Source organism: Leuciscus leuciscus, assembly GCF_965113295.1.
Source record: "Leuciscus leuciscus genome assembly, chromosome: 5".
NCBI lineage: Eukaryota > Metazoa > Chordata > Actinopteri > Cypriniformes > Leuciscidae > Leuciscus > Leuciscus leuciscus.
The window spans coordinates 525,039-590,469 of record NC_138729.1 but is presented as its reverse complement, the minus strand read 5'-3'; the positions used below and the strand labels follow the sequence as shown (position 1 = coordinate 590,469).

At 43.2% G+C, this 65,431-nt stretch overlaps 2 protein-coding genes across 2 annotated transcripts; one reads left to right on the top strand and one right to left on the bottom strand.

Annotated features, from left to right (window-relative positions):
* Window positions 1–22,234: 22,234 nt before the first annotated feature.
* On the bottom strand, window positions 22,235–58,318 carry ddx54 (DEAD (Asp-Glu-Ala-Asp) box polypeptide 54). The gene is made up of 20 exons (XM_082168814.1): window positions 58,054–58,318; window positions 56,875–57,001; window positions 56,671–56,741; window positions 55,048–55,236; window positions 48,474–48,523; window positions 48,319–48,360; window positions 47,532–47,627; window positions 39,600–39,721; window positions 39,351–39,412; window positions 38,344–38,475; window positions 35,303–35,513; window positions 34,912–35,043; window positions 29,419–29,640; window positions 27,571–27,644; window positions 26,404–26,589; window positions 24,858–24,991; window positions 24,624–24,737; window positions 24,417–24,527; window positions 23,797–23,891; window positions 22,235–23,306 (listed from the first exon to the last, which is right to left on the bottom strand). Exons 1-20 carry the CDS (start codon window positions 58,159–58,161, stop codon window positions 22,954–22,956), a joined length of 2,631 nt encoding a protein of 876 aa, XP_082024940.1. The 5' UTR covers window positions 58,162–58,318; the 3' UTR covers window positions 22,235–22,953.
* LOC309500107 (uncharacterized protein) lies at window positions 40,958–45,225 on the top strand (the record flags this gene model as incomplete). Its single annotated transcript, XM_082171666.1, has 3 exons — window positions 40,958–40,995; window positions 42,343–43,181; window positions 43,790–45,225. 3 exons carry the CDS (start codon window positions 40,958–40,960, stop codon window positions 44,002–44,004), a joined length of 1,092 nt encoding a protein of 363 aa, XP_082027792.1. The 3' UTR covers window positions 44,005–45,225.
* Window positions 58,319–65,431: the final 7,113 nt, after the last annotated feature.

Here is a 65,431-nt window from a genome sequence, read left to right as displayed (position 1 = left end):
CACTCACAAACAAACACACAAACACTCAAACACACTCACAAACACACTCACAAAAAACACACAAAAAACACTCACTCCATAGGTCACTTGATGGAGTTTTTCGGTTCCTTGCCACTGTTGCCTTTGGCTTGCTCAGTTGGGGATATTTTGGGGATAATTAATCTAATTTTATCAATCAATAAATTCCTCTTGAAACAAACTTTGTTGTATTATTTAAATTTAATACTGTGAAGCTGCTTTGATACAATCTGTATTGTGAAAAGCGCTATACAAATAAACTTGACTTGACTCACTCACAAACACACTCACAAACACTCACAAACACGCACACAAACACGCGCACAAACACGCGCACAAACACGCGCACAAACACACACACACACACACACACACACACACACACACACACACACACACACACACACACTCACTCACTCACAAACACACACACAAACACTCACAAACACGCGCACAAACACGCGCACACTCACAAACACACACACAAACACACACACAAACACACACACAGACACACACACAGACACACACAGACACACACAGACACACACAGACACACACAAACACACTCACAAACACTCACAAACACGCGCACAAACACGCGCACACACACACACACACACACACACTCACTCACAAACACACACACAAACACTCACAAACACGCGCACAAACACGCGCACACTCACAAACACACACACAAACACACACACAAACACACACACAGACACACACAGACACACACAGACACACACAGACACACACAGACACACACAGACACACACAGACACACACACACACACACACACAAACACCTTGAGTCAAAAATATTCCATGATCCTGAAGATTCTCAAGTATTTGAACATTCTACAATCAGTAATCTTGTTTATCAATCAAATTATGATTTTCTTTACTGAATATTTGAGAGTTGACGTGAACTATCAAGCAGTATTACTTCTAAGAAATATTATTATTGCATAACTATAAGGGGTGTAACGATACCCTCATGCTTATTATCATGTGATTATATGACTAGTTTTGTGGAATGTCACCCGTCTGCATTTTACAATTCAGTCTGAGTTCAGTTGCATCACGCTTTCATTCATATTAGCAGCTTTACAGAAAATGCATGTTTCAATGTTCCAGTATCAGCCAGATTTAATATCGCACATATTATGTGTTTATTAATGAGTGGCGTATTCACTCAAGCGGAACATAATGAATGTGTTTGGCAGCGATTACAATATTAGGATTATATTTGAAAGTTTTGCGTGTCGATTATGTGTGACGATACTCACGATTCGATACATATCTCGACACTGAACTCACGATACCATATTAGTGCGATACTCCAAGACATAATAAACGGTGAACAAAAAATTTACAGTTGATTAAAATGCTAAATTTGGTTTTACATTGTATGTGTAAATGAATAGACTTGGACTCAATAAACAGGACAATAGAGACACCAGAATAACAATATTCAAAGCTGAAAACACTAGCTGAATTATTTAATATGACTATTTAAAATAATAAAATAATGCCACCATTGCATTATTATACATCATATTCAACATCATATATAGCAGCTTAGGCTAATGTGGGCTACTAAAGTCTTAACAAACCTGACAACAAATGAGTTTGTTTGAAAAGAGAAAGTGAAATCCATCCTCTGGTGTTTTCATATTCCAGCCAACGTTTACAAAGAACAAAAAATAAGTATTTTGTCTATTTTGTCAGAATACACCCAGAAGAAAGCGAGACGAAGCAGAGACGAAGCAGAGGTAACCGTAGAGATATGAGAGAGCATTATTAATAACGCATGTACAGCGACGTCTCATAGACAAACACACGTGTGTTCAGGAGCAGAGACACTGAGGGTCAGGTATCATCACACACCAGAGTACTGTACACTGAACTTCACACACACCAGAGCACTGTACACTGAACTTCACACACACCAGAGCACTGTTCACTGAACTTCACACACACCAGAGCACTGTACACTGAACTTCACACACACCAGAGCACTGTACACTGAACTTCACACGCACCAGAGCACTGTACACTGAACTTCACACGCACCAGAGCACTGTTCACTGAACTTCACACGCACCAGAGCACTGTTCACTGAACTTCACACACTCCAGAGCACTGTTCACTGAACTTCACACGCACCAGAGCACTGTTCACTGAACTTCACACGCACCAGAGCACTGTACACTGAACTTCACACGCACCAGAGCACTGTACACTGAACTTCACACGCACCAGAGCACTGTACACTGAACTTCACACGCACCAGAGCACTGTTCACTGAACTTCACACACTCCAGAGCACTGTTCACTGAACTTCACACACTCCAGAGCACTGTACACTGAACTTCACACACTCCAGAGCACTGTTCACTGAACTTCACACACTCCAGAGCACTGTTCACTGAACTTCACACGCACCAGAGCACTGTTCACTGAACTTCACACACTCCAGAGCACTGTTCACTGAACTTCACACACTCCAGAGCACTGTTCACTGAACTTCACACGCACCAGAGCACTGTTCACTGAACTTCACACACTCCAGAGTACTGTTCACTGAACTTCACACGCACCAGAGCACTGTTCACTGAACTTCACACACTCCAGAGTACTGTTCACTGAACTTCACACACTCCAGAGCACTGTTCACTGAACTTCACACACTCCAGAGCACTGTTCACTGAACTTCACACACTCCAGAGCACTGTTCACTGAACTTCACACACTCCAGAGTACTGTTCACTGAACTTCACACACTCCAGAGCACTGTTCACTGAACTTCACACACTCCAGAGCACTGTTCACTGAACTTCACACACTCCAGAGCACTGTTCACTGAACTTAACACACTCCAGAGCACTGTTCACTGAACTTCACACGCACCAGAGCACTGTTCACTGAACTTCACACACTCCAGAGTACTGTTCACTGAACTTCACACGCACCAGAGCACTGTTCACTGAACTTCACACACTCCAGAGTACTGTTCACTGAACTTCACACACTCCAGAGCACTGTTCACTGAACTTCACACGCACCAGAGCACTGTTCACTGAACTTCACACGCACCAGAGCACTGTTCACTGAACTTCACACACTCCAGAGCACTGTTCACTGAACTTCACACGCACCAGAGCACTGTTCACTGAACTTCACACACTCCAGAGCACTGTTCACTGAACTTCACACGCACCAGAGCACTGTTCACTGAACTTCACACACTCCAGAGCACTGTTCACTGAACTTCACACACTCCAGAGCACTGTTCACTGAACTTCACACACTCCAGAGCACTGTTCACTGAACTTCACACACTCCAGAGCACTGTTCACTGAACTTCACACGCACCAGAGTACTGTTCACTGAACTTCACACGCTCCAGAGCACTGTTCACTGAACTTCACACGCACCAGAGCACTGTTCACTGAACTTCACACGCACCAGAGCACTGTTCACTGAACTTCACACGCACCAGAGTACTGTTCACTGAACTTCACACGCTCCAGAGCACTGTTCACTGAACTTCACACACTCCAGAGCACTGTTCACTGAACTTCACACGCACCAGAGCACTGTTCATTGAACTTCACACGCACCAGAGCACTGTTCACTGAACTTCGAACACACCAGAGCACTGTTCACTGAACTTCACACACTCCAGAGCACTGTTCACTGAACTTCACACGCACCAGAGCACTGTTCACTGAACTTCACACGCACCAGAGCACTGTTCACTGAACTTCACACGCACCAGAGCACTGTTCACTGAACTTCACACGCACCAGAGCACTGTTCACTGAACTTCACACGCACCAGAGCACTGTTCACTGAACTTCACACGCACCAGAGCACTGTTCACTGAAATTCACACGCACCAGAGCACTGTTCACTGAACTTCACACACACCAGAGTACTGTTCACTGAACTTCACACACTCCAGAGTACTGTTCACTGACCTTCACACGCACCAGAGCACTGTTCACTGAACTTCACACACACCAGAGCACTGTTCACTGAACTTCACACGCACCAGAGCACTGTACACTGAACTTCACACGCACCAGAGCACTGTTCACTGAACTTCACACACACCAGAGCACGCACCAGAGCACTGTTCACTGAACTTCACACGCACCAGAGCACTGTACACTGAACTTCACACGCACCAGAGCACTGTTCACTGAACTTCACACACACCAGAGCACTGTTCACTGAACTTCACACGCACCAGAGTACTGTTCACTGAACTTCACACACTCCAGAGCACTGTTCACTGAACTTCACACGCACCAGAGCACTGTACACTGAACTTCACACGCACCAGAGCACTGTACACTGAACTTCACACGCACCAGAGCACTGTACACTGAACTTCACACGCACCAGAGCACTGTTCACTGAACTTCACACACACCAGAGCACTGTTCACTGAACTTCACACACACCAGAGCACTGTTCACTGAACTTCACACGCACCAGAGTACTGTTCACTGAACTTCACACACTCCAGAGCACTGTTCACTGAAATTCACACACACCAGAGCACTGTTCAATGAACTTCAGCATCAAACATCACGACACACAGATTCCAGGATCAGACTAATCAATGCATCCCAGCTATTAATGACATCATAGAGCAGTGGAATAATAGAGGAATATAGCATTTAAAATGAGATTATAGAGCAAAAACATGGAAGAATGTAGTCAGACTGATGGAAGAATAGCCAACTATTGTCACGTGTGTGTGTGTGTGTGTGTGAGTGTGTGTGTGTGTGTGTGTGTGTGTGCGTGTGTGTGTGTGTGTGTGTGTGCGCGCGAGTGTGTGTGTGTGCGTTTGTGTCTGTGAGTATGTGTGAGAGTGTGTGTGTGTGTGTGTGTGTGCGAGTGTGTGTGTGTGTGTGTGTGTGTGTGTGTGTGTGTGTGTGTGTGTGTGTGTGTGTGTGTGTGTGTGTGTGTGTGTGTGTGTGTGTGTGTGTGTGTGTGTGTGCTTGTGTGTGTCTGTGAGTGTGTGACAGATGAACCCTGGATCAATCATCTACACTGGTAATAAACCCCAGCGATCTCAGATCTGTGTTCTCCATCACTAGAGTCTCAGTTCTCGTTTGATCCGAACAAACAGCCACATCACAGTCTATAACAGTCTCAGACACAGGTTACAAAGCAACACACACACACACACACACAGAAGAGCCTGGAAACAGAGATCCTCGCGTGCCGAAGCTTTTCCAGGACCAGACGGAGCTCATTCTCCTCCACATGCTGTAACTGAACGCCTTCACTCTCACACACACACACACACACACACACACACCTGACTGATCACACCCACCTGACTGATCACACCGTTCTTTGCTCAATCCTGCCATCTTGTGGCCAGATCAAACAGAAAACACAGATTGTTCTTTATGCACCAGAAGAACATGTGTAAAATAATAAAGATTTCTATTTCAAATAAATGTAGTTCTTCAAAGAATCCTGGAAAATAAAATGTATCATGGTTTTAACAAAAATATGAAGCAGCACAACTATTTTCAACATTGAAACATTTTTTTTTTATATTATAGAAATATTAATCAGCATATTAGAACAAAACTGAGATGAGACAACTCACAGATTAAATCATTCACTTCACAACAAACATCTGATATATTCAACAAGCAGAGCTGAGATTAGAGTGAATAAAGCTCTAACATGACTGCGCTTCACTAACTTTACAAGATGAAATAAAGAGTTTATGTTTTATGCCTTCATTTGATTACCAGCGATCTAGATTTTTAAAACTAATTTGTTTTAAATCACGAATCCAGAACAATTAAAATACATAACACAGAATTTCTGAATAAAAATAGCCTAAACATTTCATTGGATCCTATAACTGATTTTAAAAGTTAGGCTAAATAATTTATTAAGTTGTTAAAGTTTATGAATTCAATTGGTAAGACGTTCTTTTTGATTATACAAATTAAATCAAACCAATAAAAAAAATGGAATGCAGAAAAATTTAAATGGAAAACATGAAATGTGGGGAAAATAAAAATGAATTTGAGAATTCTTTCTGAATAGTTGTTAAATTGTATAAGTTTCATGATTTCAATAAATTAGACATGCTTTTTGATTACAAGTATTTATTTAAGTATTTATTATAAAAATTACATCGGACTCCAGAAATACAAAAAAGTTTCACTTGAGCGACGGCGTCCAATCAGAGCGTTTCACCTGAGCGACGACGTCCAATCAGAGCGTTTCAGCTGAGCGACGGCGTCCAATCAGAGCGTTTCACCGGAGCGACGGCCTCCAATCAGAGCGTTTCACCTGAGCGACAGTATCCAATCAGAGCGTTTCACCTGAGCGACGGCATCCAATCAGAGCGTTTCAACTGAGCGACGGCATCCAATCAGAGCGTTTCACCTGAGCGACGGCGTCTAATCAGAGTGTTTCAGCTGAGCGACGGCGTCCAATCAGAGCGTTTCACCGGAGCGACGGCCTCCAATCAGAGCGTTTCACCTGAGCGACAGTATCCAATCAGAGCGTTTCACCTGAGCGACGGCATCCAATCAGAGCGTTTCAACTGAGCGACAGCGTCCAATCAGAGCGTTTCACCTGAGCGACGGCGTCTAATCAGTGTTTCACCTGAGCGACGACATCCAATCAGACAGCGTCCAATCAGAGTGTTTCACCTGAGCGACGGCCTCCAATCAGAGCGTTTCATCTGAGCGACGGCGTCTAATCAGAGTGTTTCACCTGAGCGACGACATCCAATCAGACAGCGTCCAATCAGAGTGTTTCACCTGAGCGACGGCCTCCAATCAGAGCGTTTCACCTGAGCGACGGCCTCCAATCAGAGTGTTTCACCTGAGCGACGACGTCCAATCAGAGCGTTTCACCTGAGCGACGGCCTCCAATCAGAGCGTTTAACCTGAGCGACAGCATCCAATCAGAGCGTTTCACCTGAGCGACGACGTCCAATCAGAGCGTTTCACCTGAGCGACGACGTCCAATCAGAGCGTTTCACCTGAGCGACGGCGTCCAATCAGAGTGTTCCACCTGAGCGACGGCATCCAATCAGAGTGTTTCACCTGAGCGATGACATCCAATCAGACGGCGTCCAATCAGAGCGTTTCACCTGAGCGACGGCGTCCAATCAGAGCGTTTCACCTGATCGACGGCGTCCAATCAGAGTGTTCCACCTGAGCGACGGCATCCAATCAGAGTGTTTCACCTGAGCGACGGCATCCAATCAGAGTGTTCCACCTGAGCGACGGCATCCAATCAGAGTGTTTCACCTGAGCGACGGCATCCAATCAGAGTGTTTCACCTGAGCGACGGCATCCAATCAGAGTGTTCCACCTGAGCGACGGCATCCAATCAGAGCGTTTCACCTGAGCGACGACGTCCAATCAGAGCGTTTCACCTGAGCGACGACGTCCAATCAGAGCGTTTCACCTGAGCGACGACGTCCAATCAGAGCGTTTCACCTGAGCGACGGCGTCCAATCAGAGCGTTCCACCTGAGCGACGGCATCCAATCAGAGTGTTTCACCTGAGCGATGACATCCAATCAGACGGCGTCCAATCAGAGCGTTTCACCTGAGCGACGGCGTCCAATCAGAGTGTTCCACCTGAGCGACGGCATCCAATCAGAGTGTTTCACCTGAGCGACGGCATCCAATCAGAGTGTTCCACCTGAGCGACGGCATCCAATCAGAGTGTTTCACCTGAGCGACGGCATCCAATCAGAGTGTTTCACCTGAGCGACGGCATCCAATCAGAGTGTTCCACCTGAGCGACGGCATCCAATCAGACGGCGTCCAATCAGAGTGTTCCACCTGAGCGACGGCATCCAATCAGACGGCGTCCAATCAGAGTGTTTCACCTGAATGCCAAAAACACAGCAGATTATGAAGGGCCTCGTTTGGCAGCGGTAGTGTGCTTTCGAGCCGTTTCTCCGGACAGGAGTGCGTTTCCCAAATGCATCGTTAGCCAACTATGGTCTCAAGTTCTGTCATTATCAGCAGTTCAACGAGTCTGTGTTTCCCGAAACTATAGTTCTAGATATGCGACTATAGCATCGCAGAGTTGTGTGTTTGAGCGACAGATCTCCTGTGGTTAGAAGAGGAGTTTCTTGTTTGCATGACATGTGGACTCAATAAATCCTGATCTTGAGCAAAATAAGCAAGCTGACATTCAGTACAATCTATATCTTTTAATTAGAATACATATACAAATGTCATTTACGTCTTTTAGTTTGTCAAGAGATTTAAAGCGTAGTTTCTGAAGAGTACGAGTGTGAACGAGCTCTAGTGCGTAAGAACGAGCCTATGAGTGAATCTGGAAATAAAGCAAAATAACTGAGAAAAATGAGAAACAGTCCTCAGATGCATGTCCATAATTTATAGCAAAACATCAATCATTAATTAGATCTAAAACAGATTGATTAAAGAAGTAATTACTCCAACACCTGCGTGACATCATTAACCAATGGTTGAACGACCACTTTGCGACAATACGGTTTCGGGAAACAGTCGTGACTAGCTAGTTGATTTCTAGCCACGAGTTACGCCGCTGTACGGGAAACACTCCCCGGAGCGTCCGTGACCTGATTGACAGGCTAATAATGGCTCCACTCCACATGGATAAGCAGCTCAGCGCTTCTGGAGAGGACGGCGTGTCCAGCCTGGGAACGCTGATAACTGGGAACGCTGATAAGACTCTCGCTCCTCTTCCCTGATTGGAAAGCTGGAAGTGCAGCTCTCTCTGGGTAAGCTGCTATCAGAAGGGCTTTAATAGTTCACATGCTGGAGCTCTCGAAGGGAAAACATTCCTCTGGGGATCAGATGAATATTAAAGGGCTCATATCATACCAATCAAATGTCTTACTTTTGAAGTACAAGATCCTTGATCCTAAGTCAATCCTTTCTTAACTTATGAAACTTTCTGACTTTTCAAAACGTCACACATATGGTCATCAGTCACGGTCAGCTTGCCGTTTACCATGTGCTCTGTGTATGTGCATTGATTAATATGTGAATAAAATGCTCAATTAAATCATATAAAGTGCTCGTGTCTCTTCAGAAGACTTGAGGGATAGTTCACCCAAAGATGAGAATCAGCCCATGATTTACTCACCCTCAACTCATCCTAGGTGTATATGACATTCTTCTTTCAGACAAATATAATCAGAGTTATATAAAAAAATGTCCTTGCTAAAAAAAATATATATTTTTGGAAGTCCATCAAAGTGCATCTATTCATGATTAAAGAGCTCAAAACGGCTCTGGCGGGTTAATAAAGGCCTTCTGAAGTGAAGCGATGCGTTCGTGTAAGAAAAATATTCATATTTAAAATTGTATCACCTAAAATGTCTAGCTTCCGGCAGACGGCCTATGCAAGCCGACTTACGCCAAAAGAGAAACACTTGAACTTGACGCACAACGTAATGAAGAACGCGATTGGCCAGTCCTGTTTGTTTGAACCGCGAGAGGCGTCAAAGGCCCTGTCCCAAATGGCACACTCCGGACTTGTGGACTTCCTCAGAGTCCACACTTTGGTGACGTCATGTAGTGCAGACCTATAGGGCCCTTGGTGCGAGTCCACGAGGGCGCATTGAGAGGTATTTTTGGGACAGACTCGATCGTCACGCCGGAAATAACGGACTGGTTGTTGTTGGACAGGAGAAATCACATTTTTGCGCTCCAACGTCTTATCTCCATGTCCACTCCACAGCCTAATTTTACTTTTACTTTTATTTTGATACTGTGCATGCCACCTGGGCATTAGACAATAGATACATCATGCTTATTTAAATGATGTATACAGTTGTACATAATAATACATAATGTTCCATTTGAACTAAGATTACAATTTTAACACATAATGAAAATGTGCATGAGTTTCAGATGAATTTACAGGTTTCAATATTCATACTATATATGACTCAGTAAAGCCCTGACATTCGGTTCTATTTATTTAATTAATCATAATGCGATCGTATTATTCAACGCGCTATTATTATGTTTGAGACATCAACCACTGGTCGATGACCATAATGATTGTATAAACTGTAGGTAACAACTGGTAAAATGTACATCTAGGTCATAAAAAACGTAATATTTTCTTCTCAGCCATGTTAACAATTGTCCGTGAGCGAAATCTCCTCCCATCCGTTGTGTGATTGGCCTTTCGCAAGGATTCCTGGGTAGTTAAAGTGTGTGGAGCCTGCATCTCTGCGGGCTTCACGGAAGACCGCTTCAAGGGTACAAAGGGGGCGCTGCTGAGCACACTTCAGAGCGTTAAAATGCTGAATTGGACGGCCTATGGAATCGTAGACTCAGCGAGCACGCGCAATTTAAGTCCACGAGACCGAAAGTCCACATGAAGTGCGCCATTTGGGACAGGGCCAAAGCTTACGCTACTCCTACGTCATTCATCAGGGGTCGGCAACAGGCAGCCCGTGGGCCAAAACTGGAGAACAAGACTCAAACATGCCATTAATGGCCTCGTTCAAGTCCTCTTTTATTTTTTTTGTTATTTTGATCCTTTCCACATCTCTCACATATGTGTGTTTTAACAAGGCGGTCTGTGTTGCAAGTTGGTGAATGAAGATACTTGCCAGGTTACGTGGCACTACTGCTTTATTAATTTATCCAGTGTAAAACCCGGACACCGCCACACAAATTGTACGCGTTGTTGTTTTTGGAGCTCTGTCGCTTTGATTTATAATTCTTGATTTTTCTCTTTAAACTCACTTACAACGAACATTTTCTACTTTTCCTTACTGAGAAGCACTACTGCTCAAACCTCATAGTTACAACGCGGACTGTTGAGCAGACGCGTCTCAAGCCTATTAGTGATCCAACGCTGGATACTCTTAAAGGTACGTCCGTGGATCACGGCTGAACGCGTCTTCTCCACACTCACTTACAAACAAACATTTTTTCGCCTATCGTGCGTCTACTCTACACCCCTACCACTAAAAAATAAAAACGGATTATATCCAAGACTTCAGTCATAAATTAGTATTAATATTGATAGCATCACTGGTAGCTTCGTTGCTAACTCACTGTCCATCTGTTAAAATGGCGAATATATCAGATGTAAGTAGTCTACCTTTTGGTGCAGGTGAGGACACATTTGAGCTGCACGCACTGCAGTCTGAGCTGGAAGCTGTTGAGAAACAGATCCACGACCTTTTATTGAGACAGGCCGAGCTGAGAGACCGGTGTTTAGCTCTTGAAACATCACGCGCCGATGCACACAAATCAGTGTTTAACGTTACTAACCCGCTGACTCCGACCGAGTCTACTCCGTGCGTTCCTCAGCATCGGTCGCGATCAGCCATGGTCTCGTTCACTCCGGCTCTAACACGCCACCACGAAGCCTGGGTGGTTCCACAGCGGAAGACGCAAGTCAGGTTTAGACCAAGACTCTCTCCGACCCTCCCGGTTTTCGAGTTATCCACACAAAACCGCTTCTCCCCTCTTCGCGAAACAGAACGCGATGCTGTGATCATCGGCGATTCCATCGTTCGGCACGTACTGTTGAAGATTTTATTATTTAGAAAATAAGTAATTTAACAATTTTTTGTACACTATTATTTCCTTTCTGTCTGTGTATGACTTTGGGTGACTTTGGAACCTGAGAGCTGTGTGGTTACAGCAGAGAATTCTATTTCAGTAAAGTCACATGGTACAAACTATTTCTCAAAATACCTATAGAATGTATTACCATCTTTGGGACAAGGAGAGGGTATATACGTTTGCTGGACAATCTTTCTGCAGGGTCTTTCTGCAGAGGGGCACTCGGCTTTGTTTTGTTAATAAAGTCTAATATTTCTGGTATCAAAGATCTCCGAAGTCATTTCCCTGAAAAGAATTAAACCACAACAGTACACGCTACGTTAGGTAAAAGTAAGGTGCACAGTCACTGCTTTCCTGGTGCTTGTGTTTCTGAAATCGCTGCTCGCGTTCCCGAGATCCTGAACGGTGACGAGCGCGTCGGAACTGTGGTCCTGCACGCGGGAGTGAACGACATCAGGCTGCGCCAGACGGAGGTTCTGAAGAAAGACTTCAGGAATCTGATCGATACGGTACGCAGCACATCGCCTGAAACAACGATCATTGTGTCAGGACCGCTTCCCACGTACCGACTAGGGCATGAAAAGTTCAGCAGATTATTTGCGCTAAATGAATGGTTAAAGGGATAGTTCACTTTGAAATTAATTTTTGGTATGTTTTAGCTTACCTCAAGGGCATCCAAGATGTAGGTGTCTTTTTTTCCGCAGTAGTTTCAATTTTGATATTTTTAGGTCAAACCGTTCTTGTCTGTCAGTCATATAATGCAGGTCTATGGTCATTATCTCAAAACACAAGCACAGAGTCCAAATTAAAACAATTCCCCGTCGTCCAAATTAAACAATTCCCCATCGTAAGTACACATTGATGGCCTAAGACACGAAACGAGCGGTTTGTGTGAGAAAACGAACAGTATTTATATCGTTTTTACCACTTATATGCAGCCATGTCCGAGTGATCTGATCTGACGTGTGCGCAGACTGGTGCATAGATATATACACACTAGATGTCGCCTTGTCTACAGCAGTTCATTGGAACGAATGTCTTTAAGGCGACATCTAGTGTATATATCTATGCACCAGTCTGCGTACACGTCAGATCAGATCACTCGGACATGGCTGCGTATAAGGCTGCGTATAAGTAAAAAAGGTGTTTGAAACCCTTGGCCCTACAATACTATTGATTGTAAATAGTAGTCTCATTCATGGAGTTGTACCCCTACATTTTAAACACGCAATAGTGGAACCACTGATGAAAAAAACAAACCTGGATTCATCAGTTCTTGCTAATTTTAGGCCCATTTCGAAACTTCCGTTTCTTTCTAAAATATTGGAAAAAGTGGTTTTTAAACAATTACTGTCCTTTTTAGACTTGCATGGTTTGCAAGAAATTTATCAATCTGGTTTTAAATCACTTCACAGCACAGAAACGGCCCTGTTAAAAGTTTATAATGATTTATTATTGGCCACTGACACAGGTAACTATGCTGTTCTTATGCTACTAGATCTTACTGCTGCTTTTGACACCTTAGATCACAATATACTGATCTCTCGTCTTGAGCATTGTGTTGGTGTAAAGGGTGCCGCATTACAATGGTTTAGATCTTATCTGGGCAAAAGAACTTTCTCGGTACGTCTTTCTTTATATATATATTACCTTTAGGGTCCATATTTAGGAAACATGGCATTTCGTTTCACTGTTATGCAGATGACTCGCAACTCTATCTGCCTTTGAAACGAAACAATGCAAACTCTATAGCACCTTTGTTGAGATGTCTTGAGGATATTAAAGCCTGGATGGCCTCCAATTTCTTAAAGTTCAATGAAGATAAACTGAAATCATTTTGTTTCAACCTGGTGGTACCATCAATACCCCTGATGTAGATCTTGGCGACTTAAAGTCATATGTGAAGCCCGTTGTAAAAAACCTAGGTGTTTTAATGGACGGTGACTTTAAACTAGATAAACAGATTCATTTGGTAGTTAAATCGTGTTTTTATCAGTTAAGGCAATTATCTAAAGTCAAGTCATTTGTATCTTTTACTGATTTTGAGAAGGTCATCCACGCTATTATATCATCGCGACTGGACTATTGTAATAGTCTCTATGTAGGCATTGGTGAGGCATCTCTAACACGTTTGCAGAGGGTACAAAATGCGGCTGCACGTCTATTAACAAGGACACGCAAACAGGACCACATTACTCCTATATTAGCTGTCCTTCACTGGTTGCCAGTTCGTTTTAGAATTGATTTTAAGATTTTACTTTTAGTTTTTAAATCATTAAATAACACCGCTCCTAAATACCTCTCAGATCTATTACAGCCATATGTTCCATCCAGAGCACTTAGGTCTGCTGGGCAACTGCTTTTAGTCTCTCCCAATGCAAGATTAAAGAGCAGAGGTGACCGTGCCTTTGCAGTGGTGGCCCCGAAACTCTGGAATAATTTACCTTTGTACACCAGACAGGCACCTTCACTTGCTGTTTTTAAATTACATTTAAAAACATATGTGTATAGTATTGCATATAACACAGTATGAGAGTTACTTGTTAGGAGTTCTTGTTTAAGTGTGTGTTATAGGCTAATTCATTATTGTATTTATTGCTTTTTTATTGTGTTTTTATTTATTTTAGTTTTAGTTTTAGTTTTACTGTTTATTTTATATTGGTGAACACCTGCTGTTTTAAAAAGGTGCTCTATAAATAAACTTTGATTTGATTTGATTTGAAAACTATTTCTAAAGCTAGGTCTTCTAAACATTAGATCACTCACACCTAAGGCAGTTATTGTAAATGAAATAGTCACAGAAAATAGCTTCGATGTACTTTGCCTTACTGAAACCTGGCTTAAACCAAATGATTATTTCGGTCTAAATGAGTCTACTCCATCTGGATACTGTTATAAGCATGAGCCCCGTCTGATTGGTCGTGGCGGAGGTGTTGCAACCATTTATAGAGATATTCTCAATGTTACTCAGAAAACGGGTTATACGTTTATTTCATTTGAAGTACTTGTACTAAATGTTACGCTCTTAGATGTTAGAAAAACATCCCTATTATCTCTAGCCTTGGCTACCGTATATAGACCGCCAGGGCCTTACGCTGATTTCCTAAAAGAGTTTGCAGATTTTCTCTCAGACCTATTAGTCAATGTCGATAAAGCATTAATTGTTGGAGATTTTAACATACACGTAGATAATCCAAATGATGCGTTAGGGGCTGCGTTTACAGATTTATTAAATTAATTTGGGGTCAAGCAAAACGTCACCGGACCAACTCATCGTCTTAATCATACACTCAATTTAATTATATCACATGGAACCGATCCAACCGATATAGATATCATTCCACAAAGTGATGATGTCACTGATCACTACATGGTAACTTGCATATTACGTACTGCTGTAATATGTCATGCGGCGCCGCGTTATCAACCAGGCAGAACAATCCTCCCATCCACCATAGATAATTTCTCAAATTGCTTATCTAATCTGTCTCAGCTGCTGCCTGAACCCAAACAAACAGATGAACTAGAAGAACTAACTAGCACTATGACCACCATCAGGGTTTTGGACAGAAAATTTTGTACATTTTAAAGATAAATGCATTAATCTGGTGCATCTTTTTATGTATAATGACCACTAGAAGGTGAAAAAAAAAAAAAACTTTTTACAAGCATGTATTTATTTATTTTTAGGTATTTTAATAATCAGATAATTTGATTTTATTTACAGTTCATAGGGGGCCATGAAATTACAAAACAGTACTAGTAAATTACGTGACTGCTACTTGTGATAGCTTATTTTATAAAAACGGCAGAAGAATTTCGGCTATTGCCTAAGTCAGGCTGGCTCTATGGATATATTTTAAGTAACCTAACTAGTTTGAGAGCCGAAGCTTAAGAAAAACAGTATCGGTACCTGGCTGTGACAAGTGAAGGCACTTCGATGCTGCAGAGAAGGTGCTTCTTGACTTTCGTGCGTCTGTGGAGGTTGTGATAACTGACAGGTGATGTTGAAAAGGGGGAGGGGCAGGGGCTCGTGCGCTTTCGCAGAAATTTACCTTGCTCCGTTTGAGACAAGCACGTTTAGGTGCTTAAAGCCCTGCATTTCAGCCCGAGCCCGACGTGCCAATATTATTATTATTGACTTATTTATGCCCCTAGGGCCGGGCTTCGGGCCAATTCTCACGTCATAATTCACATGCGGGCCGGGCCTCTGGCTTTTTTTGGGTTATCCTTCTTTTTATATTTTTAGACATTAATTAAAAAAATATGAGAAGCTGACGACGACGATAGAAAAACAAACATAGAAAGACATTTCATAACCTCATAACTTTCATAATCTTATAATTACACAGTGACATATGACTGACATGACAGTCTCATGCACGCACGCACACACACACACACACACATACGCACGCACGCACACACACACAGAAGGTTTCCCATCAGCGCGACCCACGATTCACCTCATGTGCAAATAATGGAGAATATTAAGAGAAAAAAAATCGCAGATGGCCAACTTAAAACGCAGCGGGAAGAGTGATAGAAGAGAGGAGGACTGGGTTAAAACCTTAGGCTACACTGTGGATGCTATTCTTTTTCTCCACGATGCTCTGTAAAAGACGGCTCTAACTTTTCGTTTCATTGGACTTTATTTTCGTTTAACTGTTGGAAACTACGGATGCTTTTCGTTTGATTGGACTTTTATTTTCGTTTAACTGTTGGAAACTACTGGAAAAAAGAATGGCCATGTTCTGTCGTGCATTTTTGAGGTAAGATAACCTGCAAGTTTATTTAATTTAATTGGTTTAGATAGGCTATTGCTCCTTTCGTTTGCGAGCGCTGGTTCGAGCAGCCTGAGCCTGCCTCAGTATTTCAAAAAAAGTTGTTTTACTCACTGTGGTTTAATAAATAATCATTGTTAAATTAACTGTCTGTGTGATATGCTTGAAGTGTTTTATAGCCTATCTATGGATTGTAGCCAAGTAAAGTAGCCTATTAGCGTTGATTTGAGAGGCTAAATTGATCAAACATGTTGTAGGCTATACTCGCTGTCGGTTCGGCTGCTTGGTCGTCATTTAAAAAAAAAAATGCTCCAAAACATTTGTCTAAATTAACATGATAAAGAAATGAAAAGAAACATGACTAACAAAACTGACCTATTTTAATGGCTGCAAATAGGGCAGGCTGCCGCTGTGTAATAATAATAATTAAAAAAACGGACTCGAGTCGGACTCGGGCTGATAATTCTGATGAGCTGTCGGACTTGTGCTTGAGCGTCTCGGGCCAGGGCCGGGCTCATGCTTATTCTGATGCTGTCGAAATGCGCAGAACGGTTTGAGAATGGAATGGAACCCGGCCGTGAACCCGCTGCGGAATCGTGTCGGTGGAAAATTGGTATCTAATCATGTGATTCCGTCTTGAGTTTTTGTCGACAGACGGAGGCGGCCCGAAATTTGACGGAGGCGGCCGCCTCATAATTCTCTATGCAGGAAAAACCCTGACCATTCTCTCTAGAACATTGGATGTGGTTGCACCTATTAAATTAAAAAAGGTCAGAGAGAAAATTAAAGCACCATGGTACAACAACACTACGCATGTTTTAAAGAGAGAAACAGGGCTCCAGACTAACTTTTTTATTTAGGTGCACCAGCACAAAATTTGGGTGCACCGAAAATTTTTCTCGCCTCGCGTCACCTTTAACGCCACAATTTCAAGGTCACCTTTTTATCACGCTCTATATACATTCATATTATGTAAATGATTTTAAACAAGAATAAGGTGTAGGTAAATAAAAAGCAAAAAAAAAAAAAAAAAAATTTAAAGTGCTTCACTGAGCTGCCAAACTAACTATTTTGAGTCTCTAGCTCAGGCGCGGTATAGGCTCTACCTCCGTCGCTGAGTCGGATGCCATCTCCGACGAAAGACCAGGGCTTGGCATCTTACCAGGGACTGGGGAGAATGGTGGCTGAAGTAGCTTCATGTCTGGGCTGTTGTCGGAGCATTGACCGGGGAGTAAAGGGTTTTAACGGTATTCCTACTCTTACCGATACTGCTTATCGATCCGGTACTTTAACTGTATTCTTATCGGTTCTTTTTGTTTATATATATATATATATATATATATATATATATATATATATATATATATATATATATATATATATATATTATTCTAAAAAGAAATCTAATAAAGTAATCAAAGGTAAAATAACACTGCATAATTTTTCATAAATAGATTAATGCTTAATAAAGCTGAAGTTATTCTTTCAAGAGCTTTGTAGTGATTTTTCTCTTGTTGTTTGATTCGCAGTAATGGCGCAATCGTCCGCATGTTTACTAGACTGCGGCCCCTTTAAGACCGAGTGCAGATCTGCTACTGATCTGATGCACCATATTGTCCCAACTATTTCCATAACTACGTCCATTTAAGACATAAACTGTTTTTAGTGAATCTCCAAGCCGGTCATTTTGACATACTTTTGTGTACATTTGATCGTTTAGACACCCACATTAAACCCAAAGTAGGCTATAATTTGCTTGTCAAGGCCGCCTTGCGAACAACATCTCTTGCGCAGATTTTGTGCTTTTAATAGCTCTTTTAATTATTTAACGCGTCTCGCAAGTTAGCAACAGTAGCTAGACTGCATTTTACAACAATCACCGATCGTGCTGATTCTGTCGTTAGGTTTGAGTTTTAGGGAGAAATGACAGTGTAATGCTGCGAAGGGAAGAAGTTGCGCTAGATAGAATGCGGCTATAGTTTTTAATGGTTTTACCTCAATATATTGTTTTTTATAATCTTTGGAAGCCGAAATCTAAAATAAAATCAGACTAATATCACAGACCTTAAGTGTAACCAGGCTACGTTTGAATGTTTAATTCTGTCCTCCGTCATCACTCATTAAGCGTGAGAGAAGAGTGTGAGTTCCCATGAGTGTGTGAGTTCTGTCAAAGGAGAACAAACACTTAGTTCGTGGAGAGGCAGCGGATGCGAGGACGTTAGGTGCACCGGTGCGCAATGGCGATTCTAGGGGGTGGCCTGGGGTCAGATGACCCATGAGATAAGAGCACGCGCGCTGCACGGTGCACCTGCTGCTGCTGGTCCGTGAAACAAGAGGACGGTCACACAGTTGCAACAATACAACAACGATAAAAACGCTGGAATCAGTCGATTGAGAGGTATGGTCGGGACCCAACGCAACAGAGTGCGGCACGGGAATATAGATCTGATGGCCGAGTGCGGGCGCGGGCGGTAATGCACTCGTGTGTCGATTCGCGGGAGTCGGGACTCCCGCAAAATAGAATTATCTATAAATTGAACAAATAAAAACGAATAAATTGTCATTCATCTGTTGCACAAAAGCAACAAGAACAACTAAAACAAAATAGAAACGATTTACAGGCCAGAGTCTCTATTTATAACATGTTTGCAGCGTTGAACAATGTAGCCAATCACAGACATATGTGTTGATTTCTTGAACGCAATGGCCAATCAGATGCATTTAAGATAGAATCCCCTCACCACTCAAAATGGCCTTTTTGTTCAGTGCTGAATTCTGCATACTGGCAAATCATCTATTATATCAAACAAAGTGTTGATAATATGAAAGATTAATTATGCAGCCAGTTTCATTGATAATAACAGAGATTTGTGAGATGGCGATGAACTGAGATGTCAGCTTTTTAGGAATTATTAAGTGAGAAATCCGTCCTGCGCAGGTCTCTAATGTAGACTTTAAAAACAAACCACTAACATTATATTTACATTAACAGTAGCCTAGGCTGCAATCTAGTGTATGTAAACCTTTTTGCAGATAAACACAAATGCATTTTCGGACAAGTTAATGGCCAAGTTAATTGAGTAAATCATATCCCCCACTATGGCAATTAATAACAGACTATAGTAAACACATTTCCTAAATAGGCCTGTGACTGTATCTTACATTTTATGAAATAGTACCATTATTTAAAAATAAAGTTTGCACTTTGTTACTATTATTAAAATCCTCTATTGTTCATAAGAGTTTAAAGGTTTACATAACATTATTTTATAGTATGGCCACCCCACTCTAGTTTTGTGTCCCATCTTGGCCACCCCAGTAAAAATGTCCTGGATACGCCACTGCCGGTGCGACCTAGGAAAAATTTTAGTCGCACCCTTACAAAATTTGGTCGCACATTGGTCGCACTCTAGAGCCCTGGAGAAACCCGTATTTTAGAGCGTAAATGGAAACAAACTAATTTAGAGGTCTTTAGAATCGCGTGGAAAGACAGTATGTCACGTTATAAAAAGGCCCTAAAAGCGGCCAGGGCTGAGCACCTCCGCAAACTAATAGAAAACAACCAAAACAATCCAAGGTTTTTATTTAACACCGTGGCTAGACTAACAAATAAACAGACGTCACCCGAACAAAATATCCCGTTACAGTTCAGTAGTAATGATTTCATGAACTTCTTCACTGAGAAAATAGAAAGCATCAGAACCACAATTGTAAACGTTCAATCTTCAATTGTGCCTTATAATTCAGCTTCAATTATCACCCCGCAAGAACAATTACAGTGCTTTACAACTATAGAACAAAAAGAGTTAAATAAACTTATCACTTCATCTAAAACAACAACATGTTTATTAGATCCTATACCAACTAAACTACTGAAAGAAGTGTTACCTGTAGTGGAAGAGCCTCTCCTCAATATTATTAACTCGTCTGGCCCCCGACTGAGCCTGGGTTCTCCCAAGGTTTTTTTTTCTCCATTAGGTCACTTGATGGAGTTTTTCGGTTCCTTGCCACTGTTGCCTTTGGCTTGCTCAGTTGGGGATATTTTGGGGATATTTAATTTAATTTTATCAATCAATAAATTCCTCTTGAAACAAACTTTGTTGTATTATTTTAATTTAATACTGTGAAGCTGCTTTGATACAATCTGTATTGTGAAAAGCGCTATACAAATATACTTGACTTGACAAATGTGGCTTTTTGTGAATGACTGTCCTCCTACAGGATTAATCCTCCTACAGGATTTAACACAGAGTAACAGCTCACTACCAGTTACAGAAGACACTGTAACAATCTGTCACAGGCAAATCTAGGCTAGTTGAATTTTTTATTAATTAATTTCTTAATTCATTCTTTGAATATATTCTGGGCCGCCATCTAGTGCCGAATTTCTTTTTGTCCCTATGCCAAACTTATTTACCGACCCCTGTCCTACATCATACATCGTCAAGTGTACTCTTCTGGCATAAGTGGACTTGCGTACAAGATTCCAGCAACAATTAATTTGTCTGTCAACACCTGATGCGAATTCGGCACAACACCGCTAAAAAAAACAGAAAACCGTTGCTTATGTCAACAGCATAAATGTGTGTAGGCCTATTAAATGACCAGTAAAGTCAGTCAGGTAATTATACGGTATTGTACCGCGATTGCTGTGTGAAACTGACTATTGAGTGATAACCACTTTAAGAGTTTCCCATTTCACTATTACACCACCACCACCACCATTATCATCATCATCATCATCATCATAAATCTCTCGACCAGTTCAGCGGGACTCACCGTTAGACGCGTCACTTCCTCAACACTGCAGGACACACTGGCGACTGGCGTTACGTTATTCAAATGTCTGCGCGGGAAGAATCCATGTGACGCATGCGCGCTGGAATCACTCTGGAAAGATTGTGCAAACAAATGACACAGGCTGTGTTTTAAATCGCCCTTATACCCTAATTCAACATTCCCCACATTAATCCACTGATATAGTTCACTTGAAGGAGTGAATTCGGACACTGTGCCTTAAGGTCTGCCGCTTTTGCAGTTTGTGCTTCCTATACACCCCTAAGCGAGGGCTTAGATCGGAAAACAAATTCCTCCTTCAGATTCCCAGAACCCGCTTGAAAAACAGAGGTAATAGAGCGTTTGAAGTGGCTGGCCCCACGTTGTGGAATAAACTCCCAATCCAAATTAAAATGGCTTCCACTTTATCTGAGTTTAAATCTGCTCTGAAAACTCATCTGTTTGATTCAGCTTTTAATATGTAATTTATTTATTATTATTATTATAGATTTTTTTTTTTATTGATTACAAGTGAGCATTGATTGTTTTATTGTGTATTTGATTGTAATTATTGTACAGCACTTTGGTCGGTCGACAGCCGGTAGTAAATGTGCTCTATAAATAACCGCTTTTGCAGTTTGTGCTTCCTTTTTAATAATTATTTTAATCCAGTGCAAGTGTTTTACTAATATTACATATAATAATTGTGTGATCAAATATAAAATGTCGCACATTTTATTTGAGTATAAAAGTATATATTCTGTGAAGAATGCCTTATTTTCTACTTAAACAGGGCAACAAATAAATTGTCCTGTTATAAAGGAACTATTCAATGTACATTTAGAAGTTGAACGCTTGCTTGCTAGTCACCATAACATCAAAACAGATCTTATTTTTTATGGAATATTGCAGTGTTTATTCTAAATGATTTATGGGTACACATCATTATTGTGTTAATAATCTTGAATCAGAATAAGTTCCTCTTGCAGCATCACTTCTTTTCTCTGATGACAAGGGGCGGGGCTATAACCTGTCACTCACATGAGATCAGCCAATAGCAGACTTTTATTTTTTTACATTTGTTCTTGTTCCAGAAGTGTTTCACTCGGATACACGACTCAATAGGGAAGAAAAGACGAGCACAACTTCAGTTTCATGTCAACTTTAAGAGTGAACCCTTAGCATAATTATAAACAAATTAATCATTAAAGGGTTTCTTAATTTAATGGGTTTTGAGAACCTGTCACACATAATGTGAACCTCACAGGCTCTCCTGGTGTCACGTGTTCATGACGACACTGAAATCTAAAGACAAAAGTTCAGCAAACATTTCTATCACACCAATCTCATGTGAACCGGTATAAAGCTGTGGCGCCAACTGCACTGTGAGGTCTTACTGTAACTGACGGGTTTAGTAATTGTTTAACAACAACAACAAAATGTAGGAAACTGCAGTGGAAATTATTTTCCGTGGTAATGGACATCTCTCATGTGAACCGGTATAAAGCTGTGGCGCCAACTGCACTGTGAGGTCTTACTGTAACTGACGGGTTTAGTAATTGTTTAACAACAACAACAAAATGTAGGAAACTGCAGTGGAAATTATTTTCCGTGGTAATGGACATCGTGTCGATAGTTGAACCGAAACATCTCTTTTAATGCAGACAAAGAGAAACATGTGCATGTAACGTTTAAGCAAAAGAGTTCCAGACGTCCATCTTGTTTTCCGTGGAAGCGTGATTGTTCGTATCGATTCCTCTATTAAAGTCTCTTCCTCATCTTTCCCTTCTTGTTGCCGCCACGCCCGAAGCCAGAACGCATCACTTCCTGTAGCCGCTGCTTTCCTTTAGCGCGCAGCTTCTTCATGCCGCCGCTCTGCAGGAACTGCTGTTTAGCTTTACGCTTGCGTAGCTTAAGGATCTGATCGCGGTTCTTCAGCTCTGATCGCACACGCGAGCCGCTCTCGCCATGAGCTCCTCCTCTTCCTCCCGACTGGCCATAAGCTCCTCCTCTTCCTCCCGACTGCCCGTAAGCTCCTCCTCTTCCTCTCGACTGGCCATAACCACCTCCTCTTCCTCTCGACTGGCCATAACCTCCTCCTCTTCCTCCACGACCTGAAGAAACCACAACACAAACACACTAGTACTCAAGAGAGCGGATGTCATGTGATCACTGGATGATTTTACAACACAATCTTTCGGTGCATCCCAATTCGCATACTATCCGTCCTAAATAGTATTAGTACGTCCCAAATCATAGTATGTTGAAATGAGTATTCCAAAGATACCCGGATGGTCTACTTTTTCCGGTCAGAATCCAAAGTGCAGGTCCGTAAACACGCTAACAGCTAATATCGCCCGCAACCCATTGTGCTGTGGACGAGGATTCGATTAGAACTACAAGCACAAGTGAAAAGTGTTAAAGAACTACAGACATGGAGGGCGTTTAAGCACGTAACTAAGCGACAGAGCTGTCTGTTAAAGATGACAAAGTACTATGTCCCACAGCTTGCCTACTCTTTTGCTACACTCAAAAGTATGCACTTTAAATACTTTAATGGCGTAGTATAAGTAGGGGAATTGGGACTTAGCATTGGACTCTTACCGCTGGAGTTCCTCCCTCTCGACGCTCCTCCAGTTTCTCCATCCGAGTCTGACGCTCGGTCATCCATCTTATTCTTCTTCTTCCATTCTTCATAACTGGACCAAAGTCAGGAAAACCAACTGACACGCAATTACTTAATTAACATAGATGGCCTTATAGCTCTATATGGAGCAAATGAGCTGTTCCTCTGGGTCCTAAAGCCAGTTCACTTCAGTATGCATTCAGATACACAAGGAAACATTATAAAAAAAAATGTTGGTAAAGTTTTAGCATTTTTAGTTTGAATTTTGAGCATTTTTAGGTTTTTATTTGTGTACTGAAACATTCCTCACATTCCATTCATTCCTAAGGGATCAAATTGACCGGCAAGGGAAGGTTTTGATACTTTTTAAAATTTCACCCACAAAACTCCTCGAATCCATAATTTTTTTTGTTTGTGTATTCGTGGTTCATGCGTGACAAAAGTCCTGGGCTTGATTGTTTATATCGTCTCTGAAATGTAAACCATCCCATCGCCCAGATCTAACCTGCTGTCAGAAATGAAGACATGAACATCATGAATTCCTGTAAAACTGCTCTGAAACGATGTGATACGAAAATACTCTTTTCCAGAAGGATACAAGTTCTTTTTCTTCTTCTTGCCGCTGACCACCGTTCCACTCTCTGTCTTGATCTTCTTGTGTTTGTCGTCTTTACCCGTGTCATGGACGAAGCGCTTCCTCTTGCGATCCCTGCGGAGAACATGCATGTCAGGATAAGAACACGTGTGTGTCAGGATAAGAACACGTGTGCACAGGGTCACGCGTGTAAAAGCCGGCGCTGCTCACCACTTCATCAGGCTCTTGTGTTGATTTAAAGACTTGCTCTCGTCACCCATCAGATCCAGAACTGCAGAGGAGGCCTGATGCTCGAACGAGCCTGCATCTGCCCCGAGACTCAGCCTACACACACACACACACACATTTAACAGTTTTCAAATGAACCACATTGACTACTACTACTACTAATAATAATAATAATAATAATAATAATAATAATAATAAAGCAGGTGTCCGCCATACCCTCGCTCTGAGTCGAAGTCTTTGGGTCTGTACGGGATGTAGAATTCTTCATCTTTTCCTGGTAATGTTTTCTTTCTGCTGGTTTCAGTATCTTCCTTTCGTTTCTTCCCTCCCACCACCTCAGAGAACACCGTCTGCAGACACACAGAGATCAGACACGGCGAGAGATCAGACAGGGCGAGAGATCAGACACGGCGAGAGATCAGACACGGCGAGAGATCAGACAGGGCGAGAGATCAGACACGGCGAGAGATCAGACACGGCGAGAGATCAGACACGGCGAGAGATCAGACAGGGCGAGAGATCAGACACGGCGAGAGATCAGACACACAGAGATCAGACACACAGAGATCAGACACACAGAGATCAGACACACAGAGATCAGACACACAGAGATCAGACACACAGAGATCAGACACACAGAGATCAGACACACAGAGATCAGACACACAGAGATCAGACACACAGAGATCATACACGGCGAGAGATCAGACACACAGAGATCAGACACGGCGAGAGATCAGACACACACAGAGGACACAGAGATCAGACACACACAGAGATCAGACACACACAGAGATCAGACACACACAGAGATCAGACACACACAGAGATCAGACACACACAGAGATCAGACACACACAGAGATCAGACACACACAGAGATCAGACACACACAGAGATCAGACACACACAGAGATCAGACACACACAGAGATCAGACACACACAGAGATCAGACACACACAGAGATCAGACACACACAGAGATCAGACACACACAGAGATCAGACACACACAGAGATCAGACACACACAGAGATCAGACACACACAGAGATCAGACACGGCGAGAGATCAGACAGGGCGAGAGATCAGACACGGCGAGAGATCAGACACGGCGAGAGATCAGACAGGGCGAGAGATCAGACACGGCGAGAGATCAGACACGGCGAGAGATCAGACACGGCGAGAGATCAGACAGGGCGAGAGATCAGACAGGGCGAGAGATCAGACACGGCGAGAGATCAGACACGAGATCAGACAGGGCGAGAGATCAGACAGGGCGAGAGATCAGACAGGGCGAGAGATCAGACACACAGAGATCAGACACACAGAGATCAGACACACAGAGATCAGACACGGCGAGAGATCAGACACACACAGAGGACACAGAGATCAGACACACACAGAGATCAGACACACACAGAGATCAGACACACACAGAGATCAGACACACACAGAGATCAGACACACACAGAGATCAGACACACACAGAGATCAGACACACACAGAGATCAGACACACACAGAGATCAGACACACACAGAGATCAGACACACACAGAGATCAGACACACACAGAGATCAGACACACACAGAGATCAGACACGGCGAGAGATCAGACACGGCGAGAGATCAGACACACACAGAGATCAGACACACACAGAGATCAGACACACACAGAGATCAGACACACACAGAGATCAGACACACACAGAGATCAGACACACACAGAGATCAGCTGCTGCAGTCAGAGTGTTCGACGCTCACCTGAATCTCGTCTTCGTCCTCGTCGGGTCGCGGTTCTGTCCTGGTTACCACGGCGATGGCGGCCTGACCCATCAGCTCCGCTCGCGCTGTGGAGAACTTGTGGACCAGAACACTGTCCCGGGATCGCTTGGCCCGCATCACCTCGCTGGCACTGGTTTTGTTGCTGGAGTTGATTTCGAAAATAGTCTGAGGAAACAAGAACGTGCAGCTCGACCAATAAACATCTGAAATGATAGTCAGAACCAGAACTATATTCAAAGTCTTCTGAAGTCAAACACTAAGTAGGGAATGGATTTGCTTCACGAAGGATCTCAATCTGAACTTGTGCTGCAAAAACTCATTGGTTCTCTTGACTAATCGAGACACAGTTAGTTGTAAAGCAGGTTACACTTTATTTTAAGGTGTCATTGTTACAGTGCAGTGTTGGGAATCGAAAATACTTGGTCAGGAATCGGATACTTGTTACAAAAATTATTTCGATTCCTCTCATCAATTCCCTTGTGAGCATTTCAATATGACTTTAAACAATTCAAGATCTCTATAACACTAATATTCCTGCCGTCTCTATAATAACACTAATCAAACAACAGAAGACAGAGAAAATTCACTCGACTGACTGAATAACTTATTACTATATTTTAATGTATTTTATTTTATAAAGTGCAGTGTTATTTTACATTTGATTACAGTTTCTGAATCTGAACACCTGAAAATCTTAAAACACTGTTTATTTCAAACGTATCTTCGTTCAGTTGTGTCTATTTGTGACGAGTGTTTATTGTCTTTAATAATGCTTGATATTTATATTAGTTCGGCTAGTTGTTTTTCTATGGTGTTTTTAAACCACAGGCAAACGCTCCTTGTGTAAGTGTTCTTTAGCCTGATGATTTCTGTTCATGATATTTTTACCTGATTGGAATCAAAATTAGGAATCGATAAGAATCGGAATCAATAAGCAGAATTGCAATCGGAATGATTAAAATTCAAACGATACACAACCCTGGTCACATGAGATCTGAGACGGACAGAGGAGAACGACATCAGCCAATAATGGCTTGAACTGCAAACTTCAGAAGATGAAAGAAGGTAATGCTGATTTTGAACAACACAAGCTGAGTAATTCCTGAGCCTTCAGAGAGATGATACTGAATAAAGGAATAAACGTACAGATTTAGCCTTGTAGCCCTTGATGCAGTCGACCATCAGCAGCCGGTCCAGTTCCACCCGCTCCAGTCCAGAACCTGAGACACACACACACAGAAGAGTTCAGCGGGAGTTTCTCTCACACACACACTCACCCAGCAGCGGGTGGACGGCCATCTTGGACAGGTCTGCGCTCTTGACGCACGTGACGGGCTCTCTCTCACACACACACACACTCACTCACTCACCCAGCAGCGGGTGGACGGCCATCTTGGACAGGTCTGCGCTCTTGACGCACGTGACATGCTCTCTCTCACACACACACACTCACTCACTCACCCAGCAGCGGGGGGACGGCCATCTTGGACAGGTCTGCGCTCTTGACGCACATGACGGGCTCTCTCACACACACACTCACCCAGCAGCGGGTGGACGGCCATCTTGGACAGGTCTGCGCTCTTGACGCACATGACGGGCTCTCTCACACACACTCACCCAGCAGCGGGTGGACGGCCATCTTGGACAGGTCTGCGCTCTTGACGCACGTGACGGGCTCTCTCACACACACACACACACACACACACACTCACCCAGCAGCGGGGGGACGGCCATCTTGGACAGGTCTGCGCTCTTGACGGGCTCTCTCACACACACACACACACTCACCCAGCAGCGGGTGGACGCCATCTTGGACAGGTCTGCGCTCTTGACGCACGTGACGGGCTCTCTCTCACACACACAAACACACACACACACACTCACTCACTCACTCACTCACCCAGCAGCGGGTGGACGGCCATCTTGGACAGGTCTGCGCTCTTGACGCACGTGACGGGCTCTCTCTCACACACACACACACACACCTCACTCACCCAGCAGCGGGTGGACGGCCATCTTGGACAGGTCTGCGCTCTTGACGCACATGACGGGCTCTCTCACACACACTCACCCAGCAGCGGGTGGACGGCCATCTTGGACAGGTCTGCGCTCTTGACGCACGTGACGGGCTCTCTCACACACACACACACACTCACCCAGCAGCGGGGGGACGGCCATCTTTGACAGGTCTGCGCTCTTGACGGGCTCTCTCACACACACACACACACTCACCCAGCAGCGGGTGGACGCCATCTTGGACAGGTCTGCGCTCTTGACGCACGTGACGGGCTCTCTCACACACACACACACACACTCACCCAGCAGCGGGTGGACGGCCATCTTGGACAGGTCTGCGCTCTTGACGCACGTGACGGGCTCTCTCACACACACACACACTCACCCAGCAGCGGGGGGACGGCCATCTTGGACAGGTCTGTGCTCTTGACGGGCTCTCTCACACACACACACACACACTCACCCAGCAGCGGGGGGACGGCCATCTTGGACAGGTCTGCGCTCTTGACGCACGTGACGGGCTCTCTCTCACACACACACACACAAACACACACACACACTCACTCACTCACCCAGCAGCGGGTGGACGGCCATCTTGGACAGGTCTGCGCTCTTGACGCACGTGACGGGCTCTCTCTCACACACACACACACACTCACCCAGCAGCGGGGGGACGGCCATCTTGGACAGGTCTGCGCTCTTGACGGGCTCTCTCTCACACACACACACACACTCACCCAGCAGCGGGTGGACGCCATCTTGGATAGGTCTGCGCTCTTGACGCACGTGACGGGCTCTCTCTCACACACACAAACACACACACACACACACACACACACACACACACACACACTCACCCAGCAGCGGGTGGACGGCCATCTTGGACAGGTCTGCGCTCTTGACGCACGTGACGGGCTCTCTCTCACACACACACACACACACACACACACACACACACACACACACACACACACTCACCCAGCAGCGGGTGGACGGCCATCTTGGACAGGTCTGCGCTCTTGACGCGCTTGACGGACTCGGGTGACGGGCTGGGTCGGGACTTCAGGTACTGCTTGTATGCGTTCTCAGAGACCCGGCGTAGATTCTGCAGATCCAGAGAGTTCTCGTGAGCCGTCTGAAGCTGAGACTCTTCATCATCCAGAACACTCTGAGGAACCCGACCGAAAACACCGTCCGCATCTGACGACCGGCACAGAGAGAGTTATATATACAGTACACACACACACACCAGGGCTCCACATTAAGCCTTTTCATGTGCTCGTCCTTCGGACAAGTAAATCTGTCATTTACGTCAAGAGCAAAAAAGTTGTTTATCCAGAAAACAAAAAAATTGTGTTGTAAATATGATTTATTCTGAAGCAATATTATCAGCTTTGATATATTTAAATCTGCATATTGTCATATCTGCATCGTTAAAGGGCATTTCCCCCTTTAATATTATTAAATATATGCTTTATCTTTCTTTTTAAATTCCAATTTAGAATAATAAGACACTATAGAGTTGTTAAGGCTGATCAAATGAAATCATTTACATAAAAAAAATTACAACTGCACTAAAAATTTGTAAAGAATACTTTTAAACATGAAACTGAACCACCAGTAGGTGGCGGCAGGTGACCGTCTTTATGAGTCATTAATTCAAACGATTCGTTCAAACGACTGATTCATTCAGGAACGAGGCCGATGTTTATGAACGGGTAATTGAACCTGGGATCGTTCAGTGATGAAACACTGTTGATGTTCTGCTGTGAATCTCTGGAACTACTTTCGCTGCAGAAACACAACAAAAAGTCAATATCGCGTAAAAAATGTAAGTGACTTAATTTAAACTTTTCTGAACTGTTGTATGAAACCAATGTCACATTTTCAATCATGATGGTATTCAGGAAAACAGCACTCGTGTGATGTTGCTTAACTATGTTAAAAATATAAAAACTGCACATTTTGATCAGTGTGTTGTTCACTGAGTTTGTTTGAGCTGCGCTCGTTTGTTTCCATCTCTCCTCAAGAGGCTCAACAGCGCCACCTTGTTACCGTCAGTAATAAATGTGTTATCCACTATCCAATCGGGACTTACAATAAATGAATCATGCTCTTGTTTTAAGCACATTCCTCACATCATTTCAACTTAAATTCAAAATAACTAAATTTCATGCATAACCCTTTTAATTCAGCTCTAAATATCTTGCATTGTGTGTCTTTGTCGACCTCTTGTGGGAAATAAATAATATAATACGTTATTTCATGACTCTAGATGGGCTTATAGCTCTATATGGAGCAAATGAGCTGTTCCACTGGGTCCTAAAGCCAGTGGGTCCTAAATTCAGTGTGCATTCAGATACACATGTACAGAGCCGGATTAACGCAAAGGCAAACTAGGCACGTGCCTAGGGCCCGATTGGCGGGATGGGGCCCAGACAGAGGGACAAAAAAAAAAAAAAAAAAAAAAATGTACAAATGTCCTATCTACAATTTATTTCAATATTTATTAATTAACTAAAAATAGTGACGATGTTTATCTTAACCATAGACTGTTACATTACTGCAGTTAAACCAATTAATGTGTCCGTTACAAAGCGGGTGCCGGCTTCTGAAAGTATGTGTAACGAACATCCATCAGGTGCTGCGAGGCAAAAGCCTAATAAGCACACAAAGAAGCACAGCTCATAATGCAGGTGTGTGAGTTGTCGTCATCTATTTTGGAGTGATTGCAATGTATTCTAAATATAAACTTGTACTGTAGATCAGCGTCATTTCTGGAAAAATCATTCACCGCTTTATTACGAGTTTAAAAGAGCGCGAGCGTAATTAACATGCCCAGACGCGACGCTTTGAATTTGCGCGTACAATGAATAACATCGCGTCGGGAGCTGACTAGTAAAAAAGCTACAAAATTAAAAGACAAGACGTCTGTATTCTAAGTTAAAAAGCCAACACACTCACTCAGGGTTTATACAGAGATTCTTAAATTGAATTTACTACCTTTTTACCACCTATTTTACTACCATCACAATATTTTTACTACCAACACGGCTTCAAACTTCAACTGTAGCAGTGTTAAGTGTTAAGTAAAGTGACAAGTAAAGACATGAAATATCTTTCCAAAATGAATTAATAACATATTTAATCACAATTTAATGAGGCAATTATAACTTAATTTCAACACTGGGAGGGAGAGATAGAGAACCAGAGAGACTTAAACCTCTGTCTTTGGGTCCGACTCAAAATAAAAATAAATTCATGGAAGTTTAGTAAGGAAATAGGCCTGCACACGTAAGTTACCCTAATTGAAAACCATATAGACCAGGGGTGTCCAAACTTTTTTTAGTGAGGGCCAAATACAGAAAAATAAACAAAGGGCCGGGCCACACACTAGAGGTGACATATTGACACAATACTGTATTTTTACAACCTGGCTATAAAACGCTATAAATCCATCCATATTTTTTCCCAAAACGCTATAAATCCATCCATATTTTTTTCCAAAACGCTATAAATCCATCCATATTTTTTTCCAAAACGCTATAAATCCATCCATATTTTTTTTCAAAACGCTATTAATCCATCCAGATTTTTTTTTCAAAACGCTATAAATCCATTCATATTTTTTTCCAAAACGCTATTAATCCATCCAGATTTTTTTTTCAAAAGCTATAAATCCATATTTTTCCCCCCAAAATTGTCTTTTTAAAAAGTATTTTGTCTTTTATTTCGTGTTTGCATTTGAGGAAAAAAACATGTTATGTAGCCTAACCGTTCGTTCTCCATTAAGGATGCTTTTAAAACTTTCACAGAGACATCAAACAGAAAACACCTCTCTTTGAAACGAATTTCGTTTTGTATTAATTTTATCTTAATTTTAATCCATGTTTCATTATTTTGTATAATCACAACACGTTCAGACATGAACCGAAACTCAGCGTATAGGTAGCCTAGGCTACTCGCCTCAACGACCTAAACAAATTAGAAATATCCTATATCTATTATCTACAGAAAGCTTGAAATTTATACTTTTAAACAGAACCATTCAAAACTACATAAAAGTAGGCTATAGGCTAATCCGTAAGAAATGCATTTTTCTCCGGCGCGTTCACTACTGCGAAGATCGCGGGTCAGTGTCAACTTCATCTTTGCAGCTGACACAGAAACACTTGTTTATTAATAAACAATTAAAATGTCATTATTATTTTTTTTACAGCGTTTAGGTGCCGTTTATATGAACGCGTCACCACTGCATGAGAGAGAGAGAGAGAGAGAGAGAGAGACACACACGCAAGGTCTCTCCCTCTCTGCCGTGCGCTCGCTACACGGTTTGCATGCGCGCTTTTGCTCGCTCGCTCGCTCTAGATTCGCAGGAGATTTTAACTAATTTCCAGGCATCATAACATTACAAAAGGCAATTGTATTATTTTTTTATTACTATTTTGGTATGATGAACATTCACCCGTGTGGCGGATAGCCTTTTGAGATTTACTCGCCAAACGGAAAATCTAACCGCACTTGGCGGGTGTTAATTTCGGACCCTGGCTGCGGGCCAGTAAAAACTGGACCGCGGGCAGCCGAAGTTTGGACACCCATGATATAGACCCAGTTAGATGGGGCTTCGAAAATTTACTACCTCGTCAGATGACGTTTACTACTTTTTACTACTTTTTACTGGCCTTAATTTGGCATAATTTAATTTACTACCTTTTACTACCTTTTACAACCCCGCGGAAACCCTGTCACTACAACATTTTTAAATGTTTCAAATAAAGGATCTCATATCTATGGGTCTATCTTCTAAATTCTGCTGATGATTAGATTATACCCTGACATTACGCCAATAATATCAGTTTATATATTTTTTTCTGCTCAGTAGCGATCGTGTCTTTCTCTTCCACTTGATTTGTGTATAGCATATTTAAGGTAGCAATGCAATATAAAAGCACTTATGCTCATCTACTTAAGTGGGATTCTGGAACTGTGAATAAATTGAATAAAACAGCAAAATAACAACAACAACAACAATAACATCTTCATTAAACAAAAAAGAGATTACCTTAGATAAAGTTTGATTAATATGTACATACAGTACCGGTAAAAGTCTGGACCCATTACTATTTTTAATGTTTTTGAAAGAAGTTTATTATTATGCTCTACAAGCCTGCATTTATTTGATCAAAAATACAGAAAAAAACAGGAATATTCAGCAAGGATGTGTTAAATATATAAAAAGTGATAGTGAAGACTTTAAAACAACTTTTTAATAATAAAAAATCCTGAAAAAAAGTATCACAGGTTATAAAATAAATATTAAAGGAGAAGTTCACTTTTAAAATGAAAATTCTGTCATCATATACTCACCCTCATGTTGTTTCAAACCTGTATGAATTTCTTTCTTCTGCTGAACACAAAGGAAGATATTTAGAAGAATGTCAGTAACCAGACAGTTTTGGGGTCCCATTGACTTCCATAGTATATATTTTTTCCTACTATGGAAGTCAATGGGACCCAAAAACTGTCTGGTTACTGACATTCTTCTAAATATCTTCCTTTGTGTTCAGCAGAAGAAAGAAATTCATACAGGTTTGAAACAACATGAGGGTGAGTGTATATGATGACAGAATTTTCATTTTAAAAGTGAACTTCTCCTTTAAGCACCATTTCTAACATTTGATAATAAATCAGAATATTATAAAGTTTTCTGAAGGATCACGTGACACTAAATTCAGCTTTGCATCACAGAAATATAAAGTATAGTAAAATAGAAAACCATTATTTTAAATTTTAATAATATTTCACTATATTATTTTTCTGTATTTTTGATCAAATAAATCCAGGCTTGATGAGCATAAGAGACTTCTTTCAAAAACATTAAAAATAGTAATGTGTCCAAACTTATGTACAGTGTAAGTAAAAATATACTGCTTTTAAAATTAAATGTTGTATAAATAAAAAGGTTAGGAATCATATTTGCTTCAAGTGTTTTTTTATTGGGGGTGGGGGGCCTCCAACATGAATTTTGCCTAGGGCCTCCTAATGTCTAGAACCGGCCCTGCACATGTAGACATTATAAAATCAATTTATTGGTTTTAGCATTTTTAGTTTGAATTGTAAGCATTTTGGGGTTTTTCTATGTGTCCTGAAGCATTCCTCGCATTCCATTCATTTTTATGGGGGTCAAATTGACCCAGCAAGGGAAGGTTTTGATACTTTTTAAAATTTCAACCACAAAACTCCACGAATCAATAAAAAAAAAAAAAAGGTGTATTCGTGGTTCAAGCGCGACAAAAGTTTCGGGTCAAAATGACCCGAGGAAAGGATGAGGCTTCTTATCCGGTCGGGCAAGTAAAATTCTCCTTCACCTGTACCTTAAAAAACAAATCCACTTGTCCCAGACAAGCGTTTATGTTGATCCCTGCACACACACACACACACACACACACACACAGAGTCCCCTGTGTTTACCTGGTGTGTGTTCAGGGACGGCGAACTGTACGGGTCGACCCAAGAACAGATGCAGATCGTAGAGGAACGGCACTTCATCAGAACACACCAGACTGAGCGCTGTCCCGCCTCTGCCGGCACGAGCCACGCGACCTGCAACACAGAGGTCAGGGGTTAAAGGTCGAGGTCAGGGTTAAAGGTCGAGGTCAGGGTTAGAGGTTGAGGTCAGGGGTTAAAGGTCGAGGTCAGGGGTTAAAGGACATGGGTTAGAGGTATGGGGTTAAAGATCAGAGGTCAATGTTAGGGGTTAAAGTTCAGGGGTTAAAGGTCGAGGTCAGGGGTTAAAGTTCAGGGGTTAGAGGTCAATGTTAAGGGTTAAAGTTAGAGGTCAAGTGTCTGCTTAGTCACACACCGACTCTGTGCAGGAAGAGTTTGGGCTTGGACGGGAAGTTAAAGTTGATGGCGTTGTCGAGGAGTGGGATGTCGATGCCCCGGGCCGCCACATCAGTGACCAGCAGAACCATGGCCTTCCGGTGGACGAAGCGGCCGATGTTGATCTTACGGGCCGTCTGGTCCAGAGCGCTGTAGATGTAGGCGACCTCCACGCCCTGCTCCATCAGGAGCTGCAACACACATACACACACACACACACACACATCAGAGCCAAGAGAACAGAACCAGCACTTCCTGGGAGACTGGTGCAGAATCTCAGTAGAGCTCCTTGCACACCGAGTCCGAAATTTCTGCACATTAAAAGACAAATACGACCTCACGTTGTGTCAATCATGTTTACACACTGCCTCCGAAACTTTCGGCATAAAAAAAACTTTGGATCGGGTTTGATTTTTTGCACCTTGGGTTAGGGTTAGGCCAAACCCTAACCCTAACCCTGTTTTCAAAGTTTGTGTTCTCGAGCACCAAACACTGTTATCCAATCACAGCCTCTGATGAGCCAAAGTCAGCTGAGGTTCGAGGGGTTTACTCAGTGAACAGGGCTCGTACAGACACTGTCAAATTAAATTCCAAGACTTTAAAACTCTTTTCAAGAACAATTTTTTTGGGGGGGTTCAAGAACTACAATCAGAGATCTCACTAATCAAAACTATATCTATTACCTTTAAAAAAAAAAAAAAAAAAGTAAACAGATAAATAAAATACATACTAATAAAACAAAATGGTACAAATAAAGTGCAGCACATGCAAAGTATGCAATGACTGTGGAAACTATAACCATTGAAAGGACACTATGACAAAGATATCGCTTATTCAAACTTATTCAAGATTTTTGTCCCATGAATATATGATTGACCTGAAGAATGAAGCTGTATCATATACGTGTGTGTGTGTGTGTGTGTGTGTGTGTGTGTGTGTGTGTGTGTGTGTATATATATATATATATATATATATATATATATACACAGTGAGGAAAATAAGTATTTGAACACCCTGCTATTTTGCAAGTTCTCCCACTTAGAAATCATGGAGGGGTCTGAAATTGTCATCGTAGGTGCATGTCCACTGTGAGAGACATAATCTAAAAAAAAAAAATCCAGAAATCACAATGTATGATTTTTTTAACTATTTATTTGTATGATACAGCTGCAAATAAGTATTTGAACACCTGAGAAAATCAATGTTAATATTTGGTACAGTAGCCTTTGCAATTACAGAGGTCAAACGTTTCCTGTAGTTTTTCACCAGGTTTGCACACACTGCAGGAGGGATTTTGGCCCACTCCTCCACACAGATCTTCTCTAGATCAGTCAGGTTTCTGGGCTGTCGCTGAGAAACACGGAGTTTGAGCTCCCTCCAAAGATTCTCTATTGGGTTTAGGTCTGGAGACTGGCTAGGCCACGCCAGAACCTTGATATGCTTCTTACAGAGCCACTGCTTGGTTATCCTGGCTGTGTGCTTCGGGTCATTGTCATGTTGGAAGACCCAGCCTCGACCCATCTTCAATGCTCTAACTGAGGGAAGGAGGTTGTTCCCCAAAATCTTGCAATACATGGCCCCGGTCATCCTCTCCTTAATACAGTGCAGTCACCCTGTCCCATGTGCAGAAAAACACCCCCAAAGCATGATGCTACCACCCCCATGCTTCACAGTAGGGATGGTGTTCTTGGGATGATACTCATCATTCTTCTTCCTCCAAACACGTTTAGTGGAATTATGACCAAAAAGTTCTATTTTGGTCTCATCTGACCACATGACTTTCTCCCATGACTCCTCTGGATCATCCAAATGGTCATTGGCAAACTTAAGACGGGCCTTGACATGTGCTGGTTTAAGCAGGGGAACCTTCCGTGCCATGCATGATTTCAAACCATGACGTCTTAGTGTATTACCAACAGTAACCTTGGAAACGGTGGTCCCAGCTCTTTTCAGGTCATTGACCAGCTCCTCCCGTGTAGTTCTGGGCTGATTTCTCACCTTTCTTAGGATCATTGAGACCCCACGAGGTTGCTCCAACAGTGGACCTTTTTTCACCAAGCTGCTTGGCAATTTCCCCGTAGTCCTTTCCAGCCTTGTGGAGGTGTACAATTTTGTCTCTAGTGTCTTTGGACAGCTCTTTGGTCTTGGCCATGTTAGTAGTTGGATTCTTACTGATTGTATGGGGTGGACAGGTGTCTTTATGCAGCTAACGACCTCAAACAGGTGCATCTAATTTAGGATAATAAATGGAGTGGAGGTGGACATTTTAAAGGCAGACTAACAGGTCTTTGAGGGTCAGAATTCTAGCTGATAGACAGGTGTTCAAATACTTATTTGCAGCTGTAATCATACAAATAAATAGTTTTAAAAAATCATATTGTGATTTCTGGATTTTTTTTTTAGATTATGTCTCTCACAGTGGACATGCACCTACGATGACAATTTCAGACCCTTCCATGATTTCCAAGTGGGAGAACTTGCAAAATAGCAGGGTGTTCAAATACTTATTTTCCTCACTGTATATATATATATGAGCAATATCACGTTCGTAGTCATGCGAAATGTCTTCATATCTTTATTAGACAGGCTGCAACATTAATTTTGCATGAAAATATTGTTTCATCGATTAAACACTAATTTCATATATATTGTCTTTCAATGATTTAAGCACTTTAAGCACCTCTTCATAAATACGGCTAGAAAGTCAAATTCAAGCACTTTAACCCTCCTGTACAAACCCTTTGTTTCCATCGTAGTTTATTATCCGCCTCAACTGAGCGCATATTTTAATGCACATTTTTAGGATTGATGTGCATCTTAGCGTTTCCATTCAGAGTTTATTATGCAATTTACCAACATTTGCATAAAAATAGGTGTATGGAACTAGAGCTGATGATGAACTAGAGGACGGCCTCAAAGGTGTAGCAGTGAACATTGAAAGAACAGGTTTTAATGCTGTTTCTGATGGAAACCGAAGGTAAATGACAGCACAACACACACACTCCTGGAGTTTTCCCGCACCTCTTTCAGGAACTCCACGTGATGTTTGGTGGCGACGAACACCACCGTCTGTTCCTGCGGCTTCACCACGTTCCTCAGCAGATGCAGGAGAAGAGCCGGTTTATCATCCATGCGCACGTGGAAGAACGAGAGCTGAACACGGAACAAGGAGATGTCTCAGGAATGCATTAAAAAGATCCTATTTCAAATAAACTTTACATTCATCAGAATCCTGAAAAAGTTTTTTTTGATTTTTTTTACTGTTTTCAACACTGATAATAATCAAATGTTTCTTGAGCATCAAATCATCATATTAGAAAGATTTCTGAAGGATCATGTGACACTGAAGACACTTTACTATATATTCACACAGAAAACAGCTGATTTACATTATAATATTTCACTGTTTTTACTGTATTTTTGATCAAATAAATGCAGCCTTGATGAGCAGAAGAGACATTTTCCCCCGAACCCTTGACTCTTTTACTCATCAACATGTTAATGGTCTTATAGTCCTTCGGATGAGACGTAAAACCGAGGTCCTGACTCTCTGTGGTCATTAAAAATCCCAGGATGTCTTTCGAAAGAGTAGGGGTGTAACCCCGGCATCCTGGCCAAATTTGCCCCTTGGCCTCTGTCGATCATGGCCTCCTAATCATCCCCATATACTGATTGGCTTCATCACTGTCTCCTCTCCACCAGTAAGCTGGTGTGTGGTGGGCGTTCTGGCGCAATATGGCTGCCGTCGCATCATCCAAGTGGATGCTGCACATTGGTGGTGGTTGAGGAGATTCCCCCTTCTATGTAAAGCGCTTTGAGTGCCGAGAAAAGCGCTATATAAATGTAATGAATTATTATTATTATTATTATTATAGTGAAGGATTCCTCAGTGCATGTTTGCATACTCTTTCACCAAAGAACTTTCCTGTCCCTCTGATGTCATCAACCCCACGAGTAAAATCAAGAGCCCATATTTCACATTACGAGGTGACATTGAATGTGGACTTGAACAGAATGTGAATGTTCACCTTCAGCTGGTCGCTGAGTTTAGTGTCCACATCCAGACGAACGAGGACCGGCTCCGTGAGGCCTGTGCGGGAAACACAGATCAGCCAATCAGAAGAGCTCAACTATAACACACGGGTGTGTCACGATACTGATCTCACCATACTCATCATCAGAACGTGACACAGTGTAGTGTTGAGGCCCTGATTATATAATATATAAGGTCATAATGTCATATATGTGCAGATGTCAGTGAGTAAGAGACTGATCACCGGCTCTGGCGAACTCCACGATCAGTTTGGGAAGCGTGGCGGAGAACAGCAGTGTCTGTCGAGCGTCTGGGAGACGTCTGATGATCTCCTGAAGCTGCTCTGCAAAACCCATCTCAAACAGCCTGGAGAAGCAGAAACATGTCGTTAGAGTAGCTGTAGATCCAGCTGGACACTAGTGCTCCACTCATATATGAGGCCATGTTTTAATATATGTGGCCGTGTTTTAATATATGAGGCCATGTTTTTTAATCAACGGCATCTGACGTTTTTCTGTTTGGCCGAAGTGCGGTGTGCAGGACTTTTTTTGACAGTGTGCGGGACTTTTATTTTGACATGTGCAAGACTTATTCTGACGGTGTGTGAGACTTTTTTTGACAGTGTGCGAGACTTTTAGTTTGACGGTGTGCATGATTTATTTTGACGGTGTGTGAGACTTATTTTGACGGTGTGTGAGACTTATTTTGATGGTGTGCGAGACTTTTATTTCGACGGTGTGCATGACTTATTTTGATGGTGTTCGGGACTTTTATTTTGACGTGCAAGACTTAAGGCCAATTTATACTTCTGCGTCGGGTGCGCGTAGAAGGTACGGCGTAGCATACGCATTGACGTGTACCATACGTCGTACCCTTCGCCGTACCCTGACGCGCACCTCCTCAAAAATGTAACTACGCGTCGCGGCGACGCGGACCGCAAGATCTGTGATTGGTCGGCTGGATAGCATCGTGTTTCCTCCTACGCATTTCCGGAATGATCTTCTGCACTCTGCACCGGCCGCCTGCCATTTTTAAATTCCGAAGATCAGTGAAGAGCCATGGAAATAGACCAAGTGACCGAGAGATTGCTTGAAGAAGTGCGGAAATACAGCCATCTGTATGACTCCTTCAGTCGCCATTGCTCGTAGAAACCTAAACTCAAAATAGCCGCGAGGAATGTAAACACAGTGGAACTGGAACATTAAAACCCACCTGCGCCAACTAGCGTTTCGGCGGTGTAACTGCAGAGCAACACAGACATTCGCAGAAGTATAAATGCTCACGACGGCGTCGCCTACGACGTACACTCGACGCAGAAGTATAAATTGGCCTTTATTCTGACGGTGTGCGTGACTTATTTTGAGGTGTGCGTGACTTATTTTGACGGTGTGCGGGACTTTTATTTTGGCGGTGTGCATGACTTGTTTTGACGGTGTACAGGTCTTTTATTTTTACGGTGTGCATGACTTATTCTGACGGTGTACAGGTCTTTTATTTTGACGGGTTGCAGGACTTTTATTTTGGCGGTGTGCATGACTTATTTTGACGGTGTACAGGTCTTTTATTTTGACGGTTTGCAGGACTTTTATTTTGACGGTGTGCATGACTTATTTTGACGGTGTGCAAGACTTATTCCGACGGTGTGCAAGACTTATTCCGACGTGCAAGACTTATTCCGACGGTGTGCAAGACTTATTCTGACGGTGTACAGGTCTTTTATTTTGACGGTGTGCATGACTTATTTTGACGGTGTGCGGGACTATAATTTTGACGGTGTGCTGGACTTTAATTTTGACGGTGTTTGGGACTTTAATTTTGAAAGCGTTAAGAACCCCAGTGAAATTATAATTCCCAGTGCACAGACAGTTTTTAATTCCATGTATTCTTATTTTTAAACATTTCTTTATTTGTGAAAAATACTTTAATAGGACTACAGAATCAAGAAGTTGTAAATCTGTTTGTTTTACAGATGTGTTTATTATCGAGATTAACAGGCGACCCCAGAATATGACCTCAACATGCATTTTCTTTATAATGTTTTTTTTATGAGAAAACGCTTAACATGAAATAGCGTTTATATTCTTGCCTGTACATTGTTCATATCAATGAACTGAATTTGGTCTTTTAAAGCAGTTTGGCACATTTTCACGTTATTCACTTAATTGCCCGACCGAAACAGCATCTGTAAGAATAGATATATATAGAGGAATTTCAGATCATTCCAGCAGGACCAGCGACAAGCATACTAGAGGCACAGCAAGAACGCGCAAGTGTTTTTGCCAGAATACTCTGTTCACCCTGTTATTTCAGTGTTGTATTTTAGTCAAGGTAAGCCTATCTTCGATTCTCTTGTTATTTTGTATTTTTAACTTCACATAATTCTGTATTTTAGTTAGACGCGTTGGCACAATTAACAACAGCCGCGAGTGAAAATTAAAATTATTGTTACATTTGCACTTAAGCCTTTGCTGCTAGCAGTTTGGAATTGGCACATTTTCGCGTTATTCACTGAATTGGCCGAACGAAACAGCTGTACTCACTCAAGCGGTGAAAGCATTATCTGTATATCTGTGTAATTTGCGCGCTGTCGCGGAAGCGTCAGCGGAAGCGTTCAGCTCTCGTGTTCAGCCTCCTCGTGTGAAGACCGACTCGGGAAAAGACCAGCGACTCTACCTGCCTCCACCGAGCAAGGACACCAGAAAGGCACTTAAGTATCTCCTCTTCCCTTTCTCTTCCCTCTACTTACCTTATTGTTCACCTTAATCAACATGTGCTTCCAATACATTCCTGTTATCTCTCGGCACCGTCCTTTCATCACGCACAATAGGCAGCGCAATACTGCCAATCTGCGTTCCATCCTCACATCCGCACATACTCCTCTCTCTCTTTCGGTGGGTCTATGGAATTGTCAGTCAGCAGTCAATAAAGCGGACTTCATTCCAGCCTTTGCATCTTATTCTACTCTTAGTATCTTGGGGCTGACTGAGACCTGGATTCGTCCAGAAGACTCAGCAACCCCTGCTGCTCTCTCTAGCAATTTCTCCTTCTCCCACTCCCCAGTCTGGGAGAGGTGGGGGTACAGGGCTTCTCGTTTCTAACAATTGCAAATACTCCGCGCTCTCTTCACTATGCAACAACAACTCATTTGAATATCATGCTATTACACTTACAACTCCCATTAAAATCCATATTGTAGTAATTTATCGCCCCCCAGGTCAGCTGGGTAACTTTGTAGATGAGCTGGATGTGCTGCTGTCCACTTTCCCTGAGGACGGCACCCCACTTCTAGTCTTCGGTGACTTCAACATTCATCTCGAAAAGCCACATGCAACAGACTTCACCTCTCTCCTAGACTCCTTCGATCTCAAACGACTCATCACCACAGCTACTCACAAATCAGGCAACCAACTGGACCTGGTTTACACACGCAACTGCACCACAGAAAACATCCTGGTGACACCTCTCCATGTCTCAGATCATTTCCTCATTACTTTCAGTCTACTACTCTCTACCCCTGCACCACCACCCCCACCACCAGTCACTTTCAGACGAAACCTGCGCTCACTTTCCCCCTCCCATCTTTCCTCTGCCGTGTCATCCTCTCTTCCCCCACCCTCACAATTCACATCTCTGGATGTGAATACCGCAACGGACACCTTATGCTCCACTCTAACCTCTTCTCCAGACATTATCTGCCCTCTCTCCTCCAGGCCAGCACGCGCTACTCCCTCTAATCCCTGGTTATCTGAGGTTCTTCGGGAACACCGGACCGATCTCAGGGCAGCGGAGAGGAAATGGCACAAATCAAAAGACGCATCTGACCTGAGTATGAATCAATCTCTCCTCTCTTCCTTTTCTGTTGATGTTCATGCAGCAAAATCTTCATACTTCCACAACAAGATCAACAGCTCCTCCAACACACGATTCCTCTTCAAGACATTCAACACTCTCCTCTGTCCACCTCCACCACCACCCTCCTTAACTGCTGACGATTTTGCAAACTTCTTCACCAACAAAACAACAGCTATCAACGGTCAGTTCTCAGCTCCACACACACAGGAACCCAGACCGACCCCCTCCACAGCCAATACCCCTCTGTCCTCCTTTTCTTCGCTAACCGAGGAAGAAGTATCTACACTTCTCTCCAGTCACCCTACCACCTGCCCACTTGACCCCATCCCCTCACACCTTCTACAAGCCATCTCTCCCACAATTCTACCATCACTCACACACATCATCAACTCTTCCCTCCATACTGGCACTTTCCCTACAACATTCAAGCAGGCTCGGGTTACCCCACTGCTCAAAAAACCAACACTAAACACATCATTTGTAGAGAATTACAGACCTATCTCTCTCCTACCATTCATTGCGAAGACACTTGAAAGAGCTGTTTTCAACCAAGTAACATCCTTCTTGTCTCAAAACAACCAGCTGGATGTCAACCAATCCGGCTTCAAGAAAGGACATTCAACTTAGACTGCATTACTGTCAGTCACAGATGCCCTACGGATCGCAAAAGCTGCTTCCAAATCTTCAGTCCTCATTCTCCTGGATCTGTCTGCTGCCTTCGACACTGTGAATCATCAGATCCTTCTGTCCACCCTCTCATCACTGGGCATCACAGGAACTTCACTCCACTGGTTTGAGTCCTATCTCACAGGTAGGTCCTTCAAGGTCGCATGGAGAGGCGAGGTATCCAGGGCACATCAGCTGACCACAGGGGTTCCCCAGGGTTCAGTTCTTGGTCCCCTCCTCTTCTCCATCTACACCACATCACTGGGACATATCATACAGGCACACGGTTTTTCCTACCACTGCTATGCTGATGACACGCAGCTCTTCCTCTCATTTCAACCAGATGATCCCACAGTAGCTGCACGGGTCTCAAGCTGTCTGGCGGACATCTCCACATGGATGAAGGAACATCACCTGCAGCTCAACCTGGCAAAGACTGAGCTTCTCGTCCTCCCTGCCAATCCGTCTCTACAGCACGACTTCACCATCCAGCTAGAATCATCATTAATCACCCCATCAAGGTCGGTCAGAAATCTTGGAGTAACGTTTGATGACCAGCTGACCTTCACAGACCACATTTCAAAGACAGCTCGATCTTGCAGGTTTGCACTGCACAACATCAGGAAGATCCGGCCTTTCCTAACTGAGCATGCAACACAACTTCTCCTCCAGGCCCTGGTCATCTCTAGGCTTGACTACTGCAATGCCCTTCTGGCTGGACTTCCAGCATGTGCAATCAAACCCCTACAGATGATCCAGAATGCTGCAGCTCGTCTTGTCTTCAACGAGCCCAAAAGGGCCCACGTCACTCCTCTGTTCATCTCTCTACACTGGCTACCTCTCGCTGCTCGCATCAAGTTCAAGGCATTGACGCTTGCTTACAGATCCATCACAGGCTCAGCTCCCTCCTACTTTCACTCACTCCTACGAGTCTACATCCCTACCAGACACCTACGATCGGTCAACGAGCGACGTCTCGTGGTTCCATCACAGAAAGCCACAAAATCACTTTCCATAACATTCTCATTCACAGTTCCATGCTGGTGGAACGCTCTCCCCACCCTCATCCGGAATGCAGAATCCCTGACAACATTCAAAAGACAGCTAAAAACCCATCTCTTCCGTGAGCACTTAACCTCATAAAAGATAAAAAAAAACAAAAAAAAACAATGTTTTTCCCTTTGAAACATCACTTATCAGGCTTATGCTACTCTGAATAATACCTGAACTTCGTATTTTGAGCACTTCTTGTGTTGTTGTTGTTTTTTGCCTCTTTATGATGACTCGCTTAAATTAGTCCTAATTTGTAAGTCGCTTTGGATAAAAGCGTCTGCTAAATGACTAAATGTAAATGTAAAGCCACACTAAGTAGAAATTCTGTTTGTCAAACAGCGACCCCTAGAGTCGCTGTGGAATACTTGCACTGTCGTAAATATATTATATTATAATGTTTTTACATGATTGCAGCTAAATCACAAGTAAATAGTCTATAGTCTAGGCCTACTGTATAATTTAATTTGTGTTGTTTTTAGTGGAATGTAAACATTACAAAATGCCAGATAACATCAATTAAGTTAAATGTACGTCGCATTATTTCATAACATTGGCCGTTATGATGTCATTAGACATGATTATTGCAATTTATCATAATAGTTTGCAAATTGTGCTCGTTTACACTATTTACAACCTCTACGTTAGGCTTATTTATGATAATTATGTGATATATTGAAAGCTGTTCTCATGATAATCGCAGGAATCAACGTCAACAGCGTCGTCTGATATCCCTCAGGACTACGTGATAAATACACCTCACAACACCTGAGTTCAGCTGGCAAACTAATTCGTGAGGCATAGCTATCTGATTTATCAAAACGATTCCATTTACACCTGGTCACATAAATGTATTTTTGCGAAACGGATTTAAATTCGATCTTCAATTCTCGCGCTATATGCAGATTTAATGGAGTGCACATCACCGAAAGCAACAGATATGAGCTGCATTTAATAGATCATCAGCTAAAATTTCAAAAGCAAAGACCGCAATAAGAGAGAGCAGTAACAGCCCTGCTAAGATCATTTCGTTTCTTTACTTTTAATGATGACGATTGTGTGTTAAGCGTCTGCGACTTACTTTCACTTTGATTTGCACGTTGGCTTGATGCAGTTGCTCATCTGCGGTGATGCGGGTTCCAGCGCGTCGTCATATCTGGATATAACATATAGCCTGTATAACGCTCTCACACGTTTTAAAAAAAATTTTTTTTTAGCATTTTTGGGAGGAGTACAATTTACATATGTGGTTTCAACAACCATATGCATTTACACTTGTCCAGTTTCGTCTGGAATGCGTCTCAGATCTCCTCCTGAAGTGGTTTGAGGGATCGGATTCAAATCCGTCTCAAATGCGTTTCGGAGGGCATTTAAACCTGGACTTCACGATCGGATAGCTATCCGATCTGAGAAAACGCATAAAGTGGCCAGGTGTAAACAACCCCCATGACAAAAACATACGCACGAAAGCCGAAAACAAACGCTGGTTGGCCTCTCACGTCCAAATTTGACGAAGTGGTGGGGGAAGTGACGTATGCCGTAAAGCAGTCGAATTTTGTAGTTCTTTTTGTGCTCTGGTTACTACCCGAACCCCCAAGTTACATAGTGCCAGTAAAAGCGATACAGACCCTGTCAGGCTATGGCAGACGTGTCATTCAACCTATTGTAAGTTGATGTACCATCACAAGGATCTTGGAAATATATTATGAAGGTTGAAAAGTTACATAGTGTTGCTTTAATATCATTGTAACGGGTAAAGATGACTGGCAGTCAATGGAGGAAAGACTTGTTTTCAATAAAACTATGATTTATATGTGTTTCTACTATCTTTAAAATTAAATTGTGTGATGTCATGACTCGTGATATCACGAGTAGACGTTTTCAAACAGGCGCTATGTTTACATATATATCGCATATTTAAGATCTAAACAACTGCATTCTTGCATATAAAACTATTAAACGACATTACGTGAGACAGTAACAGTGTTGTTTGTAAAGTTACAGTGGGTTTGCTCCTCCACTATTGACGCTTGCATTCAGAAAGATAGATCCGGCAGAAACAAGCGGAGTGATACAATCTGTGAAACGGTTTCCGTGTGATATCAGCAGAATATCTATATCTATTCGAGAACCAGAACTAACTGTTGTATAAATATCGTCCATCCAACTCCTCAAGACTTGAGGCCGATTCACACCAAGGACTATAACTGTAACGATAGCGCTACAAAAGTTATTCTAAATGAAAAAGTATGACAGAGTGCACACCACACCTTTAACGACACAGAGGAACGATGTCGCTGGAATCACTTTCAGAATGATTTTTTCAAGCTAATGAATGATAAAAACATTGACAGCCAATCAGAATCCATCCTGTTTTAAAGAGCACGAGCATTTAAAGAGACAGATAACAAACTGCAGTGCTTATAATAAACAGAGCGATATCGTGCGTGTGGAGCTGATATAGTTATTGTTCTCGGAGTGAACGCTGATATAGTTATTGTTCTCGGAGTGAACGCTGATATAGTTATTGGTCTCGGAGTGAAACGCTGATATAGTTATTGTTCTCGGTGTGAACGAGCCTTTACTCTGGTATGGAGACATCTCTCACCTGTCGGCTTCATCAAACACCATATACTCCACACCCTGGAGCTTCAGGTTCATCTCCTGGATCACGTGCATCAGACGCCCAGGAGTCCCAATGATGCTGTAGAACATCAGGAGAACAACAGGAGAAGATGAGGAGAACAACAGAAGAACAACAGGAGGAGATCAGGTGAACAACAAGAGAAGATCAGGAGAAAAACAGGAGAAGATGAGGAGAACAACAGAAGAACAACAGGAGGAGATCAGGAGAACAACAGGAGAAGATCAGGAGAACAACAGGAGAACATGAGGAGAACATCAGGAGAAGATGAGGAGAACAACAGGAGAAGATCAGGAGAACAACAGGAGGAGATCAGGTGAACAACAAGAGAAGATCAGGAGAAAAACAGGAGAAGATGAGGAGAACAACAGAAGAACAACAGGAGGAGATCAGGAGAACAACAGGAGAAGATCAGGAGAACAACAGGAGAACATGAGGAGAACATCAGGAGAAGATGAGGAGAACAACAGGAGAAGATCAGGAGAACAACAGGAGAAGATCAGAAGAACATCAGGATAATATCAGGAGAACAACAGCAGGACAACAGGAGAAGAATAGGAGAACATGAGGAGAACAACAGGAGAACATGAGGAGAACATCAGGAGAAGACGAGGAGAACAACAGGAGGAGATCAGGAGAAGAACAGGAGAACATGAGGAGAACAACAGGAGAACATGAGGAGAAACACAGGAGAACAACAAGAGAACATGAGGAGAACACTCGTGCACACTTTCTTCGAAGGTGAACTTACATGTCGGGATTCTCATGAAGAGCAGCAAACTGGTCATCCATCCTGACAAACAGAAAGAAAACACACAGAAAGTCACGACTGATGCTAAAACACAAGACTGAAGTTCATCCGAGACTCACACACACTCACACTCCCTCACACACACACACACACACCTGTCTCCACCGAGAATCAGCGCCGTCTTCAATCCAGTAAACTTCCCCAGCTGAAACACACAAACACTGAATGAGTGTGTGTGTGTGTGTGTGTGTGTGTGTGTGTGTGTGTGTGTGTGTGTGTGTGTGTGTGTGTGTGAATGAGTGAATATGTAAGTTAGTGTTTGTCTGTGAGTGATTGAGTGAGAGTGTGTGTATGAGTGAGTGTATGAGTGTTTGAGTATGTAAATAAGTCAGTCAGTGAGTGAGTCAGTGAGTGAGTCAGTGAGTGAGTGTGAGCGAGTATGTCAGTGAGTGAGTGTGTGTGTGAGTGAGTCAGTGAGTGAGTCAGTGAGTGAGTGTGTGTGAGTCAGTCAGTGAGTGTGTGAGTGAGTATGTCAGTCAGTGAGTGTGTGAGTGAGTATGTCAGTCAGTGAGTGTGTGAGTGAGTTGAGTGTGTGAGTATGTCAGTCAGTGAGTGAGTGAGTGAGTGAGTCAGTCAGTGAGTGTGTGAGTATGTCAGTCAGTGAGTGAGTGTGTGAGTATGTCAGTCAGTGAGTGAGTGAGTGAGTGAGTCAGTCAGTCAGTCAGTGAGTGAGTGAGTATGTCAGTCAGTCAGTCAGTGAGTGAGTGAGTATGTCAGTCAGTGAGTGAGTGAGTGAGTATGTCAGTCAGTGAGTGAGTATGTCAGTCAGTGAGTGAGTGAGTATGTCAGTCAGTCAGTCAGTGAGTGAGTGAGTGAGTATGTCAGTCAGTCAGTCAGTCAGTGAGTGAGTATGTCAGTCAGTGAGTGAGTGAGTGAGTGAGTATGTCAGTCAGTGAGTGAGTATGTCAGTCAGTGAGTGAGTATGTCAGTCAGTGAGTGAGTAAGTCAGTCAGTGAGTGAGTATGTCAATCAGTCAGTCAGTGAGTGAGTGAGTGAGTGAGTGAGTGAGTGAGTGAGTGAGTGAGTATGTCAGTCAGTCAGTGAGTGTGTCAGTCAGTGAGTGAGTATGTCAGTCAGTGAGTGAGTAAGTCAGTGAGTGAGTATGTCAATCAGTCAGTCAGTGAGTGAGTGAGTGAGTGAGTGTGTGAGTATGTCAGTCAGTCAGTGAGTGAGTGAGTGAGTGAGTGAGTGAGTGAGTGAGTGAGTATGTCAGTCAGTGAGTGAGTGTGTATGTCAGTCAGTGAGTGAGTGAGTGAGTGAGTCAGTCAGTCAGTGAGTGAGTGAGTATGTCAGTCAGTCAGTCAGTGAGTGAGTGAGTATGTCAGTCAGTGAGTATGTCAGTCAGTGAGTGAGTAAGTCAGTGAGTGAGTGAGTGAGTGAGTATGTCAGTCAGTCAGTGAGTGAGTGAGTGAGTGAGTATGTCAGTGAGTATGTCAGTCAGTGAGTGAGTCAGTCAGTCAGTCAGTCAGTCAGTCAGTGAGTGAGTATGTCAGTAAGTCAGTCAGTCAGTGAGTGAGTATGTCAGTCAGTCAGTCAGTGAATGAGTGAGTATGTCAGTCAGTGAGTATGTCAGTCAGTGAGTGTGTGAATGAGTATGTCAGTGAGTGAGTGAGTGAGTATGTCAGTGAGTGAGTGAGTATGTCAGTCAGTGAGTGAGTGAGTGAGTGAGTCAGTCAGTCAGTGAGTGAGTGAGTGAGTGTGTGTGAGTGAGTGAGTGTGAGTCAGTATGTCAGTCAGTGTGTGAGTGAGTATGTCAGTCAGTGAGTGAGTATGTCAGTCAGTGAGTGAGTATGTCAGTCAGTGAGTGAGTATGTCAGTCAGTGAGTGAGTATGTCAGTCAGTGAGTGAGTATGTCAGTCAGTGAGTGAGTGAGTGAGTGAGTGAGTGAGTGAGTATGTCAGTCAGTGAGTGAGTGAGCATGTCAGTCAGTGAGTGAGTGAGCATGTCAGTCAGTAGCCGTGTTTCCACTGTCGGGCCAGTGCGAGTCAGGGCTTTAAACGGGTGCGCGGGGCTAATAGCCTCAGGCCTGTTTCCACTGTCGGGCCAGAAGCTCTGCAGCGCTTCACTAACACACGCCGTAACACGCCTCTCTGGAACAACGGCACACTAACCCCTCACTTCACCAACAAATGGAAGTTTTATCAGAAAACTAATCAGAAAGAAATCACTGGAAACAGCGTGATCGCAAAACAAACATGATAAAAGCGACCGTTTGCTGGCATTTTTGTTGTTTACTTGAATATTTAAAGCCCAAGCATCGATGTTTTACCGCCAGTCAGTCAGTCAGTGAGTATGTCAGTGAGTGAGTGTGTGTGTGTGTGTGTGTGAGTCAGTCAGTGAGTGAGTATGTCAGTCAGTGAGTGAGTGAGTGTGTGAGTGAGTATGTCAGTGAGTGAGTGAGTGAGTGAATGAGTGTCAGTCATTGAGTGAGTGAGTGAGTGAGTCAGTCAGTGAGTATGTCAGTCAGTGAGTGAGTGAGTATGTCAGTCAGTGAGTGTGAGTGAGTATGTCAGGCAGTGAGTGTGTGAGTGAGTATGTCAGTCAGTGAGTGAGTATGTCAGTGAGTGAGTGAGTGAGTGAGTGAGTCAGTCAGTCAGTCAGTCAGTCAGTCAGTCAGTCAGTCAGTCAGTCAGTCAGTCAGTCAGTCAGTCAGTCAGTCAGTCAGTGAGTGAGTGAGTATGTCAGCAGTGAGTATGTCAGCAGTGAGTGAGTATGTCAGCAGTGACTGAGTATGTCAGCAGTGAGTGAGTGTGTATGTCAGTCAGTGAGTGAGTGAGTGAGTGAGTCAGTCAGTCAGTGAGTGAGTGAGTATGTCAGTCAGTCAGTCAGTGAGTGAGTGAGTATGTCAGTCAGTGAGTGAGTGAGTATGTCAGTCAGTGAGTGAGTATGTCAGTCAGTGAGTGAGTAAGTCAGTGAGTGAGTGAGTGAGTGAGTATGTCAGTCAGTCAGTGAGTGAGTGAGTGAGTGAGTATGTCAGTGAGTATGTCAGTCAGTGAGTGAGTCAGTCAGTCAGTCAGTCAGTCAGTCAGTGAGTGAGTATGTCAGTAAGTCAGTCAGTCAGTGAGTGAGTATGTCAGTCAGTCAGTCAGTGAATGAGTGAGTATGTCAGTCAGTGAGTATGTCAGTCAGTGAGTGTGTGAATGAGTATGTCAGTGAGTGAGTGAGTGAGTATGTCAGTGAGTGAGTGAGTATGTCAGTCAGTGAGTGAGTGAGTGAGTGAGTCAGTCAGTCAGTGAGTGAGTGAGTGAGTGTGTGTGAGTGAGTGAGTGTGAGTCAGTATGTCAGTCAGTGTGTGAGTGAGTATGTCAGTCAGTGAGTGAGTATGTCAGTCAGTGAGTGAGTATGTCAGTCAGTGAGTGAGTATGTCAGTCAGTGAGTGAGTATGTCAGTCAGTGAGTGAGTATGTCAGTCAGTGAGTGAGTGAGTGAGTGAGTGAGTGAGTGAGTATGTCAGTCAGTGAGTGAGTGAGCATGTCAGTCAGTGAGTGAGTGAGCATGTCAGTCAGTAGCCGTGTTTCCACTGTCGGGCCAGTGCGAGTCAGGGCTTTAAACGGGTGCGCGGGGCTAATAGCCTCAGGCCTGTTTCCACTGTCGGGCCAGAAGCTCTGCAGCGCTTCACTAACACACGCCGTAACACGCCTCTCTGGAACAACGGCACACTAACCCCTCACTTCACCAACAAATGGAAGTTTTATCAGAAAACTAATCAGAAAGAAATCACTGGAAACAGCGTGATCGCAAAACAAACATGATAAAAGCGACCGTTTGCTGGCATTTTTGTTGTTTACTTGAATATTTAAAGCCCAAGCATCGATGTTTTACCGCCAGTCAGTCAGTCAGTGAGTATGTCAGTGAGTGAGTGTGTGTGTGTGTGTGTGTGAGTCAGTCAGTGAGTGAGTATGTCAGTCAGTGAGTGAGTGAGTGTGTGAGTGAGTATGTCAGTGAGTGAGTGAGTGAGTGAATGAGTGTCAGTCATTGAGTGAGTGAGTGAGTGAGTCAGTCAGTGAGTATGTCAGTCAGTGAGTGAGTGAGTATGTCAGTCAGTGAGTGTGAGTGAGTATGTCAGGCAGTGAGTGTGTGAGTGAGTATGTCAGTCAGTGAGTGAGTATGTCAGTGAGTGAGTGAGTGAGTGAGTCAGTCAGTCAGTCAGTCAGTCAGTCAGTCAGTCAGTCAGTCAGTCAGTCAGTCAGTCAGTCAGTGAGTGAGTGAGTATGTCAGCAGTGAGTATGTCAGCAGTGAGTGAGTATGTCAGCAGTGACTGAGTATGTCAGCAGTGAGTGAGTGAGTGAGTGAGTGAGTATGTCAGTCAGTTAGTGAGTGAGTGAGTGAGTCAGTCAGTCAGTGAGTGAGTGAGTCAGTCAGTCAGTCAGTGAGTGAGTGAGTGAGTATGTCAGTCAGTGAGTGAGTATGTCAGTCAGTGAGTGAGTATGTCAGTCAGTGAGTGAGTATGTCAGTCAGTGAGTGAGTATGTCAGTCAGTGAGTGAGTATGTCAGTCAGTGAGTGAGTATGTCAGTCAGTGAGTGAGTATGTCAGTCAGTGAGTGAGTGAGTATGTCAGTCAGTGAGTGAGTGAGTATGTCAGTCAGTGAGTGAGTGAGTATGTCAGTCAGTTAGTGAGTGAGTGAGTGAGTGAGTGAGTCAGTCAGTCAGTGAGTGAGTCAGTCAGTCAGTCAGTGAGTGAGTAAGTATGTCAGTCAGTGAGTGAGTGAGTATGTCAGTCAGTGAGTGAGTATGTCAGTCAGTGAGTGAGTATGTCAGTCAGTGAGTGAGTGAGTATGTCAGTCAGTCAGTGAGTGAGCATGTCAGTCAGTAGCCGTGTTTCCACTGTCGGGCCAGTGCGAGTCAGGGCTTTAAACGGGTGCTAATAGCCTCAGGCCTGTTTCCATTGTCGGGCCAGAAGCTCTGCAGCGCTTCACTAACACACGCCCGTAACACGCCTCTCTGGAACAACGGCACACTAACCCCTCACTTCACCAACAAATGGAAGTTTTATCAGAAAACTAATCAGAAAGAAATCACTGGAAACAGCGAGATCACAAAACAAACATGATAAAAGCGACCGTTTGCTGGCATTTTTGTTGTTTACTTGAATATTTATAACCCAAGCATCGATGTTTTACCTCAGGCTTACAATCAAAAGTGATTGTTACATAAAAATTGTCAAAATTGCACATTAGTCACACATAACTAAATTACCGTTAGGTCTATTTCACAAAAGAAAGAGGACACACTTATTCAGTCGAGGCTGTTTCTGTTTATTTGGTAGTTACAGGACATATTTACATCACATTTAGAAAGAATGATGATTTCTACAAATATGCCACCAAAAAATACGACCTGATGAGCGTCAGCATCTCTCCCAGTAGGATAGTTATATCCAGTCAGAGAAACAGAGGAAGCTCCCGAAAAAAAGTTGCTTTATTTTATGATAGTGCGGTATACAGAGGCGAGACGTAGGTTACTGACAGATACAATAAAGACATGATTGTGATAGCCTTTATGATTTGTCTGATTTCTTCAAGCGTTCATATTTACTATAGTAATGGTTAGTGTGCATAGACTTTTGCATCGCGTATATATATTTCTACCTCATGCGGTGATCAGAATCCACATCGGATCACAAACAGAAGGCAATCAAACATGAAAGTGAGTTTTGAGGTAAATGATTTTAAAAGTCTTTAATGCTGACAGAATCATCCGGCGCTGGCGTCTCCCGGCTCAGGCTAACCCCGCCTCTGTTCGTGACCACTCCTCTAGCCCGAGCCGGCCCGCTCTGGACCAAGGTATTTAGCGGGCAGAAAATCCTGGCCGTTGGCCCTGAGGAATCCCTGATCAAGCCCCGATAGTGACAGTGGAAACACGACTGGCCCTGGCCCGACAGCAGAAACGCGGCTAGTGAGTGAATGAGTGAGTGAGTGAGTAAGTGCGTGTGTGAATGAGTGAGTGAATATGTGAATGTGAGTGAGTGAGACTGTGTGTGTGTGTGTGTGTGTGTGAGTGAGTGAGTAAGTGTGTGTGTGTGTGTGGTGGGTGGGTGAGTGAGTGAGTCAGTGAGTGAGTGTGTGAGTATGTAAGTCAGTGAGTGAGTAAGTAAGTGCGTGAATAAGTGAGTGAATATGTGGATGTGAGTGAGTGAGACTGTGTGTGTGTGTGTGTGTGTGTGTGTGTGTGTGTGTGTGTGTGTGTGTGTGTGTGTGTGTGTGTGTGTGAGAGTGAGTAAGTGTGTGTGTGTGTGTGTGTGGTGGGTGGGTGAGTGAGTGAGTAAGTGCGTGTGTGAATAAGTGAGTGAATATGTGAATGTGAGTGAGTGAGACTGTGTGTGTGTGTGTGTGTGTGTGTGTGTGTGTGTGTGTGTGTGTGTGTGTGTGTGTGTGAGTGAGTGAGTAAGTGTGTGTGTGTGTGTGTGTGTGTGTGGTGGGTGGGTGAGTGAGTGAGTCAGTGAGTGAGTGTGTGAGTATGTAAGTCAGTGAGTGAGTAAGTAAGTGCGTGTGTGAATGAGTGAGTGAATATGTGAATGTGAGTGAGTGAGACTGTGTGTGTGTGTGTGTGTGTGTGTGTGTGAGAGTGAGTAAGTGTGTGTGTGTGAATGAGTGAGTGAATATTTGAATCTGAGTGAGACTGTGTGTGTGAGACTGTGTGTGTGTGAGTATGTAAGTCAGTGTGTGTGTACCTCTTTGGTGAACTTCATGGTCTGCAGGGCTAGCTCTCTGGTTGGCGTGAGCACTAGCGCTCTGACTCCTGTCTGCGCCTGCGGGACCTTCAGCTTCTCGAACATCGGAATGAGGAACGCTGCTGTTTTCCCGCTTCCCGTCCTCGCCATGGCAACCACATCCTTCCCATCCAGGATCATGGGAATAGTCTGAGGAAGAGGAACAGACACACGAGTCTTAAAGGGATAGTTCACCCAAAAATGAAAATTAGCCCATGATTTAATCGCCCTAAAGTCATTCTAGGTGTATATGACACTCTTCTCTCAAACGAACACAATCACAGTTATATTAAAAAATGTTCTGGCTCTTCCCAGCTTTATAATGGCAGTTTCTGTTTGGAAGTCCATAAAAGTGCATTTTTATGGACTTAAAAAAAATATACAGCTGATATAGGGGCTAATTTAAATTTTTGGGTAAACTATCCCATAAGTCATAATTTCAACTTTTCATCTAATAATTAACATTTAGTATGTCATAATTTTTAACTTCTAATCTTCTAATTATGATTTACTAAAGCATGATTTATTTGTGGCAAAAATGGGCTTCCTTAGCATACTTTCTATTATATTAGCTTGGCATAAATACATTTTTAGTGCGGGGAAAGAAGCTTACATATGGTTTAAGACTATCAAAACACACATTTATTTTTATCAGATTTTTTATTATTCGAGATATAGCCTAACGATTTAAAGTAAATTCTTGAGTCAGTTTAGACCCAGAAATTAAACTGAGATTTTACACATGAAATTATGCTGACTTTTAAATCTTTTTCTTTTTTACATATACGAGTTCGATTTGTCTCAAAAATACTGTGTAATATTAATATTTAACCTCTTTCCCGAATCTCACACACTTTCAGGACTGAATTTTGTCGGGGAAAAGTGTAATATGCACACACGAAGACACTGTAAATAGACAAAATATAAGATAATAAACTATATCTAATGAACAACAGCAAAAGTGAAAGTTTATGCAAGTAAAATGAACATGTTTGGGAATATTCTAGAGTAATATTAATGTTGTTTTGAGTTTGTTTAATGAGTTTAATGGTTTTATAAACTTGGACTGTTTGTGAGCAGCATGAGTTATAAACTCAAAGTCATTTAATTAAACTCTATTCACTGGTAATTATAAGTTTACATGTTCTGGTAAAATTCACAATGAAATATTCAAATAAAAATGAAGGATATTGAAACGTCTTGCATCACAGTAGTTCTGCTGATATTAGACATTTCAAGGAATTTCTCGATTTTTTTATTAATAAAAAAGGGAGTAATTGTAGAAATAACATGGTATCATTCAAAACTTTAAAAACTCTCATTAATGAGAATTGACTGATAAATATGAAGTTATGACTGTTTTATGACTCGCTTTGAAACAGTAGGAGTGTTAAACTGCTGTGAGTTACTAATACACACACCTGAGAGAGAGAGAGAGAGAGAGAGAGAGAGAGAGAGAGAGAGACACTAACTTATCTTTCTCTCTTCTGATCAACATAATCACACGTTCTCCTGTTTGGTAAAGTTATAGATGGACTTTAATAGGAACACAAGCTCATATTTGAGCAGTTTCTGTAACATTACCTTCCTCTGGATGGGAGTGGGGACTTTATAGCCCTTCTTCATGATGCCTTTATACACCGGATAACTGAGACCTGCACACACACACACACAGTTACTCCAGCGATCGACTGATGAATCGAGTGATAGATAGAGTGATTGAGTGAGTGATTGGTTGAGTGATGGATCGACTGATAGATTGGTTGAGTGAGTGATTGGTTGACTCACCCATGGACTGAAAGCCGCCGGACTTCTTCTTCTTCTTGTTCTGGGCTCTGACCAGCTCTCTGGTGTCCGGCTCCGCGTCAGACACACACTCGGATGAAGCCGGGAAACGAAGGAGTCTTCTGTTGGGCTGAACCACAACACAGTCGGCTCACACATCTATAGCTTATAAACCGTTACAGACTGACGGCCTACAGTGAGATATAACACTACTCTCACGACTCGATACACATCTCGATACTGAGCTCACGATACCATTAGTGCGATACTCCAAGACATATGATAAAAGGTGATCAAAAATGTACTGTTGATTAAAAAGCTAACTTTGATATTACACTGTGTGTGTAAATAGACCTAGTGCTGAAACCCAAAGCAGGACAATAGAGACACCAGAATAACAATATTCATGATTCTGAAGCTGGAAATACTGAATTATTGTAGATGAATATGCTTGATCTCTGTCACTGACTAGATATAGTCACTCACTGACATATGACTAAAATAATGTAGGACACTTTTTAATAAGGCATTTGGCTTTATTAGGAGCCATAAATATCCCCCCTTTGCATTATTATACATTATATTCAACATTATTTATAGTAGTTTAATGTAGTTCAATGTACTAAAACACTGAAAACTGGATTTTTTTTTTTTTTTTTTTTTTTCACACAGTAATTTTAATTCTGGGTCAACTATCCATAATACATATTGTTGCATTGTTTGTATTGCAATATATTGTGACACCCCTAATAAATACGGTTGGTAATTATATGTTTTTGTTGAAGCTACCAGCCCAAATCATGTAATCTTATTTTAAAAACAATCCTGTTAAACAGCAGAATTCCCGGTGAAAAACTACATTACCCATAATGCTGTGCAGAAATTCCACCAATCAGATGCGATCAAATGACTAATAATCGATTATTCGTTTTTAAATGTGTGCTCATTTTTCCAGCAAGGGTCACATATTACACTGAGACATCTAAAGCTAAACTAATACACTTCATGCTGGAACATATGAGCTCGGAACAGAAACTGGATTGAATGTAAACGCGCATCTGTCGTCAAACTGCAACCAAAACATTTCTAACTAATTAATATAACGGACGCGATCTTTTAATAACACATGAACCGATAATAAAACAGCAAATATGTGACAGTATCGTGTTAGTTTGGACTCACTGTCTCATCGTCATCTTTGACTCCTGCAGCCACTTCAAACTCTTCATCATCAGACTCGTGGTCTCTGTGCTTCCTCCTCTTCGTCAGCTTCTTCCTCCTGTGGGCCATGAGTGTGTGTGTGTGTGTGTGTGCTTCTACAATCCGCTGAGATCTACGCGATGGACTGCTGAGGATCCACTGTTTAATCGAAGAGATCAGCGGCTCCGTGAGATGAAAACACCGGAGACACGGGAAACACGTGTGCGTTAGGGGCGGCGCGGAGAGATGACGCACGCACGCAGAGAGATGACGCACGCAGAGAGCACGGCGCTGCAGTTCACGGAGTCGCTACACGGTGGCAGCACTAACTGCGCGTGCACGCGGTCATTCGGGACTGTTTTACGTTTAGCGAATTATTTGTGGCAACATTCCGGCTTTACAAAGAGCTCTGGATATGTCATCACTTCAAAACATCTGCAACGTTTCAACTGGACGAGTAGTGTACATGGTTATAAATAAAACTTAAAAAATAACCTCAAAAGAAAGTTCCGACACATTTGGATACCAAAAAATAACCAAATGTGACCCATATGGCTTAATTTTGAGTAGATGTGCAGTGTTTGCTGGATAATGAAGTTTAGGTTTCGCTGCTGAGGGTTTATGCTTTCATTTATTATCACAATCATATTAGTGAACACGAAAATGCCTACTTGTAAAACAGTAAAGATTTATAATAAGTAACTTGGCAAAAGAAAACCAAAGGCCATAATAGGGATATAGTGACTTTTTTTAGTTTTTTCAGTCAGTGGTATTTGAGCTTCAGCCTCACAAGAAGAAGAAGAAGAAAGTAATTGTGGCTTTTTATCTGACTCCCTTTTTATAAGACTCCCAATTATTTTTGTTTTATTCGGTGGCAGAAACATAATGTTCCTCAGCAGAACCTCATGAACAACATGAGAGCGAGTAAATGATGACAGAAGGATCATTGTTAGGTGAACAATCACTTTAATTCTGAAGAGAAACGTGAAAGAAACCAGTTTATTTAGATGTGTTGTTGAGTATTGATCAGTAATCACAGCATCTGAAACTGAAGGAATCACAGCTCCGTCCGTCTGAAACTGAAGGAATCACAGCTCCGTCCGTCTGAAACTGAGGGAATCACAGCTCCGTCCGTCTGAAACTGAGGGAATCACTGCTCTGTCCGTCTGAAACTGAAGGAATCACAGCTCTGTCCGTCTGAAACTGAGGGAATCACAGCTCTGTCCGTCTGAAACTGAGGGAATCACAGCTCCGTCCGTCTGAAACTGAGGGAATCACTGCTCTGTCCGTCTGAAACTGAAGGAATCACAGCTCTGTCCGTCTGAAACTGAGGGAATCACTGCTCCGTCCATCTGAAACTGAGGGAATCACTGCTCCGTCCGTCTGAAACTGAGGGAATCACAGCTCCGTCCGTCTGAAACTGAGGGAATCACAGCTCCGTCCGTCTGAAACTGAAGGAATCACAGCTCTGTCCGTCTGAAACTGAGGGAATCACTGCTCTGTCCGTCTGAAACTGAAGGAATCACAGCTCTGTCCGTCTGAAACTGAGGGAATCACTGCTCCGTCCGTCTGAAACTGAGGGAATCACAGCTCCGTCCGTCTGAAACTGAAGGAATCACAGCTCCGTCCGTCTGAAACTGAGGGAATCACTGCTCCGTCCGTCTGAAACTGAGGGAATCACAGCTCCGTCCGTCTGAAACTGAAGGAATCACAGCTCCGTCCGTCTGAAACTGAAGGAATAACAGCTCCGTCCGTCTGAAACTGAGGGAATCACAGCTCTGTCCGTCTGAAACTGAAGGAATCACAGCTCCGTCCGTCTGAAACTGAGGGAATCACAGCTCCGTCCGTCTGAAACTGAGGGAATCACAGCTCCGTCCGTCTGAAACTGAAGGAGTCACAGCTCCGTCCGTCTGAAACTGAAGGAGTCACAGCTCCGTCCGTCTGAAACTGAAGGAGTCACAGCTCCGTCCGTCTGAAACTGAGGGAATCACAGCTCCGTCCGTCTGAAACTGAGGGAATCACAGCATCTGAAACTGAGGGAATCACAGCTCCGTCCGTCTGAAACTGAGGGAATCACAGCTCCGTCCGTCTGAAACTGAGGGAATCACAGCTCTGTCCGTCTGAAACTGAAGGAATCACAGCTCCGTCCGTCTGAAACTGAGGGAATCACAGCTCCGTCCGTCTGAAACTGAGGGAATCACAGCTCTGTCCGTCTGAAACTGAGGGAATCACAGCTCTGTCCGTCTGAAACTGAAGGAATCACAGCTCCGTCCGTCTGAAACTGAGGGAATCACAGCTCCGTCCGTCTGAAACTGAGGGAATCACAGCTCCGTCCGTCTGAAACTGAGGGAATCACAGCTCCGTCCGTCTGAAACTGAGGGAATCACAGCTCTGTCCGTCTGAAACTGAAGGAATCACAGCTCCGTCCGTCTGAAACTGAGGGAATCACAGCTCCGTCCGTCTGAAACTGAAGGAATCACAGCTCCGTCCGTCTGAAACTGAGGGAATCAGAGCTCCGTCCGTCTGAAACTGAAGGAATCACAGCTCTGTCCGTCTGAAACTGAAGGAATCACAGCATCTGAAACTGAGGGAATCACAGCTCTGTCCGTCTGAAACTGAGGGAATCACAGCTCCGTCCGTCTGAAACTGAAGGAATCACAGCATCTGAAACTGAGGGAATCACAGCTCTGTCCGTCTGAAACTGAGGGAATCACAGCTCCGTCCGTCTGAAACTGAGGGAATCACAGCTCTGTCCGTCTGAAACTGAGGGAATCACAGCTCCGTCCGTCTGAAACTGAGGGAATCACAGCTCTGTCCGTCTGAAACTGAAGGAATCACAGCCCTGTCCGTCTGAAACTGAAGGAATCACAGCATCTGAAACTGAGGGAATCACAGCTCTGTCCGTCTGAAACTGAGGGAATCACAGCCCTGTCCGTCTGAAACTGAAGGAATCACAGCATCTGAAACTGAGGGAATCACAGCTCTGTCCGTCTGAAACTGAGGGAATCACAGCTCTGTCCGTCTGAAACTGAGGGAATCACAGCTCTGTCCGTCTGAAACTGAAGGAATAACAGCTCTGTCCATCTGAAACTGAAGGAATAACAGCTCTGTCCGTCTGAAACTGAAGGAATCACAGCTCTGTCCGTCTGAAACTGAGGGAATCACAGCTCTGTCCGTCTGAAACTGAAGGAATCACAGCTCTGTCCGTCTGAAACTGAGGGAATCACAGCTCTGTCCGTCTGAAACTGTGGGAATCACAGCTCCGTCCGTCTGAAACTGAGGGAATCACAGCTCTGTCCGTCTGAAACTGAGGGAATCACAGCTCTGTCCGTCTGAAACTGAAGGAATCACAGCTCCGTCCGTCTGAAACTGAGGGAATCACAGCTCTGTCCGTCTGAAACTGAAGGAATCACAGCTCCGTCCGTCTGAAACTGAGGGAATCACAGCTCTGTCCGTCTGAAACTGAAGGAATCACAGCTCCGTCCGTCTGAAACTGAGGGAATCACAGCTCTGTCCGTCTGAAACTGAGGGAATCACAGCTCTGTCAGTCTGAAACTGAAGGAATCACAGCTCCGTCCGTCTGAAACTGAGGGAATCACAGCTCTGTCCGTCTGAAACTGAGGGAATCACAGCTCCGTCCGTCTGAAACTGAGGGAATCACAGCTCTGTCCGTCTGAAACTGTGGGAATCACAGCTCTGTCCGTCTGAAACTGAAGGAATCACAGCTCCGTCCGTCTGAAACTGAGGGAATCACAGCTCTGTCCGTCTGAAACTGAGGGAATCACAGCTCCGTCCGTCTGAAACTGAAGGAATCACAGCTCCGTCCGTCTGAAACTGAGGGAATCACAGCTCCGTCCGTCTGAAACTGAGGGAATCACAGCTCTGTCCGTCTGAAACTGAAGGAATCACAGCTCCGTCCGTCTGAAACTGAGGGAATCACAGCTCCGTCCGTCTGAAACTGAAGGAATCACAGCTCCGTCCGTCTGAAACTGAGGGAATCACAGCTCTGTCCGTCTGAAACTGAAGGAATCACAGCTCTGTCCGTCTGAAACTGAAGGAATCACAGCATCTGAAACTGAGGGAATCACAGCTCTGTCCGTCTGAAACTGAGGGAATCACAGCTCCGTCCGTCTGAAACTGAAGTGTGATGGCTCAAGCCACACAGGATAAATAACCGGCAAGGCAGGGTAACAGCCAGCAATGGTAATACCGCACACAAGCCATGTTTTAGGTACACAGGTAAAGTTATTTTTGCATTTAGCCACACCCCAAACAATTTATGATTTGAATACACTGATCACATAGTTTATTTTAGGTATAATATAGATTTATTTGCTTCAACCATACACTGTTTAAATGGAGTGCACACATTTTTACATTGTAGGGTTATGTAAACATTTTCTGTTTTATTAATCATTGTTTCTTTGTTACCATGTTGGAGAGAGGTCTGTCCTGGGGGAAGAAAGGCGTGGCCAAGGGTGGAGGACTGTTATATCCTGTGACCTGCCAATTAAGCCATACCATGTGCTGCCATGTTACATTTACATTTACATTTATTCATTTAGCTGACGCTTTTTATCCAAAGCGACTTACAATTGCTATATATGTCAGAGGTCGCACGCCTCTGGAGCAACTAGGGGTTAAGTGTCTTGCTCAGGGACACATTGGTGTCTCACAGTGGATTCGAACCCGGGTCTCTCACACCAAAGGCATGTGTCTTATCCACTGCGCCACTACCACCCCCTGTTGGAGGGGGATTTTGGGTTTAGATTGTTTTGCTTTGTATTTGTTTGTATTTGTCGTCCATTTTGTTTTCCCTTTATGTGTAAATTGGTTTGGCCAAGCCACTATATATGTTTCCTTGTGTCTCATTCAGTTAGGTCAGTTTGTTCAGTTTATAGCCTGTTCTGTTGTATGCTGTTTTGAGTATAGTTATATTTTGTTGACCTCTTTTATAGGCGTAGTTGTTAACTTTTTGGTTTCTATTGTTTAGTATTTTTTGGGGTAAATAAAAAAACCCAATTTTTCAACAAGAAATGTCTGTTTTCCTCATTGCCGGACTGTTTGGTCCGTGACAGAAGGAATCACAGCATCTGAAACTGAGGGAATCACAGCTCTGTCCGTCTGAAACTGAAGGAATCACAGCTTCTGAAACTGAGGGAATCACAGCTCTGTCCGTCTGAAACTGAAGGAATCACAGCTCTGTCCGTCTGAAACTGAAGGAATCACACCATCTGAAACTGAGGGAATCACAGCTCTGTCCGTCTGAAACTGAAGGAATCACAGCTCTGTCCGTCTGAAACTGAAGGAATCACAGCTCTGTCCGTCTGAAACTGAGGGAATCACAGCTCCGTCCGTCTGAAACTGAAGGAATCACAGCTTCTGAAACTGAGGGAATCACAGCTCTGTCCGTCTGAAACTGAAGGAATCACAGCTCTGTCCGTCTGAAACTGAAGGAATCACACCATCTGAAACTGAGGGAATCACAGCTCTGTCCGTCTGAAACTGAAGGAATCACAGCTCTGTCCGTCTGAAACTGAAGGAATCACAGCTCTGTCCGTCTGAAACTGAAGGAATCACAGCATCTGAAACTGAGGGAATCACAGCTCTGTCCGTCTGAAACTGAAGGAATCACAGCATCTGAAACTGAGGGAATCACAGCTCTGTCCGTCTGAAACTGAAGGAATCACAGCATCTGAAACTGAGGGAATCGCAGCTCTGTCCGTCTGAAACTGAAGGAATCACAGCATCTGAAACTGAGGGAATCGCAGCTCTGTCCGTCTGAAACTGAAGGAATCACAGCATCTGAAACTGAGGGAATCACAGCTCTGTCCGTCTGAAACTGAAGGAATCACAGCTTCTGAAACTGAGGGAATCACAGCTCTGTCCGTCTGAAACTGAAGGAATCACAGCATCTGAAACTGAGGGAATCACAGCTCTGTCCGTCTGAAACTGAAGGAATCACAGCATCTGAAACTGAGGGAATCACAGCTCTGTCCGTCTGAAACTGAAGGAATCACAGCTTCTGAAACTGAGGGAATCACAGCTCTGTCCGTCTGAAACTGAAGGAATCACAGCATCTGAAACTGAGGGAATCACAGCTCTGTCCGTCTGAAACTGAAGGAATCACAGCATCTGAAACTGAAGGAATAACAGCTCTGTCCGTCTGAAACTGAAGGAATCACAGCTCTGTCCGTCTGAAACTGAAGGAATCACAGCATCTGAAACTGAGGGAATCACAGCTCTGTCCGTCTGAAACTGAAGGAATCACAGCATCTGAAACTGAGGGAATCACAGCTCTGTCCGTCTGAAACTGAAGGAATCACAGCTCAGTCCGTCTGAAACTGAGGGAATCACAGCTCTGTCCGTCTGAAACTGAGGGAATCACAGCTCCGTCCGTCTGAAACTGAGGGAATCACAGCTCTGTCCGTCTGAAACTGAGGGAATCACAGCTCCGTCCGTCTGAAACTGAAGGAATCACAGCATCTGAAACTGAGGGAATCACAGCTCTGTCCGTCTGAAACTGAAGGAATCACAGCATCTGAAACTGAGGGAATCACAGCTCTGTCCATCTGAAACTGAAGGAATCACAGCATCTGAAACTGAGGGAATCACAGCTCTGTCCGTCTGAAACTGAGGGAATCACAGCATCTGAAACTGAGGGAATCACAGCTCTGTCCATCTGAAACTGAGGGAATCACAGCATCTGAAACTGAGGGAATCACAGCTCTGTCCGTCTGAAACTGAAGGAATCACAGCATCTGAAACTGAGGGAATCACAGCTCTGTCCGTCTGAAACTGAGGGAATCACAGCATCTGAAACTGAGGGAATCACAGCTCTGTCCATCTGAAACTGAGGGAATCACAGCATCTGAAACTGAGGGAATCACAGCTCTGTCCGTCTGAAACTGAAGGAATCACAGCATCTGAAACTGAGGGAATCACAGCTCTGTCCGTCTGAAACTGAAGGAATCACAGCATCTGAAACTGAGGGAATCACAGCTCTATCCATCTGAAACTGAGGGAATCGTGAATATGTTCTAAGAACGTGTTTCCTTGTTTATACAAACATTAAAAGAACATTCGGTTACACTTCATTTGGTAACCCTTTATTTTAAGGTGTCATACAGTGTAATTATATACAGTATTTAAGTACTGAGTAATATTCATTGACAACATGTACTTACTATAGGGTTAGGGTAGCATTGGGGTTTGGTTGAGGGTTATTTGCATGTAATTATGCATAATTTACTGTTAATACTATGGTAAGTATAGCCTACGTGTAACATAATTAACAAGGACACTGTAAAATAAAGTGTTACTGAACATTACATTGTATCATTCTTCAAACATTATGGAA

What these genes read in the sequence shown, in the direction of transcription:
- ddx54 (XM_082168814.1), bottom strand. Translation starts at nt 58,161, where the DNA reads ATGGCCCACAGGAGGAAGAAGCTGACGAAGAGGAGGAAGCACAGAGAC. An exon ending in GTGTTTGATGAAGCCGACAG is followed by an intron (nt 39,722 to 47,531) that starts GTGAGAGATGTC and finishes CTGCTTCTCCAG; the next exon opens with GCTGTTTGAGATGGGTTTTG. An exon ending in AAGAAGAAGAAAAAGAACTT is followed by an intron (nt 23,892 to 24,416) that starts GTATCCTTCTGG and finishes ACTTTGGTCCAG; the next exon opens with TTATGAAGAATGGAAGAAGA.